Genomic DNA, 61,830 nt, shown 5'->3' on the forward strand with positions numbered 1-61,830 from the left:
GGATCACATAGTTTAAAATGAGTGGTTCGAACATAGAGATTCAAGATGAATCACATTTCACTCGGCCTCATTTGATGATTAGATGGTGTGAACTTGTTGATCGACATTTATTGAAAGTTAAGGGACTCGTGCTACCCAAACTTTAACTGAAGGATTAAATTGACATGCAGTATTGAAAATCAAGGACCAACTTTATCGATTTTTTAAACTCAAGGACCAAAATGAGGAGTTGAATCAATGTCAGGAACTGTTTGCTCCTTATTTTGTGTAATTCACGTGTCACCATTTCATTGGATTTGTAAGTCCCACATATAAACTAACATAATAGTTTACAAAATCTTAACCGAATGACCAAATTAATGATGAGGAGTTGAATTAATGTCAGAGACCATTTGCTCCTTAGTTTGTGTAATTCACGTGTTACCATTTCATTAGATTTGTAAGTCCCACATACAAACTAACAGAATAGTTGACGAAATCTTAACCAAATGACCAAATTGATGTACAGTAATGAATGTCAGGGACGACATTGATTGATTTTAAAAGTGAAAGACCAAAATGATGAGTTTGATCAATCTCAAGAACCATTTGTGATAAAAACTCGAAATGATATTACTTCTTACTGCTGTACAAATTGTGAAGCAGATCTCCCAATCACTTTGGATCTAATAAATTGCAAAATCTGATTGATTGGTTGCTCCAAAATTAACCAAAATAACTAACAAGGGACTTAATTCATCTCTGATTTGATCACATCCACGTTCTTCTTCTCGGGTGAATACTTGGGATAACTCGTTCCAAATGCTCTAACTCGTCGCAATGGTAACGAGTTCCTGTCGAAATGCCTACATCGTTGGCAGCCATACCGAATTGCCGGGGGTGTCGAATGTTTTCATACGGCAAATATGACAGCGGCAAATATGACAGCGGCGGTACTGGATGTGGTGCGGCAGCTGATATTTCTGCCCGATGACGTTTCCAGGGGTGTCCGCTGTTTTCATACGGCAAATATGACGGCGATACATATCCAGGGGTGGGATTTGGTATTGGATATGGTGGGGAAGCTGATATGGATGCCCGCTGACGTTTAGATTTAAGCTGTTGTGCTTGAAACTTGGCAGTGCGTTTATTCTTCTTTTTCCGCGGTTGTTTAACCTTGTGACATGGCGCCAGACGCTTGTGTATCAACTCATCCTTTTGTTTCTGCAGCTGAGCAATTTTTGTTTCGATGGCCCGGGGGGAGTATTCTGACTCTAGGTCGTAATCTTTAATGCATTCAATCACAGCTCTTAGATCAGCTATTTCTTCGTCTACAACCTTAATCTGCAAACAAAAGTAATTTAGCCTTGACAGATGGATGCATATTTGCATTGAGGAGGGCCGTGGCAAGAATTATTTATTTGCAAAGCAGATATTGTATGTCCAGAGAAGAGCTAATTTACCTCGTCACCAAGTAGTTTTGTTTTCGAGATAAGTGACTGGGAACACTTCCTCGCAATCTCGACATGTTCTTTCAAGAGGGGTCCCGGGGGAAACTCGTCAATTAAGTTGAAGGTGCAAATAACTCTAACAGCCTCAATCCGTTGCCCCCATTCAATAAGAGTCGGAATAGAATCTGCGGCACATAAAGTAAAAATTGAAGGATTTTCATCAAACTGCTCTAGATAAGCTTCAAAGGGAGATCACCAACCAAACTCAAATAAGGTAATGCTAGCAAATGCATAAACAAAAGACAGCATACAATAGAAGAAAATAGCTAGAACATAACAATTATGGAAGGAAAATACAGTTGATCAGCACGGCAAGAACGTGAATAAGAGCTTAAAACCTTTTCCTACGAAATCATCCCAAAACCAAAACTCCGAAAATAAGCAAGAGCCATGGTAAGAGAAATACTAACAACTATGCAAGCTAATTTTCAAGAAACTTACCAGGGATCTTATCTCCACAACCAGAACTCCAAATATATTCTAGGGCCTGTTTATTCTGCGAAATCAACCCAAGATAATTTACTAACTCATCTCCATTTAACACAGAAAACAACTTGTCAATCCGTAAAAATTCATTCTGTATTGAGTGATTCCCACTAGAATGCTCATTTGATAACCCCTGGAAATTCCTAGCATCTGTGGTGGCAGTTTCATGAAGATTTGGAGAAGAACAAGTTGGACCCCCCTGCAAATTCCTAGCATCTGTGGTGGCAGTTAGTTCAAGATTTGGAGAAGAACAAGTTGTGGCATTCTTTCCCAGCAGAGATTCTGGTTTATCAGTTTTGATAAAGGAACAAAGGTTGCTGCTCGCTATTCAATTGAAAAATACAAGGAAAATGAATTAGAGGTCAGTGAGTGAATAATTCTGAATTTCACGTATCAAAGTATAGCCGTATGGGGCACTTTTATAAAAAATAATAATAATAAAAAAAAAAGGGCCCAGCAACAAGAAGAAAGTATTCGCTTCTTAAAAACTATAAAGAAAAAACTGTATGCAATATTAATATACAACAACACCTATCATTGCTTCTAACTACCTTTTAAGGTATGTCTACTTAAAATTGAAGAGCATAAAAAGAGAAACATTCAACAAAACAAATATTTTTATCATTGCTTGCAACGACATCTTAAAGTACATGGCTACTTCAGAAAGCTACTCTAAAATGAAAATGTATAAAGCACATCCAATATGGAGTGCGACCAACGCTACTCCACAATGCAAGAACTATAAGTTTTCGTTTTTATCTATTCCGTAAAGCACTGCATCACCGGTTCAGAATGTTTCTTTATGACATCTATACGTAATCAATCTTATAATACAAAAACGTTTATAGAAGTATGACCCTATCCCGTCCCATGATCGCATCAATTGTTACTGACATAGATTTCGACTTATTACTTAACAAGGATAGGAATATACAAGAAAAACCCTTATGAATCTTCAAGCCTAGAGAATTCAATCAGAAAATATATTTTACATTTTTATTTTTGTAAGGCATCCAAAACACAGAGAGAGAGTGATACGAGAAAAGACATTCAGATAGAAATACAAATAAGTTAGAAAAAATAATAAAACAGGAAAAGTGATTACCAGGTGTGTTATCTGTGGTGTCAAGGATCCCGTACAATTCATCTGACAGTTTTTCGTGATCAGCAGCTATATTGATAAGAGACTGAAGCTCCTCCCTGTCAGAAATAGAGTTCAAGTCATATGCCATAACAAGCCACAAAAAACCCAAAACCTCCAACCAGTTCTCAGCCGCCACAGTCATCTTAGCTCTCCATTCACCCGCCAACTTCATTGCCTCTGCTCTCACCTTTTCACTAATTTGTGGTGAGACTCTCTTTACCTCCTTTAACAAATGAATACAGCTCCTTCTAATTACACTCAAATCAAAATCAAATTCCCTGTTTTCCACAGTTGAATTTGAAGGGTAAAACCCTTGCATAGCATCAAGAACTAATTTTGCCGGGTCTGATGACAATTGAAGACAGGCTGAAACTTGGATAGAAACTGAATCCGTTCTCCTAAAATAATCATTCATGAAAAACTGCAAGCTCCTACCATCCCTAATGATTCTTGAATTATTGGTTGCACAAAAAGGAGGGACGGCAATGTTATCAGGGATATCTCCTGATTGTTCAATCTTCACTTGAGTATGATGTATATCAGTCTTCTCCTTCGATTTAGTTGTGCGAATATGTTCTTCTTTGGACTTTTCAAATTCTTGTTGCTTCAATACAAGCTCTTTGGTCTTTTGTTCAAGCCGCCTCACAGATTCCTGTATCAACTTGTCGATTGAGTCCAAATGCTTTTCGTGGGAATCCAAATTCTTTTCTTTCAACTGAGACTCATTGAGGCAATCATTGACCCTCCTGTCAATCAAATTAAGTTCGTCGGCTTTTGACTCAAATTGTTTTTCGACCTTCACAACACGTCTTTTAAGTTCCAATTCAAGTTTACAGTCCCACACCCCCACTGACTTCTGAAGCTCACACAAATCCTTCATTTTCAATTGAACTACATTCGTTTTTTCTACTATTAATTTCTCAATCAAACCGAGTTTATGCTCTCTTGACTTCACCTCTTTGTCGTATTCCTCAATCAATATTTGCTTAGCTCTAATTTCGTCGTCTCTCAAATCAAACTCTTTCCATTGATCCGCAACCTTACCCCTAACCGCATTTAACTGCCGCTCCTTTGACTCAATCTCTTTCGACAATTCTTTCATCCGATGTTGTGTCTTATAATACTCCATCTCCTTACCCTTGACCAATTTCTGTAATTCTCCTAATCTACCTTCTTCAACCGAATACTTGTCGAAAGATAACTTAATAGACTGCAATAGGGACGTACCTTCTTCAACCTCCTGCACAAGTTCCTCAAATTCCCTGCCTTTGGCCGCCAGAGCCGAGTCCAATTCCGAGTCCTTGGCTTCCAAGACCGCGAACCGGATCTCCTTCTCCCGCTCCTTTAACTCAATCTCCTTCGACAATTGTTTCAACCGTTGTTGCATATTATAATACTCCATCTCCTTACCCTTAACCAATTTCTGTAATTCTCCTAGCTTACCTTCTTCAACCGAATACTTTTCGAAAGATAACTTAATAGACTGCAACTGGGACTTACCTTCTTCAACCTCCCGCACAATGTCCTGCAATTCCCTGCCTTTCACCACCATCGCCGACTCGAATTCCGACTCTTTTGCTTCTAAGACAGCGAATCGAGACCCGATCTCCTTCTCCCGCTCCAGGAGCCCTACGAATGCGGCGTGGAGCGAGACCCTGACGGAGTCGACGTGGTCGTCCAGGTCCTTCTTCAGCTTCGAAGCTATCTCTTCCATTGCTGTCATGCTTCTCCGCTGCTCCGTCGGGGCGGACGCCGTCGTACCGGGAGATATTTTTGGTTTTCTCAAAAACCCTAACAAATGACAAGCGCTTGGTTGCCTCTCCTGCCCAGTCTGTGACTCATTTTTTGTTCTTTGGTCAACAAATGCGGAAACAAGACGAAGTCCCAAACGGAACGAAGAGGCGCGGACAGTGATAGGGATGACGTGGGACCAGTTGAACTCGACACGTGTCAGCCTTCCCAGCTCGCCCTATTATTCAAAAACTTAGTATCTGGTCTCTAGTTATTAATGTTCGTTGACTAAAACTTTATTCGTTTTCAGATTTTGATTCAAGTCCCTAATATTAATGTAATGATAAATTTACATGTCAGTTACATAATTTTTTAAAATAAAAATTGATATAGAATTTTAATACTCACCCCTTTATTAAACTCCTAACTAATTTTCAATTCAAAACATTTCCAAAATAAATGAAAAATTAGAATAAGTTTGTACCCATTAGCTTTTTATAAAATGTTTTCAATTTTTTAATCTTTTATGCACCTATTCATGTAATTTTTTTTCAAATTTTTAATCTTAAAAAGTACATATTCTTAAATATACCAATTTGTTATATGTAAAATGTACCTTTATATATATATATATATAATGTATTCAATTTTTCTTTAATCCATTTTTTAACTTATATGGGTACATTCTTTTATTTTGATTTGAGAATGTATCCATGTTAAGTTTAATCGAAGATATTTACTAATGTTATTAAGCCTAATATCTATTACTTTTTTTTATGTGGTTTTGAAGAATGTACCCATGTTTTGGTACAATAATTTTTTTGTTAATTGTGATGAATGTATGTACCCATGATACACACACACACACACACAATAGTATAATTTATATTTTAGTATTTTTAATCCCACAAATTATGGGTTTTTATTTAAAATCTCATTAATATAAACAACCATAAGTTTCAATTTTTAATTTAAAAAATATAGTAGCATACATAGAAATAAATTATCATATTAATTTCAGTAACTTCGATCAAAATTTGAAAACCAATAAAGTTTCAGTCAAAGAATATTGATAGTTATAGACCGCATCCAAAGTCTTCCTTTAATTTAAGTTGTATGTTTGCCTGATATAAACGGTGAAACGAAGAAAGCTGAGAAGTTAGAAATAAGGCAATGATTGACGAGAATCGGAACAACTAATTTCAGTTTTGAGTTTTAATAATTTAGCACTGACCTGCCGCAAAATTTTGAAAAGTCGTTAGTCTAACGGTCAATTCGATTTGGATGTTTTGTTGGAGCTACAATATAATCTAATTAAAGTTGTATGTTTGTCTTTATATAAACGGCGAAATGAAGAAAGCACTGAAGTTAGAAATATGGGGATGATTGAGGAGAATTGGATAAATTAATTTCAATTTTGGGTTTTAACAAATTGGTAGTAATCTGCCGTAAAATTTTAAAAAGTCGTTAGTTTAACGGTTAAGAAATCTATCGAGTGCGTAACGTTATATTTGAGGGTTTTGTTTTATTTTCATTTCTAGAACATAGTATTTTTTTTTCTACAAGTTATCTAAACTACATATTAATAGGTTCATTTTTGTCATTCAAAAGAGGGTCAAAAGATTATCTAATATTCTATCCTAACAAAAAAGTTAAAGGCAGTAACGTAATTTTATAAAACAAAATTTTGCTATTTTTTATTTAAGCATCACCTAACATCTCTAATTAAATAATAATAATAATAATTAAACCTCTCTCCCCCTCTCCCCACTGTCGTGTTCTCTCTCACTCTTTTTCTCTCTCCTTCAACTTTAAAAACAAAAATAAAAGATTTTACATACACAACTACGAGTTGGTGGTCCAGTGGTAAATGACGAATTACGAGGCTTCCTTAAAATTAAAAACTAGAGATCTTAGGTTCAAAACCCGCTACTGTCTGTGGTGTGGAAGCTAGACTTGTGCTCAGGAAAAGGCTGAAATGCCTCTGTGAGTCTTCCCGGCCACCGGAAGAGGTGGATAACCGTGACTTGACGCCAATTGTCTCCCTTTAAAAAAATATATTCACATACACTTTATGTGTGGGCATATACTAGTAACAAAAGCAAACTTGAGAACTCAAGCTTGCCTATAACGAAAATACACACCTAAAGTGAGACTACATATACACAAATAACTCAAACCTAAAATTTGGGTGTATTACAAGGACAAAACAATACACATTATCCTCAGATCAAGAACACCACTTTATACAATGAGGCGGGCTCACATTAACGTAGTGTTTTTTGTTCAATAATGCGTAATTATGTGCAAATTTTTTTCATGTGTCAAAATATTATTGAATCGATACGTAACATGATGATGAACCTGTTTTATATAAGTTATTCTTCTGGACCTGGCCCAACTCAAAAGAAGGAAAAAGGTTTCAATCAAAGAATTGGATCAATTAATTTCAATTTTGGGTTTTAACAAATTGGTAGTAATCTGCCATAAAATTTTAAAAAGTCGTTAGTTTAACGGTTAAGAAATCTATCGAGTGCGTGACGTTACATTTGAGGGTTTTGTTTTATTTCCTTTTCTAGAACGTACTTATTTCTTTCTCTAGAAGTTATCTAAACTACGTATTAATAGGTTCCTCTTTGTCATTCAAAAGAAGGTAAAAAGATAATCTAATCTTCTATCATAACAAAAAAAACTAAGAGTAGTAACGTAATTTTATAAAACAAAATTTTGCTATTTTTTATTTAAGCATCACCTAACATCTCTAATTAAAATAATAATAATAAAAAAAAAAATTAAACCTCTCTCCTTCTCTCCCCACTACCACGTTCTATCTCACTCTCCTTCTCTCTCCAACTTTAAAAACAAAAATAAAAAATTTCACATACACAACCACGAGCTAGTGGTCTAATGGTAAAGCGTGAATTACGAGACTTCCTTAAAACTAAAAATTGGAGATCTCGGGTTCGAAACTTGTTGCTGGTGTGGAAGCTGGACTTATGGCCAGGAGGAGGCTGAAATGTCTTTGTGAGTCTTCTCAGCCCCCGGAATGGGTGGATAACCGTGACTTGTCACCAATTGTCATCCTTTTAAAAAAAAAATTCACATACACTTTGTGTGAGGGCATATACCAGTAACAAAAGCAAACTTGAGAACTCAAGCTCGCCTATAACGAAAATACATGCCTAAAGTGAGACTACATACACACAGATAACTCTAACCTAAATTTTTGGGTGTATTACAAGGACAAAACAATATACATTTTCCTAAGATCAAGAACACCACTTTAGGCTATCTCCAATCGAAAGCCATCTGGCCCTCCCAAAAATTAATATTTTAATAAATAGTGCATGACCATATTTCTTACTATCTCCAACTGAGAGGCCAGAGGGCCATAGGCCAAACATAGCCCTATGACAAAAAACCATCTCTAACCGAGGGCCAAAGGGCTATAGTATGAAATGTGAATAATTGAAATAAAATGAGGTAATATAGTATGAAATGTTGAAAAATATTTGAGAAATGGTATAGGAAAAAATTAGAAATTAAAAAAACAACGTCCAAAAAAAAAAGTTGGCTGGCTGGAGATGGCTTACCTGCTGGCATGATTGGTTGGTTTTGGCCCGGTGGGGCCCACAAGCCCTTTGGCCTAACCCTCGGTTGGAGACGGTTTTTGTGTCATTTCGGGCTATTTTCGACCATATGGCCCTGTCACATCCCGACCTGGGCCCTTACCACATCGCGGACTTGACTCCGCCGTAGCACGATATTGTCCGCTTTAGGCCCCGACCACGCCCTCACGATTTTGTTTCTAGGAACTCACATGAGAACTTCCGAGTGGGTCACCCATCATGGGATTGCTCTCGCTCGAACTCGCTTAACTTCGAAGTTTTGATGGAATCCAAAGCCAGTGAGCTCCCAAAAGGTCTCGTGTTAGGTAGAGATGAGAATATACATATAAGGCTTACAGGATTCTCACCCCTGGGCGATGTGGGATCTTACAGGCCCTCTGACCGGATCGGTTGGAGATGGCTTTATGCAATGAGGCAGGCTCACAATAACGTAGTATTTTTTGTTCAATAATGCATAATTATGTGCAAATTTTTTTCACGTAACAAAATATTATTATTATTTTTAAAAGGAGAACAAACTAGTGACAAAATATTATTAAATCGATATGCAACGTGACGATGAACTTGTTTTATATAAGTTATTCTTCTGGACCTTACCCAATTCAAAAGAAAGAAAAAGGGCAAAACCGTCAACTACCCCCGGTATGTTGTAAGTGTACCCACGATACCCAATCTAAACTAAACCCCTCAAAAACCTATTTCTGAACCAATGGCCATGTTATCACCTCCTCTGCTTCTTCCTCTTCCTCCTCCCTTCTCGTCCCCCGGCCACCGTTTCGCTTCCTTCAAGCTCCCCAGAAATTCCACCAATGGAGCTCTTCTCGGAGGACAGCTTGCAAAACGGCACGGTCTCGTGTTTGCCAAAGCTCCCTCCTATCTCTACGCCACCAGAGAAGAGCTCGACACTGTCAATATCGCCGAGGACGTCACGCAGGTTCTGCTCCAATTTTGTTCTTTCGTTTTAGCTTCTTTTTAACTCGCATTTGCTGAATTTTAAATCTTTTTTTATCTGACTAATCTCTCTACATGCTAAGAATTTAACTGGGTATTTCTGCAATTTCGGCTCTGTATTGGTATTTGGTTGGATTCTCAGAAAACTGGTACGAGAAATTTAGTAAATTAGAAAAACACCCTCAAAACTTTTTTTATTATTCAAGAACTCACTTGGAGGGAAAAAAAATAACAAAAAATCCTCAAAATTTTTAGTTTTAATCAAAAATGGCAAATAAAATAAAACACAAAAAAAAAAAAACCCTTAACTATCTACTTGTCATTTTTTCTATTTATTCTCAGTTGTGAAATTCCTTTGGTGCCCTTCTCTCGTTGCAAAGTAAGAATGGCCTTTTTATAAAGTATCGAGCTTGAAGTGTTTTTCTTTAAAGTGGTGGTTTCTGTTGATTAATTGCTACGTAAAGTACTCAGAAATCAAGTGATAACAATTTTTACACTCTGGACTGTAGCAAGTTAGATTAGGAATGAGGATATCCGAAGCAAAGTAGGAGTAGCCGAAATTGAAGAAAAGATGTGAGAAAATGGGTTACGGTGGTTTGGACATGTGCAAAGAAGGCCTACTGACGTTCTGGTTAGAAGATGTGACTACGGGACAGAGGTCGAGGGCCGAAGGGGTAGAGGAAGACCTAGGAAAATTTTGGAAGAGACTCTAAGAAAAGACTTACTTGGATCTAACGGAGGACATGACACAGAACCGAACGCAATGGCGTTCTAGGATTCATATAACTAACCCTACTTAGTGGGAAATGTTTTGTTGTTGTTGTTGTTGGACTGTAGCAAGTGGATCATGGAAATGTAACTGTGCATTGTTTAAGTGTTGGATTCAACATTCAAAATCCCCGTTGTACGATATGAATTTATTACTTCATTAGGTGATGTGGTCATGCGTTTTTGGCTATAGATTTCTCATTGTAGTTGCTGATCCCTTTTCAGTTTTCACAACAATATACGACATTGTCTTAGTCGGTGAATTCTGTATACATGGTGGTTTACATACATTTTAACATATTTTGTTGACATGAATTGTTCTGATAAATAAATGTAGTTGATCGGGAGCACACCCATGGTATACCTCAACAAAGTTTCCGAAGGTTGTGTGGCAAATATTGCAGCAAAGCTTGAATCTATGGAACCCTGCCGAAGTGTCAAGGATAGGTAACCGCTGACTTATTAGTTGTCATTTTGCGCTGAAATCTTGCTAGATACTTTTACTGTTATTTGTCATGTTGATTTTTTTATCTTGTTTGCCATCCTGATTGTAGAAGATTGTTAAGGTATATGGAGCCATCTGTTGATTAAATTTTCGGACATAACTGCCCCATTTGGTCGATTAGTAGTAATCAATTTTTAATGGAACTAATTATCTTAGCTGATCAATTAGAATTGCCATGTCACTACATTTTCCGAGTCAGATGAACTCATGTTTTCTATGCTGATAACATTTCAGAATTGGCTGTAGCATGATATTGAATGCTGAGAAAAGTGGGTTAATATCTCCTGGGAAGGTGATGATAAGTTATTATACCAAAAATTTACTGTATAGATCAATATTTTACTTTGTCATCTGAGATGACTTTGCTAGTTACATGGACTAAGATGTTTTAGCGTTTGTGAAAGCCATGTTTCTTTTTAGGCGGTTTTTTTTCGTGTTTCTTTCTGCTGTACATAAGAATTATATTTCCTCTGTGTAACTATGCAGACTGTATTAGTTGAACCAACTAGTGGAAATACAGGACTTGGTATTGCTTTTGTTGCTGCAACTAAAGGATATAAACTTATAGTCACCATGCCTGCATCCATAAATATTGAAAGGAGGATTCTTTTACGTGCATTTGGGGCAGAGGTTGTTTTGACAGATCCAGAAAAGGGTTTGAAAGGAGCGTTAGATAAAGCTGGGGAAATTGTTCTCAGCACGCCAAATTCATATATGCTTCAACAGTTTGATAATGCTGCGAATGCAGAGGTAATTTCTATTTTCTCTGGATGCACATCAATAATACTATTGGTTATATATATCACATGTATATCGTATTATATAATTTTTTTTTTTAGAAGAAATGAAAGAATTTTATATAAAAGAGAGAATTTACATAATTGGAAAAGAGTTCCACCTAAAACCGGGAGTAAGTAGCAAGGACCTTTAAGGTAAAGCTAATTAAACAATGGTAAAGCTAAACCGTATCATTTAACGGCTGCTAACAAATCCCTTATATCGTATTATGTAATCATGTACTTAAGATACACATTTTTGAAATACAGATCCATTTCAATGCTACCGGGCCAGAAATATGGGAGGATACCATGGGTATTGTTGACATATTTGTTGCTGCTATTGGAACTGGTGGCACTGTTACAGGCACTGGGCGTTACCTGAAAATGATGAACAAGGAGATAAAGGTCAGGATAGTTCATAATGTACATACATATTGCATAATTTGTGTCATAGCAACAATTGATTTAATAAGTTATGGAGCATAGTCATTTGAGTTATAGGAATAAAAAAAACAATGTTAAATGCGCATTATGGATACTGTTAGTGGTATTTCATCCTATCGTTGATACTGGATTTGAGAGGGAAAAGATAAACCCGAGTGTTAGCAAACGGTGAAGGTGGAACAACTTAGCACCTCTAGATTAAATATGAATGCTTGCTCTTACTTGGCTTTGATAAGTGGATATTAGGGTGACTTAAGCTTTATTGGTTAATGTGTTTGTAACTCTGGATTGCATGCGTTTGTAATTTTGATTATCCAGGTAGTAGGTGTGGAACCTGCAGAGAGGAGAGTAATATCTGGAGAAAATCCAGGTGAATTCACTGTTGCTTTTCGTTTTTATTACATCAATTTTCGGTTGTAGTTTCTTGTTCAATAATATGGTATGCTTGTACCATATAACTTATGTGAGCAATTCATGCAGGCTATGTACCAAGCATTTTGGACGTTAATTTGCTCGATGAGGTCATCAAGGTAAATGGATTTGTGTTGTCTCTTAGTTGTTATTATTATTGTTGTTGTCTTATCGTTTCTTGGCTTAGAATTATTGAATCAAAATTCTAGCTTCCCTCATTTGTTTCTCCTCCTCACCCTTTCCTTTCTTTCTCCACTCTTCCCCCCTGATCCTGTCTATGCTGCTCTTATTCTTTTCTTTTCTTCCCTCCCAACTGGTACTGAATGCATCATAAACCCATTCTACTGGGATGAGAATTTTGGATTACTTTGATAAGCTATGCGAATCAGCTTGTCGACAATCTTTTTTTTTTTTTTTAAATTTTTTTTCGGGGTGGTCTTGCTTCTCACTTGTCTGTTGGAAATATAATCTGATAAATTTCTTTAATCGTTTTTTATCTAAATGTAGGTTACCAACGATGAAGCTGTTGAAATGGCAAGGAGGCTAGCATTGGAGGAAGGCTTACTGGTAATTTGCGACTACTCTTCGATGTGGAGCATTTTATAAGCGACAAGCTCCAACTTCTTCTGAAACTTATCATATGTTTAACTTAGAAATCCACCCCATTTTTTCTGCAGTTCTATCCTAATTTAAGGTGATTTTGATAATTCAATATGCAATACTTGTAGGTTGGTATTTCATCGGGTGCTGCTGCAGCTGCTGCAATAAGTTTAGCAAGAAGACCTGAGAATACTGGAAAACTTATTGCGGTAAGGTTTTCTCTTTTGGTTACATTTGTCATCTTATTCTCCCCTTTCATGATTATATGTACAATTGGACTAGCTGTGCTGGGTACTATTAATGTCATTAGTTTGCGACATGAGCAACTTGTAGAGTAAGAAACTGATGCATTAGTTGAATGGTACAAAATTGTCCCGAAAGGCGTATGATGTATTTTGATCAAGCTAATTTCATTCTGAAATGCATTTGAGGCTTAACAAGATGAAGCATGCGATGCATCATTTTTTACACAATTGTGGGGCGGATTCAGATTAGATGTCTCGGACCAATCTTATGAGGAAGTGACCCGTGATTCCTCGTAGATTCTTCTTATTGCAGAATAAAATTAATGAAGCAAGAGTAAACTGTAAATCTGATCGAAACAATATTTCATTCATAACGTAACTGAAACAGAGCGAGAGAGAACTATCACTCTGACTGAGAACATACTTCATTCTAATTTATACTGAAACTGAGCGTGCTAAACGATACTCTTACCTGTTAGTGACAATTACAGTTGATTACATTTTGTACCATTCCAAACAGTATTGTGTCAATTTATTTTGGCTCGATATTTTGGCACTTATATTGGCATACAACATCTTATCTGGAACGCATATTTTCTAATATGTATCTATTTATGTATCTGTGTTTCATATTATAGGTTATGTTTCCAAGCTTTGGTGAGAGGTATATTCCCACTGTACTTTTCCAATCAATTTACGAAGAGGTTCAGAAGATGAAGGGAAAATAATCATATTATTCCAGACAATATATCATCGTAAAGATTGAATGCCATACAAATCGAGCAAATAGAAATCAACATGTTTCCGAGAAGGTAAATAGATTTGACCTGTTACACATGTGTCATATGAATGCTGTTGTGATTCGCTGTTGTGATTCACTGATGGCAGATTACTCCAGGTTAGGTTTTAAAGGAATGCAGAGAGTAGTTGATCAATGAAAAATCAGAAAAATTGAGGTTGGTTTTTAGATAGGATGTTTTGCCTCGTCTTGTCCATTTACTTCTTTCAGAAGCGGTCTTAATGTATGTTTTGATTCATATGTAGGATGCATATTTTGATTCAGATAGAAAATATATCTCGTTATACATTGATCAAAACCAAATTTAGAGAAAAACCTTGGGATGTTACACACAGTCGATCATCTATGAACATAAATAGGTACTGATACAACGTGACTACGATGAGATGAAATTCCTTGTTCCACAGACCAACTCACCATAGTCCTGAGTCCCACTTTATCAGTATGATTGTTGCATCCGTTTGAGTTCACAACTCCATGTCACTTTCGTGCTTGAATCCACAACAACCACTTCGTTGTCATTTTTGTTTCTCTGAAATTATAACTTGAAGCTTCTGAATTCGCATTCATCTTAGTAATTGAAAAGTAAACTGTATTTTCCTTGTTTGTACATCTATGGATGGAAATCTTATTGGAAAATCCGTTTCTCGCGGATACGCACCTGTTTAGGGAAGATTTGGGATTTTTGTCTTTAGAGTTATGGTCCTCCAAGATAGAGTTCTACATAATTGATCTTTCCAGGTTCAACTCAAATGTACGATGACATTTGCATTGAGTTTGATACTGAACTATAACTGACCCATCGTGTGTTTTAGCTGAAGTCCACCTCCCCTCTCCTCTCCATCATCCTTACTCTATTAGTGTAAAATATCGTTGTATAAAAAAATCCACCTCTAAAAAGCAGCTAAACAACCTCTTACCCCTAATCCCAAACTTAGTATGTGAAATTATTGAAAGACTAAAGGCCTTATGTAATCTAAGGTTTGTAAGACAACATTAATTTAGGGTAAGTTGGGAGATAAAGGCTTGTCACAATTTCCTTTATTGGAAGTGGTAATAAAGACTTGTCACAATTTCCTTTATTGGGAGTCCATAAATAATGAATCACCTCATATGTATTTTTAAGGAAATAAACAAAATTGATTAGCATAGCAAAGGGGAAACTTAAGCTTAGTTTATGTTTATGTTTGGGTGTGAACTTTTAAATATCAAGAGATTTGAGAGATTTTTTTTTAACTAGTGTATCCAAGTCTTTCACATTAATTTAGGTCTCTCGTATGACCCCGCTATATTTGGGAAGCAAGAAACTTTAGCATTTGCTAGGTGGGTACAGTAGGAGAGAGTCGATCCCCATACCACTTGGGAGCAAACCAAATACCTAATCGCTGGACCAAGTCCTCTTAGGTGATTTGAGAGTAATGTGATAAAAATAGATCACGAAATTAGATAAGAGGGGATTATGGATGTACTTCAAAAGGATTGCAAAAGCACGTGAAAGGAATTAGCAAATGACTACTTAAAAGGAGTCATTGATGATTTCCTCATACAAGCTTTTGTAATGCTTGTGAATGTGCATATATAATCCCCTCTAGTATTCGCGTACATTTTTTACTAACTTGGCCTATCCATCGCTCGAACATAACCTAAAAACACTAAAACCATATCTACACGGGGAGGGAGTTGCTTTCACATTCCAATACATAATCACGTACATATAAGGTTTGATCTTTGGACTACAATGGTAGCCTTATTCTCTAAACCAGCACAAGACGGTTAAAAAGAACCAAGAGTCCGAGAGTAGCCACCAACTACAAAATAGGCTACTTCTTTTCCACTCGATTAAAAAGGGCTCTTTGTCTGATTACTAATTTTTTTAATCACTATTGGTTTTATCAATTGGAAGAGGATCCTTTCCGGATCCACTTTGTGGGGATCCTAGGGATCTCCACATCCTAATAGTTCATCGTACATCTTACAGCCAGTTTTCGTGAGACACTATTTGTGTTTAATTTTAAATGAAAATAATCAAATGATTTCTGACCGCATGATATACGATGAATGACTAAAATGTGGAGATCTCTAAGATCTCCACAAACTGGATCCGGATGGGATGCACTTCCATAACAATTCTTGTGAAAGTGTCGAGGGATGGACCACAACAAGAAGATGGCGTTTTGTGATTGGTTGTTGGTGTCTGTAAAGGCATGCACATACATGACATGAGACTCAATACCTTTTCTTTCCTACGTCCTGTGAAAGCTTTTTAGTTTTTCTCGCATTTGCATTGCTTGGAACGTACGTAGGAGGTGGGGAAAGAAGATTTATACTGGCACGGGTGGATCCATGATTTGAACGTTGGGATTTCAGAGTTAAAAGGTCAAGTTTTTCAATAGAAACAAAGCGCGACGTGTGAAAAAATAAAAATAAAAACAGTTTATTCGCTAAGCCGTTTCTTTGAACATTTGGTGGGCTTGTTGTCGTCAGCCAAATTATATTGCGCACATGTCAATGGCTATCAACATATCTCGAAGTAATATGATAAGTGTTATTGAGAGAATTTATCAAGTGCTCACAACGCAACTTGTCGAGTGTTGCCAAAATATACCTAGCAAGAAAGGAGGCAATTGTCAAAGTGGCAGCATCTTGCCCGCAAATTCACTAGTTCCTAACTTTACCAACGAGCGTAAGAACGATGCACTCAGGTTTCGTCTCGAACATCTCCTTGACCTATCCTATTTGATTCGTAGGTAGGGTTTGAAGGCTGCAATGAGAGATGAGATATCACAGCTTTTGCTTGCTTCTCACACCGAAAGGTAAATAAGCTCACGTGTAATTTGCTCACATCATTTTCCCCAAAAAGGAGGGACTTTTGAGGCAACCAATTACCTCTTTAGCATGCACGAGACTTTCGTCACGCAAATCCCACTGTCCCCGATTTTTGGATAATTGTTTCCATTTTTGTTCAAGTATATGATTAATTCTGTTCCCAAAAAAAAAAGAGCATATGATTAATTAACATAACTAAATACACGTAAGAAAAAAGAAGAAAGTTTTAACGAAACATTCATGATACTGTTCATTTTTAACGAAAAACACATTTTTACCTTTTTCTGGTACTATTTACTACACCTTTATTTGTCATTTTCATTAAAACTAAAGTTTTTTTTTTTAGATTTTTCGTTAGTTTTTCTAAAAAAGAATAATTAAAAACTTCTCGTTTGAAAGTGCTTTTAAAATAGCTAAAAGCGAATTTGGTGAAAATATTTTTGAAACCAATCCTTAGTCAAAATGCAAGTGAATCCTATAAAAGAACTTGAAGTGCTATCGAAACCCAAAAACAATTTTCTCTAAAAGCCCTTTCAATTATTTTAAAAACACTTTCAAACAAGCAATTATCTCTCTACTTATTATTTGAAGTATAGGAGTAGTTAATTACCATGGAGCAATTACCTATAAACTTGAATAACAGTCAATGTACCTACCTACATTTCAATATATTTACTCAACATTAATTGCACATATACTTTACTTAGGCCAATTAGCTCTTGCGTCCTGCTAGCATCAAGGGCCACCCAATAAATGAAATGTTTTCAGTCAATTTATTTTCCATTTTAAATGTAGGGTTTGGAACTCAATTTTGTTATTGTTAGACTGCATTCAACCAGGTCACTGGCAATCGAACCAACTCAGCATTAAGACCCTTGTCATTTGAACAATAAAACTTTCACACACCAAAGATATTTGATCAACTTTCTTGAAATATTTCATCCATTCACAAAGAAAAGAAATAAAAGTTACAATTAACAAATTAAGACCCTTCATTTGTTGTAGTTTTTTCCTACTAGGGTTATGTTTCAGCAGCTAGCTTTACCTCTTCAGGCATAGCTAGCTAGCTAATGAAACTCAAACCAAGGACATTGGAGACAATTCCATCATCTGATCATCTTCTACATGTCCAGCACTTTCGTCCAACAGCCACTTCTCAAGAAACGTCAATGGAGGATTGTTACAGTTAGTACTACTGCTCTCACATCGAAGAATTTGCTTACTCTTCTGATCCTCGTCGCGCAGAAGATGGCGATCATGAATGATTTCCCCATTGTTTTGAACTTTAATACTAAGTTGTGACACCTTGTTGTTAGAATAAGTAGATGAATCACAAGTAGACCTGTCCCACGAAGCAACATTGTTCAAGTTCTCATACGACAGAATCGATTCAAACTCCTCGTTAGATGCTAGATTTCCTGTGCTAATACCGCTAGGTTTTCCTTGATCATTGTCACATGCAGCATGGTGTTTGAGGCTGGAGGTCTTTGGAGTTGGGGAGGATCTCATCCAACCTTCTAGGAGCCGCGAAATGTTCTCGGTGCTTGAGGCGTATGTGGAGGAGGATTGGTTGTTCCTCAGAATAATTGAGGAGGCATGGCTTGTCATATTATCTAAGCTCCCTTCACTCAAACTCCTCCTTGATACATTTACGTTAAACAGATCATCTGACGTCGTGTGAGGATCAAGAGCTGATTGAAAGTTCTTCAGCTTCTTCTTCAAGTGAGTGTTCCAGTAGTTCTTTATGTCGTTATCGGTTCTCTGTGGCAGGTAGGAAGCTATTGCTGCCCATCTGCTCGATCAAACCAGTATTAATTATTCATATAATTAAACTCACCAATTAATACACACCTATAAGAATAAAAACACACACACATAACCTTTTTCGATAGCAGAATGCATTTTCCGACAACATTTGATTCTCGCTAATAACAATTAGTGTTGTATTGTTGACAATCGTCGATAGAAAGAAAAAAAGTAATGAACGAAGAAGTTTGAAGATGAATTACTTGTTACCCAATAAAGCTTGCAAGTGAATGATCATCCCTTCTTCATGAGGTGTGAAGTTACCGCGCTTGATTCCTGGTCTGAGGTAGTTAGTCCATCTGAGTCTACAACTTTTGCTGCACCTCATCAACCCTTTTTGCACCCAAAAATTCAAGAAAATTTTGAATAAATGTACAAAACATCAATTCACAAAGAAATTAAATAAGATAAAATCATAACACATAATCTAATAGTAACTAATTCGCATGGTAATAGCTTAAACTTTTTTCTGACACAAGCTAAAATAGGGAAGAGAGAAATCGAACTCAAGACCTCGAGTGAAAAGACATATGCTGAATTTTATGATAAAATTACCAGTGTTGGTGGGAACTGATCTCCAATTTCCAGGACCATGCTCTTGGATGTAAGAAACAAGGATGATGTCCTCCTCTGGAGTCCATGGACCCTTCTTGATTCCAACCTTCTCACAGCAAGGAGGCCTTACCATCTTTCTCTCTCTCTCTCTCTCTAGATCTCAGCCCTCTTCCAAGGACCTAAAATACAAACCCAAACATTTCAAATAGTACTCTTATGTTATGAGCATATATATAATATATGTATATGCATGCATGCATGTATATATATTTATATGTATGAATGTATGCATGCATGCATGTATGTATATATGTGTTTGTATTGATCATCTACCTTGCTGAGTAATCTGCCCTTTGTTATTAAACAACTTTAATACAGACTATCAGTAGAAACCAAAGTCAGAAGGGGAAGTCGATCAAGGATTCGGGTCCTCTCCGGATCCATCCAGTCACCCGATCTGGCCGTCCATAATAGATCGTGTGGCTAAAAATGAACTCTCTTCAACCGATGGTGCGTTAGTTCAAAGGATTTATAAAATATAAGAAAACTAATAAAAATGACTTGAAAACTTTGAGTTTTAATGATAAGGACAAAATAAAGGATAAAGTGAATAGTACTAAGATTGACTTTTTAGTGTAAAAATGTGGTTTTTCGTTAAAGTGAACAGTACCATGAGCTTTTCGTTAAAGTTCCCCTTATATATACGTACCGTGACAAATTTCAAGACAAAGTGATTACAGTTTTTCTTTTGTTCAAAGCTCGATCAAATTTGTTTTTAGCTAAAATTGAATTTGAGACTTATTACTTATAAATGAATAAAAATTTCACTAAAATTGAATCTGAAACTTCTTACTTATAAATGAATAAAAATTTCACTAGACTATAATATTAAATAACTTATGGGTTTATGCTTTTCAATTTTTTACTAAATGACGTGTGGGTTCATGCTTTTCAATTTTACGAATTTTTCCCAAAAAAAAATAAAAAAAAAGATGCTGCATTCCGTGTTGCCTTGGACTTGTCCTCCAGCCCTTTACTTTTGGTGATCAGAGAATAAATTAAACAAAAACAACGAACATAATTAAACGAAACATGTGAAGGAGAAAATGGGACCCTAATATTGGACTTGTGAAAGAAATAAACGCACACATGAACGTGTAGAAGAAATACAGAAAGAAAAATATATACAAATTGTACCCGTCAATACACACACAGTGGAATTTGAAGAAGCATATCAAACAGGCTGAAAAATATTCATGGCAAACGTTTATTTCCTCAAATAAATACCTCGAGAACAATCTGTCCTATTGATTAAAACGACGGCGTACAAATTCAATATAGAAGTTACACTACCAACTGAATGATTCCACAGACTATTCTGGCCTCCCCGTATTCCTATGCAAAAGGATTTCCTCCGATGGACGCGACAGGTTCCTGTGTTGGGACATTCCTGCAAAAATAAGCAACTTCACATTAATCCATGACAGCAACAACGTCGAGCATCAATCTCTCTTCCAACGCCAGCCAAGCTGAGTTTCTAAACTCTATCTAGCATCATCGTACCGTAGTTCTGGATATTCAACTTATCAGGTAAAGTGGTAAGGCAATCTCTAACTCTAAGCAGTGACTAGAGACAGAATATTGTGTCCATCATATACATCGTACACAATCTGACTCAATTACATCAGGTGGTGCTGTAAGTAAAACTTACCCTGTTCGAACATGTTCCTTAAGCTGTCAGAATTGGTCATATGTAAATTCATGAATCAGAAATGATTTTCGTTTGGGCATTCCTTCTCGACTCAATTAGATACCTCTGTAAGAGGGGAAAAACTTTGGTAGGGACACCCCAACGATGTCATCCATAGCCCATAAGGCACCCCTCACAAAAGCACGGGACCCCTTGTAGTTTGGTCCCACTCGACTCCACAATGACCCCACACTAAGTTTCTCTCTTTTAAGACAAAGGTCTAAAATTGCAGACCCATTATATTTCTCATAGATTTGTGTGGTTCAAGATGATATTCCTTGGTGTATGCTTTTCGCAGACGATATAGTGTTGATAGATGAAACTCAGGAAGGGGTAAATGCGAAGCTTAACCTTTGGAGAGAAGTGTTGGAATCTAAAGGTTTTCGCCTAAGCCGATCAAAGACAGAATATATGGAGTGCAAGTTCAGTGCAAATGGAGGCCAAAACGAGTTAGGGGTGAGGATCGGAGATCAAGAAATACCAAAGAGCGACCGTTTTCGTTACCTAGGATCTATCTTGCAAAAGAACGGAGAATTAGATGGAGATCTCAACCACAGAATACAAGCTGGATGGATGAAGTGGAAGAGTGCATCCGGCGTGTTGTGTGACCGCCGTATGCCACTGAAGCTCAAGGGAAAATTTTATAGGACGGCAATAAGGCCGGCGATGCTGTATGGCACAGAATGTTGGGCGGTGAAACATCAACACGTACACAAAATGGGTGTAGCGGAGATGAGGATGCTTCGTTGGATGTGTGGGCACACGAGAAAGGATAAGATTAGGAATGAGGATATCCGGGGTAAAGTAGGAGTAGCCGAAATTGAAGGAAAGATGAGAGAAAATCGGTTACGGTGGTTTGGACATGTGCAAAGAAGGCCTACTGACGCTCCGATTAGAAGATGCGACTATGGGACAGAGGTTCAGGGCCGAAGGGGTAGAGGAAGACCTAGGAAAACTTTGGAAGAGACTCTAAGAAAAGACTTAGAGTACTTGGATCTAACGAAGGACATGACTCAGGATCGAGCACAATGGCGTTCTAAGATTCATATAGCCGATCCCACTCAGTGACTTGGATTTTCCAAGTCTCCAACCGAGAAGTTTTCCTCACTCGAGAAATTAAGGGAACACTACCCCAACCTACATGCTCCACTCAGAAAGCTTCAACATACAAGCTTCAACAAAAGAAAATTCAAAGAACTTAGCGAAGAAGGCTTTGGTGTATTTAACACAATACGTTGAAATGAAGGAAAGCTTATTTATTGATATCCCCGATAAGCTACAAATATGTACATATACATGAGTCAAAATAAACACACAAGAGGGAGCCTTCACAAAGGTTGCTTAGGAGAAGTCTCAGCAGTCGGTAGAGCCCCAGAAAGAGAAGGCACCGGAGGGGGATCATTTGGAGCCTCAGTACTGGACAGAACCCTAGAAGGAGGAGGCATCAGAGGTTGATCATTCGGAGCTTCATTACGCGGTACAGCCCCAGAAGACAAAGGCAATAAATGCCTTTGGAACAAACCCACAAATCTCTGATGATCAAGTAAAACCTGACCATCAGTTTCCTTCATCTGGTCAAGCTTCCTCTTCATGTTTGTAGCATAGTCATGTGCGAGCCGGTGCAACTGTTTATTCTCATGCTTGAGCCCTCTAATCTCCTGTTTGAGACTCATCACTTCAGCCGCCAATGATTCAACTTGGCGGGTTCGAGCAAATAGGCGTTGGGCCATATTAGACACAGAACCTGCACACTGAACACTAAGAGCCAGCGAATCCTTAACAGCTAACTCATCAGACCGTTTGGAAAATAGTCTGTTATCTTTGGGAGTGAGAAGGTTCCTGGCCACCACCGCAGCGGTCATATCATTCTTCATCACAGAATCCCCAACGGTAAGAGGACCAGTAGGGGAGACGAAGGATGGGCGCCATATGTTGTCTGGAGAAGGCGGGGCTGCCTCTTCAACAAGGTTCAAGTCAAAACGACGGTCGGAGGGGCCAGACATTTTCAAAGGTGTTGAAGAGAGAAGAGGTCGGACAAATCAAGATCTTAGAAGTGCAAGAATGAAGCTTCTACTGGTGGAGATTCAAGTGTGCTTTGGAACTTAATGCCAGCCCCTATAAAAATCTGCACTCGACGGAGCTTTAGAAATCGAAGAGGCGCCTGCTCAGAAATCGAAGAGGCGTTTGCTTTCTCAAAAGCTGGGCTGCTTAGAGATCACGAGGGTTGATCTCAGAAATCGAAGAGGCGTTTGTTTTCTCAAAAGTTGGGCTGCTCAAAGACCATGAAGGCCGATCTCAGAAATCGAAGAGGCGCTCGCTTTCTCAAAAGCTGGGCTCCCCAGAGACCACGAGGGCCGATCTCAGAAATCGAAGAGGCACCTACTTTTCCAGCCTTGTCAGCACCTGTCACACGCACACTCAGCTTTGCGGAAATTATGGGCATTCTGTCGAAGACTTCTGGGGAAGTAGAAAACACATGAATCTTACTATTCAATCACCCACTTCCCACACGCAACAATAGCTCATGGGTACCACAGATAACTTTGCCAAAGTTCTCTGCCAAAGTTGAGCACGTGAAGCTTGCAGCTCCCACTACATCGCTCTGACCAAGAAGGGTAAAAGAATAGCAAAGAAACATCACTAACAAAGTTTAGACCCATAAATTTTGAAGGTCTAGCTACCATATTATTACCCATAAGGGTAAAGGAACAGTACCATTGCTGGATAATTGGAAAGTCCCTATGTGTCAACCTCTGTGCTTCGTGGCAAGGTAGACTAGCAAACATGCCCAACCTTTACTCACATTCGAGAAAACACTCCCAATAAGATTGCTTGCTCCAAAATCGAAGAGGCACCGTCCTCCGAATCTCGAGAGCCAGACTCCCAACATGACTACTTTCTTAAAAATCGAAGAGAGGGTAAAGGAACAGTACCATTGCTGGATAATTGGAAAGTCCCTGTGTGTCAACCTCTGTGCTTCGTGGCAAGGTAGACTAGCAAACATGCCCAACCTTTACTCACATTCGAGAAAACACTCCCAACAAGATTGCTTGCTCCAAAATCGAAGAGGCACCGCCCTCCGAATTTCGAGAGCCAGACTCCCAACATGATTACTTTCTCAAAAATCAAAGAGACACTGCTCCTCGAATCTTCGAGAGCGAGACCCCCAGCATGATTGCTTTCTCAAAAATCGATGAGGCATCGTTCTCCGAATCAATCGAAGAGGCGCTCGCTTTCTCAAAAGCTGGGCTGCTCAGAGACCACGAGGGCCGATCTCAGAAATCGAAGAGGCACCTACTATTCTAGCCTTGTCAGCACCTGTCACACGCACACTCAGCTTTGCAGAAATTATGGGCATTCTGTCGAAGACTTCTGGTGAAGTAGAAAGCACATGAATCTTACTGTTCAATCACCCACTTCCCACACGCAACAATAGCTCATGGGTACCACAGATAACTTTGCCAAAGTTCTCTGCCAAAGTTGAGCACGTGAAGCTTGCAGCTCCCATTACATCGCTCTGACCAAGAAAGGTAAAAGAATAGCAAAGAAACAGCACTAACAAAGTTTGGACACATAAATTTTGAAGGTCTAGCTACCATATTATTACCCACAAGGGTAAAGGAACAGTACCATTGTTGGATAATTGGAAAGTTCATGTGTGTCAACCTCTGTGCTTCGTGGCAAGGTAGACTAGCAAACATGCCCAACCTTTACTCACATTCGAGAAAACTCCCAACAAGATTGCTTGCTCCAAAATCGAAGAGGCACCGTCCTCCGAATCTCGAGAGCCAGACTCCCAACATGACTACTTTCTCAAAAGCGAAGAGAGGGTAAAGGAACAGTACCATTGCTAGATAATTGGAAAGTCCCTGTGTGTCAACCTTTGTGCTTCGGGGCAAGGTAGACTAGCAAACATGCCCAACCTTTACTCACATTCGAGACAACACTCCCAACAGGATTGCTTGCTCCAAAATCGAAAAGGCACCGCCCTCCGAATCTCGAGAGCCAGACTCCCAACATGATTACTTCCTCAAAAATCGAAGAGACACTGCTCTCCGAATCTCGAGAGCCAGACCCCCAGCATGATTGCTTTCTCAAAAATCGAAGAGGCATCGTTCTCCGAATCTCGAGAGCCAGATACCACAGACCACTTTTTCAAAATGCTCTGACAGAGTTAAAACATGTGAAACTGGCAGCTCCCACTACCGTGCTATGACCAAGCAGGGTAAATGAATAGCATTACTACTTGTTGTTAGGGAGACTCCTATATATGTCGACCTCCATCCCCAACGGACAGGCAGACCTGCAAAAATGCTCAACCCTTCATCATATCTGAGAGGGCACTCCCAACGAAGCCTTTCGAAATATTCAGCTTTCTTTCCCCCCGATAATACCTCTGCAAACAAGCTATACTAGAGCAAGAATATCTCATATCATCAGGGTTAAAAGCAAGAGTATCCCATATCATGCTTTTTCCCTGTCTTTTCCTTTGGCCTTGTTTTTACCTGCAAGACAAGGAGAAAGAGAGCAATCAGTCAGCACTTGGAATCAAGCTTCCAGCCAGGAACTGACTGCCTGGAACCCCTTACCTGATTACTTACCTGGCATTGCTCTCGAGTACTCATCTTCAACATCTTATGTTTCCAGGGAAGATTCCGCATCTGCTTGAGGAACAGATAGGGCAAGTGCGAAGGATACAAGGAAGCATGTGGAGACAAGCGTAACAGCACACGTGCCGATACATCCATTACTCTGTCAAAAGCAAAAGTATCCCATATCAGCAGGGTGGAACGTACTCTAGATTTGATGGACTTGTTTTGACCCTCAAATTCTTCAGTTGGCCTTATACTCTGGAGGAAACCAGAAAACCCTCCAGCTCAGTTCAAGAATAAGCCTGTGGAAAGTTACTTCTTCAAAAGCAAAAGTATCTCATATCATCTCTTCTCATTTTTCTTCTCTTTATCCTTCATGCTACTGCAAGATGGGGAGAAGGTGAACAATCAGTCGGAGCTCTGATTGCTTACCTTGTCTGTCACCTCTTTCAGCAGACCTCCTAGCTCGGCGACTTGGGGGACTCCTACTACATGGTTTGTATCGCGCTTGACCAAGCCTGAAACTACAAGTAAGCTTCAAGTGAAATTGATACATTACCTTGTGCATCTCCACCAGTTAAAGATACCACCCCTGGATGGAGGAAGAGTACTTCCAGAGAAGATGCCACATCTACCTATGAGACAGATAAGGCAAGTCAAGACGACACCACACTCCGATACTTAGAAGTTTCGTGATTACGAGATCATTCTCCCACAATATTTTCTAATGTCATTTGTACTAAATCATTCACTTGTACTCACTAAAGGAGAGCTTGAACCTATGTACTTGTGTAAACCCTTCACAATTAATGAGAACTCTTCTATTCCGTGGACGTAGCCAATCTGGGTGAACCACGTACATCTTGTGTTTGCTTTCCTATCTCTATCCATTTATATACTTATCCACACTAATGACCGGAGCAATCTAGCGAAGATCACAAAAAGCGACCGTTTTCGCTACCTAGGATCTATCTTGCAAGAGAACGGAGAATTAGATGGAGATCTCAACCATAGAATACGAGCTGGATGGATAAAGTGGAAGAGTGCATCCGGCGTGTTGTGTGACCGTCGTAGGCCACTGAAGCTCAAGGGAAAATTTTATAGGACGGCAATAAGGCCAGCGATGTTGTATGGCACAGAATGTTGGGCGGTGAAGCATCAACACGTACACAAAATGGGTGTAGCGGAGATGAGGAGGCTTTGTGGGATGTGTGGGCACACGAGAAAGGATAAGATTGGGAATGAGGATATCCGAGGTAAAGTAGGAGTAGCCAAAATTGTAGGAAAGATGAGAGAAAATCGGCTCCGGTGATTTGGACATGTGCAAAGAAGGCCGACTGACGCTCCGGTTCGAAGATGTGACTACGGGACAGAGGTTCAGGGCCGAAGGGGTAGAGGAAGACCTAGGAAAACTTTGGAAGAGACTCTAAGAAAAGACTTAGAGTACTTGGATCTAACGGAGGACATGACACAAAACCGAGCGCAATGGCGTTCTAGGATTCATATAGCCGACCCCACTTAGTGGGAAAAGGCTTTGTTGTTGTTGTTGTTGTCGTCTTAAAAGATAATGAAGAGGCTAAAAAATAATAAGTAGAACATAAACTTACGGAATCTGAGAACTAAGTGCATGCCCTGGCATATATGTCAAACCACCTACATCAAATCAAAATTGAATTGAATGAACAATATAAGATTGTTATGACCAAATATTTCAATGGTCCTGCAATTTTCTCTGGCAACCAATTGATGCGTCCAACAGCCATTGGATTAAAAAATATGCAACCCTGGTTGGCAATAGTTGCAGGAACAAAACAAAAAAAAGAAATGAATGTAGCATTTTGCTGGCACTGAAAAGCTTACCTTCTGCTGCAGCTGGAATATACGGCATCCCAGACACTGGATTTTGCGGAAACCATGACTGAGGTGCATCGAAGAAAGAGGATTGCAAATGAGCATTTGGGAGAGAGGCTTGTAAGGAGTTCATGTCCAAAAACTGAAAGACAACACAAAGACAAAATTAGAACCGAGAAATCTAAGAATTGTATACGTGTATGGTAGTTGCTGGAAAACGCCATTCCAAATCCTTCTTTAATTTAATTGAAACATGATACAGTCTAAGAATGATATGGTAGACACTGATTAGTACCAACTCATTACAGTTTATCAATCACACCACTTCCATTGTCACTTTCCCATGAGATTTAAATTACATTACGGGGAGAATGAAAAATGCAACAAGTGTCTTATTCAGCTTAATTTTCAGCATGGATCTTAGAGGCATACGTAGATTGCAGTGTTTATTACACTAATAGAACTCATCTTTCACAGAAAGTACAGTTCTGATATCAACTATTTGACTTTAGTTATCAATTCACAACTTTTACAGGAAGTACAATTCATTTCCGCTATCAACCAAGCATCATGCTATGGTTATCCTTGACAGTTGACAGTTATGGTAAACAAATAATATCATAACTCCACCCATGCCCTTAATCAGCTTCCACATTCAAAATTCTCACGCAAACACACAAACACTCACATAAAGCTGATAGAAATAGTGAACAATGCACTATAATAGAAACACAATTTCACCAAAAGAACAAAGGAAAAAGAGGCAATCCCTGATACAACTAACAAAAACATACCATACTGTTCTGATCCAGATCTGTATCATAAGGAAGATCAAATGGGTTATTTGATTTCTGGTCGGTGGCATGGGACTTAATTTCTCCCTGTAATTTCGGGTGGAACATAAGAGATTAGTATACAACTAAGCACATTGAAAACCACAGGAAAGATGCTGAAGGAAATTGAAGAGTAAAAACCATTTGAGGAAGCACTTGTGGAGTATATGATTGCCCCATCACAGCATGTACGAGCAGACCAGGATCACGGGGTTCACCTTGGGAAACAGCTCCCCGAATCCCATCTTTACCAGATCCCTGCAAGTAAATTCCATACAATCAGAGGAAGAAAATAAATAATTTGAGAGAAATACAAGGTTGATGCAGAAACCTCAGAAATTTTGAATCCAAAATCATGGTCACCAGCTGACGAAAGCTTGTCTGTTACTCCTGGTTCACTGCCCTTCTTAGTGACCTCCAATGGATGATGGCCAATAGAATCTTCGAAAGCATTCCATGACTACTCAAAAACAACATATTTCATATTAAGGCATGCCACTATCTTAAGTAAACTTTATATTCATTATAATAAAGAAATTAAAAATAAAATAAAAAAAAACTCAAGGGGGTGCGAAGTACATAGAAAGCCATCATGATCTTTTAAAAACCATTATCCAGAAGATCCAAATAAGTAATTGGTGCAGGTGTAGTTTATCATAATGATGCTTACCTGAGTGCCTCTAGTATTGGGATCTGTGACATTGTGCAAACTATCGCTCCATGGACTAGAAACATCTGAAAAAGGTCCATGACTACTAGAGTACTGAAAGGATGGCCATTGCATGCCTGTGTTTGATGACGAGAATGCATCAAAATTTCCAACAGAACCTCCACCATTGGAAGCTACATTGGCAAGGGTAATATTTTTGGTGGATGGAATAGAAGTTGAGGGTTGAGGTGCATCAAATGTTGCCCATCCTTCACTTTTAGGGGCAGCCTCGGCTACTTGTTTATCCAAGGTTGGAGTTGACTGCTGCTGAGGAAAATCAGCAAATAACTCCAAGGAAGGTTGGAAAACTTGAGGCTGGTCTATATTTATACATGAATTGGAAGATGATATAGACGGTTGAAACAAATCTATGGATGGAGACAAAGAAGATGCTGCTGGTAACTGGAACAAATCAATGGAACTAGCTGCAGACGAGACTTCTGGTTTAACTGAGGCCTTGAAAAGGTCCAAATTGTCACTAGTTCCAAACTGAGATGATCCTGTAAAAGAAGTTGATTTATCCGGGAAGATTACAGTAGCTTGTTCAGGTTCAACAGCATTTGTTAAACCGCCTGAATTAAATGACTTGAGCGACATGGAATAGCTATCCAACAAGACAAAATTTCCTGAGGATGCAGTTCTCTGAACAAGCAACAAATGTCAGGTGATGGAAAAACTAAGGGCAGCATAATATGATTATCAAATAGAAGTGATGCTAACCAGATAGGATAGTGCACATATATATACAGAGAAAAGCAGAGAATTAAGGTACACACACCAATTAACATAGCACTAATAAAATGAGGAAATAACTCCATTCAGTACGAGCTCAACTTACCAACACCAACACTTAACTAATTGAGCGATAAAAAAATGCCTATCCGAAGAAAACATGACCCAAATCATTGACTACATGTATCTGATCTTAAATTTTCCCCTTTAAGCCCCAAAGACAGTTAAATTTATTTTAGCTGGATATAGATCAATGCTACAGAAATATATATATCCGCCCTACAAGAATATTAAAAGGTACACAGCTGTAATTTTAAAAGGAACCTTGGATACAACTAATCATTTTGAATGCTAAAAGCAAGTCTACAAGAAAAAGACCTGCGGACAGGATATCCCTGCTGCATCTCTCTTGACATTTGCCTCTGGAAATGTATCCTTTGATTGGTGTCTTACTTCATTTAGATTATCCCATGAAGGCACGAAAGTGGGGCTGCTGGATCCAGTGTCCTTCGGAAAATTAGGAGACTGTACTCCAGATCTAGACAAATCACCTCCACTTGACACAGAGAAATCTGAACCTCTTGAACGAGAGCCCTCATTCGCAAACCTGTCTTCATTCATTTGCTCACTTAAACGGCCAGCACTGTAGACAAAACTTGACATCTTTCCTTCATATCGACCTCGGTCAGAACCAGGCTTCCTAGTAAGTGCAGCAGCTTGTTTTCCATACCGTCGATCTTCATACTGATAGTCATAAGGTGGGCTTTGAGAATAGGAATGATAAGAACTAGCACGTCTTGTCTCATCTTCATGGATTCTATAGGTCTGCAAGGAATAGCACAGATTAGGCCCATAACCTTTGCAGAAAAAAATAAGTCATAGTGTAACATAAGGAGATTATTGGTGTATACAGTTACAGCCTATTCATTCCATTCTTTTGATGGTGTGCATGATGTCTCTGAATCTTAAAGAGAAAAACCAATTAGTTGTTTTGTAATTTCTTCAATAGAACCAAATACGAACTGGAGCAAGCCGCTGTATATGCCCCACGAAACAAATGAACTGGACAGTTATGAAAACTCTTTTCAATTACAATCAATTTTACCGCATTATTACAAATAAATATTTCCTTAAGTGAAATCTTATCATAACAATATAATATATATCAATTGTGAGAGAACCCACATTAATAATGTAAAGCCTTGCATAGTAGTATATAGTAAATACTATCATTGGCACTCCTTTTGCCTTTTCACTCTCTCACTTATGTACCTCAATTTAGCACGGATACACAATTTTATGTTAACAAAAATCTATTACTTTTTTCAGAAATATCAATGTTACCACTGATATTTTTGCAAATCCAAACTACCAATACATCTGCCCATATCAATATTTTAATCCATACTATTACCTGCATATCTCTTGGAGGCTTTTCAGAGGTCCTTCCTCCAGCATATTTCTTATCTACATATACACTTCTTATGAACTCACGGATTTTATCAGCCTTACTGCAAGAAGAAAAACATGACATAAGTGTACACCCCAAAAATGTGCATGCTGAACATTGTAGCAATTCTATTACCTGCTATCTGGCAATCGTTGCCTTTGAAGGTCCCAATCCTTCAAATAAATTTCCCTTGCACGCTGGTAAGAGTGAATGACCCTTTAGAATAAAAACAAGCAAACATTTTCTTCCAAAGAAAATGAGAATTCAGCATGTACCTGGTTACCACCATTTTGAAGTGCTTCAACTTCTTGTGAAGTAAACTTGGACATGGATACTGACTTCACACGATGAGTAAATTCCCGACTATATCACAAAATAATATGTATAATTCTATTAGGGGAAAGAAAGGAAAGGTGGATAGAGCATATGTACAACATACCAAACAGGAAAAGACCGCACGTTAAAATATGTGAAGAGACACGGTGTTTACTTGAAGGAAACTACATTTATGTTGTGTTTGGATGATGAGCTTAGGCTACATAAATAAGAGATGTGCTACAAAACATATAGATGGATTTCAAATGACTAGATGCAATGCACTGAGAGGGATTTATAAATGACTACTTTGAAGGAGTAATTTGAAAATCCTTTGTTTAGTGGCTTTTTAATGCTCATGTATTGCATTTTCAATCCCTTTATCTAAATGCTTTGTAGTGTATTTCCAACTAATTTAGCCTAAATCCTGCATCCGAACAGAATGTTAGATGTTAATGTGCTCAACGTTTGGAGATTCATTTTACCATGAATGGTACTGAAAGTTGGAAGGTAAAGATAAGTGCCAAACTCCAAGAATTAATTATCCGAGCATACAGAAATAGATTTCCATTTCAAAAGCTCGATCTAAAGTATTGATACATAAGAAAAGGAAAATTAACTAAGAGAACAAAAAGCATGTGCGATACCATCCTAATGTAAGAATCAACCCTCATCTACTGTCATCTTGTGCTTACCCCCTAATCATTTAAAAAAAAAAAGAGTACCACCTTAGGTAATTTATAGTTGATCTATCTTTCAAAGGACTTTCAATACATTCATCTTCAAAAGAAGCTTACAACCGAAAGAGTGAAATGAAGAGGAAATCTTCACTTCATCCAAAGCTGAAGCCTGAAATACACTGATAAATTGAAAAAGCCCTACTCAGTTATGATATCGGATGGTTTAGAACCTATAACACATTCTACGCAACTAACCAAAAGAATTCAACCTAAGAAACCTAGTTTACTCTTAAATACTAAAAAGGCTATTTGAAGTTTGCGACGTTTTGGCTAGGTAAGAGCTTAAAAAAAATTAACTAAATTTGATGTGGGTAGTGGTACGTTTCACACCAATCCATTCAAAGCCTGACTTGCACCTAAGTACAAAATCCTTGGCACTTGTTTAGTTGGTCCATCAACCTTATTAGAGAGCATTTAGACAGCACAACAGCACTTGGTGAATGGCCCAAGAGGGAACTCAACAATCCAGCACATTCCCAAGCCCAAAGTATTTATTATGGAGGCAGACGGACAGCTTCTGCACTTCCATGAGTATCATGCATCTCCTATAGTTAAGGTAACCCTAAAAAAAGAAATTGGCCCACTTCAGAAACAATCAATTGTATTTTTGTTGTGAGCATAAACCATCAGTCATTCTGTTAATTTCAATACATTCCTAAGAGAACAGTCTCGTGTATGATCAGCAATAAAAGAGGGGAGAGAGATAGTTGTTTAAATCACATCGATCGGGTTTATTTTGTGGACGTTATATAAGGAATGCAACTTGATGCCAAAAAGTTTCTAAAGTGATCTTGTTAATAACAGTATATATGGACAAGTATTAAGTTGGTATAAGGGATGTCTGTCTTATTTAACAGTTTAAATCATGTCCCCACAGTTGAATTTTTTTTTACTTGTAGAATAAGCTAAACTTCCAAGAGTCATAGTTAAGTAGCCTAAAACTTTCTTGTTTTTTCCTCAAAACCTCTCCCATATGCAACATTGTGAAACTTGCTCTATAATTGCAGAGGCTGATAACAAAGTTTATAAATCAGCGTCAAACAACAAGCATGGTAACCAAAACATGTTAAAAACATTGAACAGTTGACCAGATCATTCGTGATTTATAAACACCGAAAATCCTATCTTGCAATAATTTCCCTTACAATATCCGCGTATGGGTCTAAAAATTGAAACTTTTGTAGTCAACTAAACTTGTACACATTTAGAATCATATAAACATTCCATATTTTACCTCAATCTTCTATATCCATTTTAGTGGCATTGTTGCACGATGGCAGCAAGCAGAGTTCTTCGACATCCTCAAATTTCTAACTAATAATTATAGCATAGTAAAGATATTGCAAACTTTAGATACAATTGACCAAACAGAAAACCCTCAGTCAAAAATAGCAGATTAGGAAGGTTTTCGGTTTTCCATTTCCACAAAAAAAAAAACTAACTCCGGCGTGCAATCTCAATACGCAAAATTAGCAGAACGAATACATTCAGTACGAGGCAAAGATTATGCCCTAAAAACAAGAAATTGGATCAAACGATTTTGAAAAAACTCACTGTATGCCACTGCAAGTCATGCAAACGAAAGTCCAAAAATTTGTGCAGACGTATTGAGGACCCTGCATGTACAAACCAAATTACATTAAATAAAATCCTCCAGCTGCGAAAAACAAAATAACAACCCGAAAAAAAAATCGAGAAAACTAGAGAGAGGGGAGGAGTACCACGCCATTACAGTTGATGCATCGCCGATTAGGAGGGAGCTTCATGAGTCCCCGAATGATCTTCTCGTTTCGCTCTTCCTCTTTTCTGCTTCCCATTTCTGAAACAAAATCAAACCCTAGAACCAGAAGAAGCAGAAGAAAACAAAGAACGGAATCGGAGGGTGGATTCGGAAATGCACTCCTCCCTCTTCTCTCTCTCCTCCCTCTCTCCTCGCTCTCTTTCTCTCTCTAGAAGGAACAAGGAAGGAAGGAAGGAAGGAAGGAAGGAAGGAAGGAAAAGGCTTTAGGGTTGGTTCGGTTGGGGTTTTTTGAATTTGGGAGAGAGGGGAACGGAACTCTGGAATCTGAATCCGCTCCTTTCGAGGACTGGACAGCAAGCGCTCGCCGCCTTTTCTTTATAAATTTTAATTTATTTTTATTTTTATTGGCATTTGTAAAAGATTAATAATTAATTAATTAATTAATATCTAAGTAAATAAACGATCAAGGTTCAAACAAAACGCACGCAGCTCATAAAGGTGTATTCAATTAAAAATACTTCAAGCAATGTCGTTTTTATTTTCGCACACTTGTTTTTTCTTTCTACTCGTTGTATGCACATTAGTAATAATAATTTTAAGAAAAATAATTGATCCGCCTAGTAATAGTGAGAAGTTTTCCATCACGGTTGTATTTTCATATAGCAACGCTAGAGTAGTTTTAGTAGCCAACCAAATATAAACATGTTGCATGTTAATATGATTTCATCATTGAAGATCGAAGAGTGAATTAGATGATTTTTCAGAGACGGAGTTAAAAACTTTCTTTAATATGAACGGCCTTAACCTCCGGTTATACTTGAGAAATAAAACTCATCATAGTAAATATCTTCTACAACTTGCATTGCTTTTTTTTTTTTTTTTGTCACATGTGACCTATTTTGTTTCAAATTTGATGGTTGCCTAGCTAACTTTTGAAAAGTTACCCTAACGGTCGAATGTCAATTCATGATTTAATTTTACTTCTACCTTTTTTTTTTTTTTTGTTAGGCCAAATTCTTACTTTTGTTGTTCAATACATTTCTATATAAGTAAGTTATATAGCCAAATAAGTAAAAACATTTATCTCCGCATCCATGGTAAGTATTCACATCACCATTTGGTAAATACAAGAATATGCAACGTGTATTGTGCTTGAAAAATGCGTAGGTGTATTATTCAGCAACTTTATTAAAAAGATATTTTTTAAAACTCGGCCTTTTTTTTTTCTAATTATCAAAAAAATATTATATATGTGTATTGAGACGACCAGTTTCGAATAAAAATATATTTTCTTCCCGAATGTATGTAAAATGACGATTACGCCCTCGTTGGCTTAGTGACGTGGATGTACGTATATAGTTTAAATTATTTTTCCCGCTGACATGATTAAATTGTACTAACGTCACGAGACCGTCGACTCAAGTTAAGATCGAATCAGGTTCGTAGTGGAAATGTTATGAAGGAATAAGGGAATTTGAGTTGGTTTTCTTAGTTGGACTAAATTGTTTGAGCCCTAAACAATGCAACCCAATTAGGGCTTGAGGCCATTTTAAATTGGCCAACATGTGACCAATTACACACACATACACGTGTCAAACCTCTCTCACACTTTCCTTCTTTCTCGAACACTCTCTCCGTCTGTACAACCCGTAGCTCACCACACCCAACCACCCTCAAACTTCACAGATCGAACACGAACTTCACATCATCGTGTTCATCATGGTCTCATAATCCTAGTGATACCTTTGGAACGAAGAACAGTTCACGGGAACTCAAGAACTTAGGTTTTCTGGCGGGGTGCCCTGTTTCCCTGACTTGATCGTCAAAGTTTCACTTGGTTTTGAGACTTAAACAGGTATTCACGTGACTCCCCTAGTGGTTAAGACTAGTTTTGGTTAAGGTTGGACGTCAGAATAAGCTCAACTGTGGGTTTCCAAGTTTAGTTGGTTTTTCCAAGGATTTTTCCGGCTAGTTTCTATTAGATTTTGGACTTCAAATAGGTAAGCTTGTGTTCTACTCTCTGAGACCTTCAAATCCATATAGAATTCGTGACTTTTGGTTGAAAAATGAGTGAGATACTGAAGTTTGAAGTTTTTCTAGAAATCGGCGATATAGACGGCGGGCGGCGACGAATCTCGGCAAAGCACCGGAGAATAAATGAGCATATTCCATCAACTTTGATAGAATATACTGACGGCGTCAAGTAAAGTTAACGATATATGCTACTATTTAACAGAATATTCCCTAACGCTGTTAGGGATTCCGTCAGTGTGTTAGGCACGTGCCTACGTGTGGCCGGCGCATGAGGGTGTGTGGGACGTTAGAAAATTATTCTAAAAATATGGGGATGCTTGTGGTGTTGAGTAGGCCACAATGGTATATTCAAACATCTCAATTGAGCAACGTATGAGAAGTTATTACACGGTTTTGGTTATGTGCTTAAAATTAATGTTAAAATAGTTGTTTCACATATAGGTGAGACGTTTCCAGAGGATGAGCGCAGCTAGGCGATACTCTTGGGTTACGACTCTGCTACATACCAGTGGGCTTTCTATATATATGCTTTACATTCTTCCCAAAAATTGTTTTAAATAGATTTACTTTTTTAAATGTCATGTCAATTGCATTACACTTTAGTATATGCATTAGTATAGATATGCATATTATTGCATGATGCTGCGGACACACATGTAAGCTTCAGGTGAGTACATATTGATAATAATGATTGTAGTGTGTATGGTTATGTTGAGATACATTTAGTGCTCATTATCCTGCACCCCGGTGTTAGTGCTCCACCCGAGGCTAGGGCCTAGCCTTCACGTGATCGTTCACCTCCCGCACTGCATGCTTACCTTGGATCCAAGGCAGGTGTGAGCTTGTCGTACATACCACATTAGGTGGTTCCGACTCGTAGGTGACTTGCGATACTTCGCAAAACCTTCACGTGATCGTAGCATTTGAGCGTACCTATGTACACCCACCCAACATGTCGTACATACCACAATAGGTGGTTCTGACTCATGTGCAGGATTTGGTAGATGAGCTATAGGTTCAGCCGTACAGGTCACGTTAGGTGACTCCGGCTGACATATCATTTTACATTGATTTATTCCACCTGACTTACTTATTTCATTGCTGAGATACTTGACATGGCATATACTTGGTTTTCATTACTCTTGAGCTTGATTTCTATAAATACATATGTATTACTATTTTCTGAAAAATTATACAGGTTTTACGGTGAAGGGTTATTACTTTTGGAAAGAGAAATGGTTTTGAAAAGCTTTGTTTTTGTTCACTCATATTTTTTGTTTTGCACCCTTCCAAGTTCTAGGTAGAAGTTTGTGTTGGTGGCTTGCGAGAATTCTACGGCGGTTCTGACAGACTTCATATAATGTAGGAACTTTATTTCTTTCATATTCTATATAATTAATATTTAGACTGTTGGACTGCATTTAGGTTACTTGTGCTCTGAGTATGTGAATTTATACTTTAAACACCTGCACTTGTACTTATATACTTACCTAGTGTAAATTAGTTAGTTTGGTTTTTTTTTTTATTTACCCACATTTTCATGTCGCTATCACTTCCGCACTGCACCCATGGCTATGTCATCCTCACGTAACGGCCATCATGCCTCGATTTAGGTCGGGGTATGTCATGTATTATTCAGCAACTTTGTCAAAAAGATATTTTTACAACTTTCTTTTATTTTTTTATTAATTGTAAGCATAAAAGGCATAACTTTATGTGTATTATAGAAAAAGAATTAGTCTAAAAAACGTGTTTGTTGAACAACAAAAATAGGGTGAATTATTTATTTACATATTGTGTACAATTTTTACTCAATAGTGTTAAACATGAAAAATATGTATCTACATGTATAAGTTTAAAAAAAATTAAGTATTTTTAAAATATGTACTTACCTATATTAAGATGTGAATTTACAATGAATTGTTATTGACATTTTAAAAATCTCATTTTATATTCCTGTATGTTTTTTTATCTAAATATATAAAGTTTGGAGTGTAAAATAAGAAATTTAGAATGCCAATAATAATTCTCTTTATGAATTATCAATTAAAATTTATAAATACAAAACTATGCAAAATAATAAAATAAAAGGAGAGAAAATAGAGAAATGTTTCTCAAAGAAAAAAAAAAAGAAAAAAAGAAACTTCATCTACCCAAAAAACAAAGCGTAGGATCAGCCATCCAAAAACCACATCGGACGGTTAGAAATCGATCTCGAACTTTTTCATTACCCTCTACCCACACTCAATATCGCCACCCCTTATCCCTCGCCCCTCTCGCAACCTCTCCAATGGCCAACGTCTTCCGAACTTCACCATTCTCGGCGCCAATTGCACCGCCGCCCTCCGCCGCCTCGCCCAACTCTAGAAAACGTTCGCCCGTTTCATTTCGGCTAAATCAAACAAGCGGCAACAGCACGCCTTATCTCACTGTAAGCTCCCTCCGGTTCTCTCACTTGCCGTCTCTCCGGTTCGTCAAGTTCGCGCCTTTGGCTTCACAAGGTGAGACCGAGACAGCTGAGACGGTGGAGAAGGAGGTTCAGGAGGGCGAAGAAGTCGAGGTATTGTTTACTTATTATTGATTTCAATTCCTTACGACATACATTCGTTAAATTTTTTATTTATTAATCCGTTAAAACCTGACGTGATTGTATCATTTGCCTGCCAAATTTATGCTATGTGAAAAAATAATAATTTTTTATTACCTATTTAAAAAAATAAAAAAACCACCCATATTCTTCCCGTCCCGAGCCCCTTCCCTGTGCACCGTTTTACTTCATTGCATATGATGTTAGTTTCTGACCTTTGGATCGAATAAATCAAAAGAGAGTGAAGCGAAGAAGAAAGACCATGTGTGAAAATCATTTCTCATGTTTTGTGAACAAGTTAAGAAAGTAGAAGGCTTAGCTTATTTCTTAATGTACTTGAACAAATTACACTAGGATTTCTGATATTTGTAACGGAAGGGAATCGAACCCTTGACCTTACTAATCCTAACCCATTTCCCTTACCTCTCCACTTGATTTACTCCAAAAGCGGAGGCTGGGATCCCTTTTGTGTCCACATTGGTGTATTTGTGTAAAATTTCGGGGAGAGTGTTATCATGTCTTCTTGTCATCCTTTTAGCTGGAAAGTATGGTGCTTTTTGGTATTGGTTGCTGCGGCACCTAAGAGTACTTGGAGCTAACAGAAGACTTGACGCAAAATCGAGCTCAGTGGCTTTCTAAGATTCATATAGGCGTCCCCACTTAGTGGGATAAGGTTTTGTTGTTATTGTTGTAAAAAAAGGATTGTGTGACAACAAAGACATAGCTCAAGGCATTCCATGTGTAACAAGGCTATTTTGGACCCGGATTTTGTCTGACAAGAAACATATAGAAATATATAGAACCAAAGTTCTAAAAAATGCTAGGCACTAGTTTGATGGCGAACTAGGGCCTAGTGCCTAGGCGGCTAGGCAAGGCCTAGGTAGACTAGGCTGATTTAAGTAAACATATTATATATCATATGAATATGTATGTTCATTTGACAAAAAAAAAGTGTGTTTATACTTGAAAATACATAATTGTATTGATATATGTAAATTGAAAAATAAAATGACATATAGACTAGAAAGTATTAGGACATATTGAAAACATGGGGTATCAGAATATACCGAGTGTTCATCCAAGTATTCAACAAATCTCTTACCATTTATTGAAAAAAATTAAATACAAAATAAAAGTTATCTATTTTTTGTCCAAGTGAGAGTCACGACCTAAATAGGTTCTTATGTGGGTCTAGGTGCCTAGACGGGTGCCTAAGCATGTCTAGGCGCCCTTTCTTAATTTTCAAATGTTTAGAGATTAATCGGAGCAGTGACCAGCCTCCTGGTGCCTAAGCAGCCCTAGGTGGGGATTTTTATAACAGTGTATAGATGGAAAAGTATCACTTTTTTTGTCTAATGGAAAAAGTATCACTTTTTTTGTCTAATGGAAAAAGTATTAGTTATCATTCAAGCACAAAGTCAATCCTAGAACCGTTAATACTCAAATTTTTAGGGCCTGTCACTCTAAGTTCAGTTTCCATCTCCTAGATTCTACTTTCTTTAAAACTCATTGAGTTCAGTTTGATGATTCACTGTGTATCCTTCAGCTGTTTGTGCTTGTTTATTAGAAAAAGATTGAGCATTGACTGATGCTTTCTTACTTCAATCCGCAGTTCACATGGATTCTCTTTTAAGTGATGGTTTTCATGTTTTAAATCAGTTTGTAAGATTGCACAGTCATCTTGGACTCTTAGGGCTTGTTTGGTTGAAAGGATTGGATTGGAAGGGATAATTTCTCTAAATTCAAGGCATATTGAAGGTAGATTAGAATGATTTTGATTGTGAGGAAATTAGAGAGGATTAGATATGAAGAAAACTTCTCCCATCTCATCCTCCCTTTTTGGGGAGGATTGGAATGGATAACTTTTCTTCATCAGTAATCCTTCTCCTACCTCTAAGTTGGTCACAATATTTTCATTTTTTCTTTCAACATACCTTCAAAATAGTGCCTTATCTATTCCAATCCAATCATGTGTACAAACATGGCCTTATACTCGTGAGCTTTTTTTTTTTTTTATTCCTCACTATTAATTTTTTCATGTATTCTTGGGCGTATAGCATGACATCCACATGATACTAGGATGATGATGAGGGCTGTGATTCTCAATGCACAGTGAGTCGTGTTACCAAGAATATTCTATATATGTATATGTATATGTATTTGTATATTTGTATATCTCTTAAAAACGAAGCTTTCATCCTGAGGTTTCTGGCAGATTACTTACTTTTGGCAGAGTGTAAAAGACGAAAGATTATATGTGCATCACGTACCAGTACTACGATTCTTGTATAATTATGAAGTCTCTATTTTGCACGCTTCTCAAGGCATTTGGTTTTCTATATTTGCTTACAGTTCCCTACTGTTCTTTCTTTTTCTAATAGTTTTATGGAACAGGACTCTTTAGATGGTGCAATTCCTGTGGAAGATAGTACAAGTGACGGTGAAGAAAGTGGTACGACTGATGATGGTGAAGGTGATTCTGAGGAAAAATCTGTTTCAGCCATCACAGCGTCACTCCAACTATACAAAGAAGCTTTAGCCAGTAATGATGAATCAAAAGTTGCTGAAATAGAATCTTTCTTAAAATCTTTTGAAGATGAAAAAATAGGACTTGAAATGAAAGTGGCTTCTTTGTCTGAAGAACTGTCAGCAGAAAAGGTTCGGATTCTGAGAATAAGTGCAGATTTTGACAATTTCCGGAAAAGGACAGAAAGGGAACGCATTTCTCTTGTAACAAATGCTCAAGGGGAAGTTGTGGAGAGTTTGTTGCCTGTAGTGGATAATTTTGAGAGGGCAAAAAGCCAGATTAAGGTGGAGGCAGAGGGAGAGGAGAAGATCAACAATAGCTACCAGAGCATTTATAAACAGTTTGGAGAGATTTTAAACTCTCTTGGTGTTGTCCCTGTTGAGACAGTTGGAAAACCCTTTGATCCATTGGTAAGTCGTTCAAACTTCATGGTTATACATAGGTGAAAGACTTATTAGCATAGGAAAACATTCAGCGTTGGACATTTTCCTTTATTTTCTCATGCTATAATAAAGAATCCACTTTAGTTATAAGTAGTTGTTGAAGAGAAAGACAATAGAATTGCATTCTCATAACCATAAATTCACGTTTAATCCTTTTACTGGACGCACCAATTACAGTAAGGCATATGATTTCCTGACGAACACTATGTCTTGGTAATCAATAAGTTCATGTGTGGAATTGTGCTGTTTTGTTAGTTGACAAAATGACTTGTGTGTGTCTTATGGTTGGCTTTATGCAGGCAAGAAACCAAGTTGGCTCGAAATTCAATCAGTTATTTGATGATTATTATCAAGTAGTTAGTTGATTTTGTTCAGGTTTGATGAAGACCTGGATACGGTTTTAAGTCAGACCAAATCATGATTGAATCGAGCCAATTTGGTGAGTCCATGCGAGTGAAAACTACATGTGACCTATTTTGCATTAATAGGATGAACACGTAACATCAAAGTTACTGAATTGTTACATCTTGTGATTGTTTGACGTCACACTCAGTATGCAGTCTTTAAATGTATTAAGACAAAAAGAATTTATGCAATTTCTAACCTTGAAACTTGCAATTTTCTTGAACAGTTGCATGAAGCAATCATGCGTGAGGACTCTTCAGAATACGAAGAAGGTATTATAATTGATGAATTTCGCAAGGGGTTTAAGCTCGGTGACAGGCTTTTGCGGCCGTCAATGGTAAAGGTATCGGCTGGTCCAGGGCCTGCCAAGGTAGAGCAGGAAGTACCTCCATCTGAGGAACAGGATGCAAGTGAAACCACCGAGAAGGGAACCGAGTCAGCTTGAAGACCACATATTGAGTCTAGTTCAGTTTTGCAACAGAAATAGTAACTTCAATTATACTTCAATCAGTAGGGTAGTAATTTTTGGTGGGTGTGGCTGTTTCTGGTGGCATATTACTGCCAATTTTCTTTTCTACTGAGAGAACGATACTGCTTTTGAGCGAACCATCAGATAAAGCAAGCGCACGATAACTTTTGTGCAGTGATTTGGATGTCCTTGAATGTTTAGTGCCTACCACATTATCAAATCATCAGTTGGAGTATCTGTTTCTTTTTGGTGATCAGTTACATTTTGTACTACTTCAAGTTCATGCAGTCTTGAAATGTATTAACCTCATAGACTTCAACATGTTTTAACAGCTTATCGATGTCAAAGTCAGCTAAAATTCGGACGAACTCTGCCATGGCAAAGTTTCTCGGCAATGGAGTTCATCTTGGGTTACAAGCTTTCCGGTAAGAATTTATGTTTGTTTTGGGTTTTCCTAGTGGTCTACGGTAGGGTTTAGGGTTTAGTTATATTTCTTTTGTTATGGTTGTTTTGCAATAAATGTTGGGTAATATTCTGCTTGGAATTGCTCCTAGAATAGCTAAAAACGCTAACCGAGTTCTGAGGAAACATTTGCTAGGTGCTTTTCCATAAAGCACATCCAAGTACTTTTTCATGAAACACTGACTTTTAATTAAACATTTCTAACATGTTTCTTGTAGCAAAAACATTTTCTATCATGTTTCTAGGAACACTTGGTAGCAAAAACATTTTCTATCGACGCTCTTCCTCCAATCCTAACTTTTTCTTTTGTATCCCATGTTTTATTTTGTCATTCTAATTTATTTAATTCAAAGTTCATAAGTCAACATAAGTGTGAAAATCGCATCTCATCATGATTTGTTAAGTGCATTAAGAGCATTTCCTTTGTTTGGTAAAAAATGAATCTTATTTAACGGAGATATTTCATGGAAAGATCAAAATGATTGATAGTAGACAAATTAGGGGCCAGTTCTATCGATTTTAATTCTCAAGGATCAAAGTGAGGAGATATGCTAATCTCAATAATCATTAAGCTAAAAAAAACATAAATTAAATGTGAAATTCTCAAGTACCTATGATTGAGCTAAATGACTAAAACCTGACCCTTCATTGTGGCCAGGTAGGACCTAGGCGACTGGTGGGTCATGGTTTTTTACTAGATTTTGAAGATAGAATTTCTTCTATGACAATGACTTCATCACTAATTTAAGAACATAATATGTTGAAGAATGTAAAGTTTCACATCATTTTTAATTAAATACAATTTACGTTAATTGGTTTTGCTGCTAAGTGTATTGAACCTTTTGTAAACTGAACGCATACTAAATTGCACTATTGATTAAGTTGGAAAGAAACATCGAAGTTTTTTTTTTTTTTTGTTGAAAACAAAACTTCATTAATGAAAGAAGAAGTACAATTTGCTAAATAGGCCTAAGCCTAAACAAAACACAGAACCCTACACAAACATAGCAATACATAAAATAGAAGACATGCCCAAAAAGTAGAGCTACAATCCAAGACACAAAGGGATGTCTACACAAATTTAGGCTCACAAGCAACAAAAGAAAAACAATAAGAAAGCCCTAATCTCTAGCAGCAAAACACCAGTCACCACCGCCGCTACCTCCGCGAAGAAACATATCACCCCAAATTGGAATAAAAAACACCCAAACCAAAAGTTAGATTGAGAGTATTGCGCAAAAGCAATCCACTAACAATTATAGCCTCCACAATCACACATGCGAGAAAAGTCACAAAGCGTAACAGAAGGAGGGGAGGATGAAGGACAAACATCGATGTTGATGTTGATTATAATCAAGGAAGAAAATATCGGTAATATCGGAAATATTGGTAGTTCGAAAACACGGAAATATCGATGGAAATATCGATAAAAATTACATGGAAACCACGGAAATTGTAAGAAAAACTTGGAAATTTTTATTGAAACTTTGTAGGATGTTTATTTAGTCAATTATCTATTAGTTTATCACAAAAAATTGGAAAGAAATGCATTGCATGATGGATTTAACATTATCAAGTTGATTATATAGCGAGCTGACAAACATTGTGAGTGTAGAAAATATGTAGTAATTAATGAAAGAAGTCTAAACACACCATAATCATTTATATATAATGAATTAGTACAATATTTTACACTTTATATATTGCATGGTAAGATACATAAGTGACTTAGTACCACATAGAGTTCCTATGAGGTTCAAAATTTTCACTATCTTCATCATCTCTATGTGTATAGTGAGTGTATTGTGAAGAGTAGTTATCCAATTTAATGAATAATAATCCAATTTCATAATAATCCAATTTAATGAATAATAATCCAATTTCATAAAAAAATAATCCTAATATAAAACATGGTGATGAATAATAATCCAATTTGATAATAATCCAATTTGATAATAAAAAAAGGCGATAACAAGCCAATTGGCAAAAATGATTAAAAAAATCTAAATTGTCTAACTGACCGACACTCTTATAGACTCATTATATCACTTTTATAGACTCATCTTACCCTTATAAATTCATTATTTTTCTTGAAATTGATTAGAATCATTAGAAAAACAATTTTTTGCATTTCCATATGCCTAACCAATAAATACAACTTCTACTATTTCCCTGAAATTATATATTTTCACTTTTTCCCTGAAATTGAGTCCTTTATCCTAATCTAATCTAGACCCCCAGATTAATTTATATTTTCACTCTTTTTCTGAAATTATATAAATTGTGCAATTGAGTCCTTTATCCTAATCTAATCTGGACCCTTCATCTTGATTCTCACTCTCTGTCACGCTGCCACGTGGCAGCCCACTAACCCTCACCCTATCTCTCTCTCTTTTCCCGAGTCCCTCTCGGACCCCTCACTCTCTCAGAGTTCTCAACTCTATCTCTCTCTCGAACTCTCCCTCCCTTGAACTCTCCCTCCCTCTCCTCCTGAACTCTCACCCTCCTGAACTCTCCCTCCCTCTCCTCCGTCTCTGGGAAGCACGGCGACGCGCAGAGGAAGCTCGGCTTCCCCGATCGCACCCACACCCAGGCACACCCAAATCCGTCCACCTCGATGCCAGCGCAGCATCTCCACCACCCTCCCTTCCTCTCCCTCCCTCTCCCTCCCTCTCCTCCGTCTCTGGGAAGCACGGCGACGCGCAGAGGAAGCTCGGCTTCCCCGTTCGCACCCACACCCAGGCACACCCAAGTTTTCAGGTGAGATCCGACTAAACCCTATGTTGATTACCTCTTGCATGCGTGAAATCTGAAGTTTATATGTGAAATTGATGTTAAAAATCGTGTTTTTGCAAGGTTTTTGGGACGAAATCGGCTCGGGAATAGGCACACCATCTCCGGCGTTCTTCTCGGAGTCCGATTGCACAGTTCCAAAAAATGTCGCGATATTTTGACGAAAATCACACGGATACCTATTTAAATATCCATTCCCTGAAAAATCGATATTATCGGCGATATTTCGCCGATAATATCGATATTTAAATCTATGATTATAATCTTTATATATAAAGCCAACAACTCCTTTTGGGGTCACACGCTTCACAAAAAATAAGTGGATATAAATGCCCCTTAAACAAAAAATTTAAAAAACAGTCCAAAATAATGCATCAAATGTGGCAGGAGTATTTTCGTCATTTTAATAGTGTTTTGTACAATTTTTAATTTTTTTTGTACAATTTTTAATTTTTTTATATTTTATAATTAGTACCTCACAATAGGCTAGCAATAATGTGATTCAATCAGTTGCTCATTAAATATTATTTTCTCTATTTTTAAACATGTTTAAAACATCTTAAGAGGCGTATAATGTCAATTCTAAAAAATGTCTTCCGCACGTCCATAATAATGTGATTAAATTAGTTGTAAAATGATTAATTTTTCTTTTTGAACAAACGATATTATCTACACTAAGGGAAGAAGTGGTGGGCTTAGCCTCACAATGGACTAGCAATAATGTGATTCAATCAGTTGTTTATTAAATATTATTTTTTCTATTCTTAATGTAAATTCAATATAAACCAATTTTATTACGTGAATTCAACTGTTTTGATTGGTTTATGAGAGGTTTCTTCTAGCATGATCTAAGATGATTCATTTACTTCAAATATTGACTTTTTTTTTATCAATTGACACATATAATTATATTTAAAACATATAAGTCGTATGTAACTAGCCGTGATTTGAAAAACATCTTCTACACGGTACAATAATAGAGTTGTACAAACTGCCGTACAATAATAGAGTTGTAGTTATATGAGGGCACTGTCCAAAGAGCATGATGGTCCACAATTTAATTTCTTTTGATTTTGTGGTTCACATGTTCAAAAAGAATGAGATCCCAATTTTTGAAACTACATAATCTTAATTTTTTTTAGTGCTAAGTAATTAATTGGTTTAAAAAAAAAAAATAAAGATGACAAGTAAACCATGGTTATCCATCTTTTTTGAGCTCGGATAGGCTCTGGGGAAGAATCGGGTCGTTGCTATGTAATTAATTGGTTAAAAAAAGGAAAAAAAAAAGAAGATGATAACTGGTGGTAAACTACGGTTATCCATCATTTGCGAGCCCGAAGAGGCTATAAGGAAGAATCGGGTCGGGTAGATCTGCATGGATTCATTTAGCTCCATGAAGAAGAAGAACCTTCAGCTGACAAGGAGGGGCAGAGAGAAATTACTCAAACCCTTTTGAAGTTATTAAGATTTACGCAATTGAATTTTTTGAGTTTAAATATTTGATGAGGAGACTAGGATTTTGCATATTGAAGAATTCGACACAACAACTCTTTCTTATATCAATTAATATTTTGTTTATATGTAAAAAAAATTATTTAAGTTTGCTTATCTAGATTTAATACAATGATTTATATAAAAAAGAATAAACTGTTCTTCCTGAACTGTATATGTGTGTATAAATCAATTTCACGTCGGCAGAGCTGGCTATGAGGACCTCTGTACACAACAATAATTTATTCATTCAGTCATCAGCTCAGGAACCTCTCTGTAAACTTCTCCTCCACACACTCCAACGTTGGCCCACTTGTTTTCAATTGGAACTCAGCGGTCAGTTTTGGCAACGACCAATGGTAGCCAATAATTTATTCATTCAGTCATCAGCTCGGATCCGTCCACTCTAACGATGTCGATATTATCCCAAATTTAATCATCTGTATAATTCTCAGACGTGAGATTTTATCAAAAAAAACCTCAGGGTGGGTAATGCTATTTAAACTTTTTCACCCCACCGATGCGGGACAGTTTAACATCTTGATCATCTTCTCCACTCCTCACTCTGTTAGTGCTATACAATTCATCAATCGCCTGGGGACTGACCTTGGGCTTTTCAGCTGCCAAGCAACTCCAGCATCTGTTCTGAATAAAATCAAAGTTGTAATTAAGGAGTTCGGTGAAAATAAAAAAGATGATCAAGGTTGAAGTAATTCGCAAAGAAATTATTAAACCATCCTCCCCAACCCCTCACCACCTTAGACATTTGTGTCTCTCCCTTTTTGACCAGTTTATACTTGAACTGTACATGCCGCAAGTTCTCTTCTATCCTGGCAGCAGTGATGAACATTCTTTGGTTGCTGAAAAATCCGAGCTTCTAAAGAAATCATTATCTGAGGCCCTCACTGCCTTCTACCCTTTTGCAGGGGAATTCAAATATAACGTTTCCATCAACTGCGATGACCGCGGAGCTCTATTTCTTGAAGCCCGAGTCAACTGTCCCATGTCCAATATCTTGGACAAACCCGATTCTGAGATACTGAGACAGCTGATTGCAGCTCCTATGCGTTCCAAACAAGCACAAGTAGGGCATCTTGTACTAATCCAGGCCAACGTATTCGAATGTGGTGGATTGGCAATTGGCGTCAGCATTTCTCATAAGGTCGCCGATGCCGTAGTGTACAGCAAATTCATCGAAAGCTGGGCTGAAATTGCCCGCTGCACTGCCAGCACTACTGACCATCACGTAGTACTTCCTACAGAATTTGGTGTCGCAGCTACTTTGTTCCCACCACAAGAATTTTTTAACTCACCGAAGACCCCACTCACGCTACCTTTTATTGACAATGTTATCGGAAGGAGGCTTGTGTTTGATGCCTCAAAGATTGCTGCTCTCAAGGCCAAAGCTGCCAGTGCCACAGTGCCAAATCCGACTCGAGTTGAAGCAGTTTCCGCGCTCATTTGGAAATCCGCAACGGAAGCATCAAGATCCAACTTGGGTTTTGCAAGGCCATCCACATGGCGGTCCGCTGTGAACCTGAGGAAAATATTGGCTCAGCCCTTCGCAGAAAACTTACAGGGAAATTTTGTGTATTTTACCATGCCGAAGATTGAAGAACATGAAGTATATGATCTTCAAACCTTGGTTGCAAAAATGAGGAAAAGCGTTGAGGAACTTAAGGTAAAATATGCCAAAGAAATTAGAGGGGAGGAAGTAGTTCAATTCCTGAAGGAGTATAGTGAGCTCGTTCAAAAGGATGATATGGACAACTATTTTTGCACCAGTTTGTGTGGGTTTCCTTTCGGCTCGGCCAATTTTGGATGGGGAAAGGCATCATGCATACGTATCCCTTGGAATGAAGATTTCAAAAACAGAATGTTATTGTTGGATGCAAGTGATGGCATTGGCATCGATGCATACATAACACTGAAAAAAGAAGATATGGTCATGATTGAAACCAACCAGGACCTGCTTGCATATGCTTCTCTGCATTAGACCATTACTGAAAGGTAAATCTCGTCTAATCATTCTCTATAATTACTTAATAAATAAAAGGTTTTGCTTCCCCAAGTCATTGGAGATTCAAACTATAAATATCTTTCAAATGTCGGGAAATAAAATACAACTAGACTAAGAGCTAGTTGCCAGTGTTCTTGAGCATTTAGAGTTTGTTTGGATACTATGTTGTAACCTTTCGTGATTTCTTTTGTTGCTTTTGATTCCACAATTTCCTTGTTTTGCGTGAACAGTGAGTAATGTATTGCTTTTACTATCGACTTTATTTTTTTTTCAATAAAATGGATTTGTTTTATTGCATATACCTAAGAAAATATAGATCCCTAACAAAAGAAAATGAAAAGAGTGCTGAGAATGCTTTTCTATCAAAAAAAAAAAAAAGACAAATTGACTAAGAATGCTTTCAAGTACTTTTTAAAACAACGTTACAACACGTGTGATAATATAATGGACGATTGGGTTGATAAATTCTATTTTAAGTAGGACTCTTATAAAACTGGTTCACCGCCACCCGAAAACCCCAATTATATAACAATGGCCCAAAACCTGCTGGATAAAAGAGGCACGATGAATAAAGGGTAATGGGAGAAGATGAGTTGATGTCGTCTATTCTACCCCGCCGTGAGGGAGGCATGCAGGCAATGGAGGATCTAAGATTCGAAACTTGGGTGTCCCAACATTAAACGTTCACGTTTTTTAAAGAAACAAAGCGCGGAGCGTGTTAAAAAAATTCATTTGATCCAACTGAGGCATTTTGTCGAACACTTAGTGGGTTTATTGACGAAACTAGACCAAGTTGTTGCCTATATGTCAACAAGTTACGATATATGCTGAAGCAATCTAAATAATGCTATTGATAATATATGTCGAGTGATGTCAATGTAGTCTGTCGAGATATGCGTACGTACCAAACAATCAAAGGATCTTCAGAGGATCTTCATATGCGTGTTTTCCACCCTCTGAGTGGTCCTAAGACCACTTTGGTTCCAATTTACATCCACCCTTGCGGTGGGTGGAGTTCAAGAATTCTTGTTGTTGTGTAGCTTTTTTTGCTTATCCATTTGTGTATCTTATATTTTGTTTTCTTAAGTAAATGACTAGGGGTGTGCTATCCACACACTATTTTTTACTTCTCACATATCCTCTTAATTTTCGGTCGTTGGATCAAATGAATTGAAGAATATCAAATGACAAAAATTAATAAGAGACGTAAAGGGGTGTGTGGATATCACACCCCAAATGACTAATGTTGATGGGGAAAAATATGATTGGCTAATAACATTTTGATGTCATATAGTCATCACAATCTAATAATCTAGTCTCATCTAAGACTAATATATAGAAGTAAAGATAAGTATGTGAAAAACATCTCATCGTTATAAGTTAAAGGGAGCTAAAGTGGTATTTGAGATTGGGATAACTCTCTCACTTTAGTCCTGATAATAAAAATCGATAAAAATGATCCGGTCGTGAAAATTATTTTATTTTTTCTGGAAAAAAATCTGTCAATCTTCTAATAACTTTTTTACGTAGTATTCACCGAAAAGAAGAAGAAGAGGAAAGAAAGAGTTATGAAACCTTTTTATGTAGTATTCACCGGAAAGAAGAAGAAGAAGAAGAAGAAAGAAAGAAAGAATGTCATAACTCATAATCCCATCATAGCCGATTGCACCGCTGCCCTCCGTCGCCTCGCCCAACTCTAAAATACCTTTTCGGCTAAGTCAAACCAGCAGCAGCACGCTGTAAACACGGAAAATTCCTGAAACGAATGAGACAAGAACACGTGTACAAAATAATATTTGTATTAATGATTTAGGGGTTACAATCTCTTCTACGAATTTGGCCTCTGATTCTATCTTTGAAACGCGTAGAGGTAGTGTTGCTGATCCAGGGGCCGTCGAGGCTTGATCTTGGACGAACAGTTGATGAGTGATGAACACCTTCTTCAAGGGCCGTCGGGGCTTGATCTTGAATGAGTGGAAGTTCTCCAAGGGGCGTTGGGGCTTGATCTTGAAGGAGGATTTCACGAAGAACGAAGAGGGCTTTCTTGATCCTTCGGGATTTGCTTGAGAGCTTCTAAGTTTCGAGGCTTCAAGGCTTTGGTGTGGTGTGACTTCTCTTCCAATTTGGGAGTAGAGAAAGTGTATGTAAAAATCCTCCCCTGATTCTTTGATGGAGGAGCCTATTTATAGACTTTGGGAATGAACCACCACCATCCATTTATTTTGGTGGATGTTGTAGGTGAATTTGGGTGGAGGTTGTAGGTGAATTTGGATGGATTGTTGTAGGTGAATTTGGGTGGAGGTTGTAGGTGAATTTGGATGGATTGTTGTAGGTGAATTTGGGTGTATGTTGTAGGTGAATTTGGGTGGAGGTTGTAGGTGAATTTGGATGGATTGTTGTAGGTGAATTTGGGTGTATGTTGTAGGTGAATTTGGGTGGAGGTTGTAGGTGGATTTGGATGGATTGTTGTAGGTGAATTTGGATGGATTGTTGTAGGTGAATTTGGGTGTATGAATTTGGGTGTATGTTGTAGGTGAATTTGGGTGGAGGTTGTAGGTGAATTTGGATGGATTGTTGTAGGTGAATTTGGATGGATTGTTGTAGTTTTAATGCAATGGTCAACATTTATTTCACTAAAATTTCAATGTTTACAAATGTAATTTTAATGCGATGGCTAACATTTATTTTAACGAAATTTCAATGTCTACAAATGCCCCCACTTCAAGGCGCATAGTATACATGTGCTTGTCACGCGTAGAAGATGCGTTTTGAAGTCCCTTAATGTAGATGTCGATCCAAGGGCCGTTGAGGCTTGATCTTGAACTGGTCTGGGAGTTTCTTCAAGTGCCGTTAAGGCTTGTTCTTGAATTTTGTTTGAAATTTCTTCAAGGGCCGTTGAGGCTTGATCTTGGATGAAATTGGACCACAAGGAGCTTCACGTAGTAGACGATCCTTGGCTTTGATAATGGATGAATCAGCACGTATTTTGTTGTGCTTGTTGACTTTCCACAGCTTTGATCTTGAACTAGGCTGGAGGAGTTTTCTGGTTTCCTCCAAAGGACTTTCCTCAGACTTAATCTTGAACTGGATTTGACTCAAGGGTGGTGGACACTTGATCTTGAGTCAGGGTCGTTGAGGCTTGATTTCGAACTTAAACATGACCATGAGCAGTTTCAGGACATGCATGCTTTGAAAGATCAAGGAAGTTCGCAGCATTTTCATATGAACCCTGAGCAGTTTGGTCAACAGTATGATCTTCAAGATCGATGGGCTCTTCTTCCAGTTGGTGACTTGATCTTTAAGGATTACCGAGACTTTGCTCTTTGGTGACAGTGCCAGCGAAAGGTCGTTAAAGCTTCTCGAGCCTTTTGGGTTGGAGCAACGGTGTCTAGCTTGGATCTTTACTTGAACTCCTCCGTCTGGATTATGTGGTCATGCAGGGAAGGGCTTCGTGCTTCATGATTTGTTCCAGCTTGTTGTGTTGCATTCTTCTCTGCTTATTTCTTTTGCATGGCTGAAGCGATGTGCAACCTTTTGCCTTTAAATGGTTCCTCGGAGCACCACCTCTCAGCGACTCACTCATGCTTGGCAGCTTCAGTGCAAAGAGCCGATGTCAACAGATCCACACTCTTGAAGCATTTGCTGAGGGAATTCGAGACATACTAGCAGTTGAAGATGAGCACTCGAGAGCAACGCTAGGTAAGTAACCAGGCAAAGGTTCCGGGCAATCAGTTCCTGGTCGGACATTTAATTTCAGGTTCCGACTGATTGCTTCCTTTCCCCTTGTTCCGCAGGCAAGAGCAAGGGCAGATGAGAAGACGGGGGAAGAGCATGATATGAGATACCTTTGCTTTCGACCCCAGTGATATGAGATACTTTTGCTTTTGAAGAAGTAGCGGACGATCAGCATATGCATTCGTCGCGCCTGTCTCCATATGCTTCGATGCATCATCTTCATCTGCATCATCTTCACCTGCATCATCTGTTTTCCAGGCAGACGTGGTAGACGAAGAGGAAGCAGAAGATGTTGACGATGCGTATTCGAGAGCACGGCTAGGTGAGCAATCAGGAAAGGTTCCAAGCAGTCGGTTCCTTACCAGGAGCTTGAGTGGAGGTTCCGACATATTGCTTTCTTTATCCTTGTCTTCGTAGTGAAGAGGGAGGACAAAGAAAAGGATAGGGAGAAAGCATGCTATGAGATACTCTTGCTCTCAACCCCAGTGATATGAGATACCTTTACTCTGGTGTGGCTTGGTTGAAGAGGCGCTTCCAGGGAGGAAGAAAACTGAATTTTGGTTGCAGATGCCCTTGGCGAGGAAGAAAGGTCAGGCTGGATGCGTTTTCAGGGAGGAAGAAAACTGAGTTTTGGGTTGCAAATGTCTTCGGCAAGGAAGAAAGGTCAGGTTGGATGTGTTTTCAGGGAGGAAGAAAACTGAGTTTTGGGTTGCAAATGTCTTCGGCAAGGAAGAAAGGTCAGGTTGGATGTGTTTTCAGGGAGGAAGAAAACTGAGTTTTGGTTGCAGATGCCTTCGGCAAGGAAGACGAGTCAAGCTAGATGTGTGTCTTGCTATAGGATGGAGGTCGAATTATATGGTGAGCTCTCAACATCAAGTGGTAGGGTGAGCGTGGCCTTGTCACCCACGCTTGTCGGCAGAAGTGCGGTAGTTGGCGTAATGGACCTCACACGTTTTCAACTTTATCAGTGATATCTGACAAAGTTGCACGTGATAGCCGAAAGCTGAGATTGTGTCTGAGAAGTGTCGACAGACTTTACGCAGAAAAATCCGGGTTTTGAAATTCGGGGAGTGGTGTTTCTTCGATTTACGAACGAATGGTTGTGCTGCCTCTCATTTTAAAGAGGTGTCAATTGTATTCAACACGCACAATTTGAAGATTGCCTGTCCGTGAAAAATTACCTCTGCTACTCTTTACTGCATCCAACCTTTTTCTTTTAGTATTTTTTTTGAAAATGACTTCCCCTTTTAACATTTGCTTAGATTTGAGTCTTAGCAGCGACACAGGTGCACCGCGTCAGGGTGATGTATGGCGCCCTTCTTTTTTTTCTTCTAATGGCCCTCTTACAGTTGAAGACTCTGTGATGAGGGATGCAACAACGGCTACGGTTGTAGCTAGAAACCTCCTCACTCCTAAAGATAATAGGATACTTTCACGACGGTCCGATGAGTTAGCTGTTCAAGAGTCCCAGGCTCTCAGTGTCCAGTGTGCGAACTCTGTTTCCAACATGGGCCAACGCTTACTTGCTCGAACTCGCCAGGTTGAATCATTGACAACTGAGGTGGCAGCTCTTAGTCAAGAGATTAGGCAGCTCAAGCGTGAGAATAGAGAGTTGCATGTGCTTGCAAATAATTATTCGACGAGCATGAAGAGGAAGCTTGATCAGCTGACGGACTCCGAAGGTCGAATTCAAAGTGACCATCGGAAGTTTGTGGATGTATTCCAGAGGCACTTTTTGCCTTCGTCATCTGGAGTTCGACCAAGTATTGAGGTTCTGAATAAGCTATCTTCAGTGCCTCCCTCCTTTAGGGTTCCACCGAGTATCAAGGCTCCAAGTACTGAGGCTTCACACAAGTGACATTCGTGAAGGCTCTTTTTTTTTTTTTTTTTTTTGTAATTTCTCGGAGATATTAATGGACATGCCTTATTTTATTCAGTATGTTGTGTTGAAACGCAAATAAAACGCATATCTGGCTAAGATGTATTACTTCCCTATGCACCCACTTCCTTTTAGATGGTGAGTAGCGCACCCATTTCCTTTTAGATGGTGACTGGAAGCATCATTTTGTCATCACCACCCATTTCCTTTTCCATTATTGACTTGCTAATAGTAATACACACTCGTGAGTGGCTTGACGATAGCACGGTTGGTTTTTTTTTTTTTTTTTTTTTTTTTTTTTTTTTTTTGGTGGCCTTCCTCACTGCACTGCGTTTCTTCTCGCATGCGGACCATCTTTTCACTTGCACAGTCATCTTATTACATTCTTCACTGCATGCGGATTGCTTTTTACACAGTCACTGCATCGCATGCGGATCACTGCTCGCACAGTCACTGTACTGCATTCTTCTCTGCACTCTTTTCTTCACGCGGATCACTGTTTTGCACAGCTACTGTACTGCATTCTTCACTGCATGCGGATTGCTGTTTACACAGTCACTGCCTCGCATGCGGATCCGTTTCTTTTACAACTGTTGAGATCGTTGTATATATATACATAGGCATACGCACGCACATACACACATAGGGCACTGCACATTCACCACACAGCTGCTATCTGGCTGCAATCACGACTGCGTGCACTGCTTCCTGCGTTCCCCGCGTCTGCTAGCTGGTAAGTCTCTGTATTCGCTACCTCTTTCAGCTCTGTATCTTCGTCGACTGGGCTTTCTTATGTAGCATCCTCTGTTGCTCATGCTACTAACAGTGCGCCTATTGCATCCGGAGGATCCTCGTTTGCTGCTACTGAGCTCGGTACTGAAAAAAAAAAAAAAGGAGTGGCTGCAAGTGTATGTTTGAAGGCTGTGGTGAAGGAAGGGACGAAGGCGTCACTGCACTGCATTTTTTTGTGTCCGTTGAACTCAGACATGTTGCTGCAGCTGTTCTTTTGAAGGAATAAAGCAGATCAAGGTCTTTCTCATCCATGACCCCAACATCCCCCATCGGCTCCCGAGTACTTGTCGACCACGCTCTGGGACTGCACGAAGAAGGAGAAGAGAAGAGGGTAGTCGCCTGCAAATCCCCTGGTGAAGCCTTTCTGTGGTGAGCCTTCTTTAAGCCGAGGATGGCTTTGATTCTCTGGGCTGCATGCCTTCATATATATATACATATTTCTTGACTTTGATGTTTCTGGGTCGCATGCCTTCATATATATACATATATATATATATATATATATATATATATATTCCTTGACTTTGATGTTTCTGGGTCGTGCACGCATTCGTGTATATATGTATATATATATGGAACCTGGTTATCCATCATGGTCTGGGTACATATATATAACAGGTGGTCGTCCCATCACGGTCCATCACGGTTTGCATATATATATATATATATGTATATATACACATTGCAGGTGGTTGTCTCTTCGTTCTGCATGCATATGTACGGTTTGATATATATATATATATATATATATATTGCAGGTTGTCTCTTCGTTCTGCATGCATATGTACGGTTTGATATATATATATATATATATATATATATATATATTGCAGGTTGTCTCTTCGTTCTGCATGCACATGTACGGTTTGATATATATATATATATATATATATATTGCAGGTTGTCTCTTCGTTCTGCATGCACATGTACGGTTTGCATATATATATATATATATATATTGCAGGTTGTTGTCCCTTCGTTCTGCATGCATGTGGAAGTTGATTTGTCCCGTCATTATCGTTGCGTAAGCATATATGTTTTATATATGGGATTTCGTTGCTGTGCCTTATACACACACACAGAAACTTTGACTTTCATTTCACATACATACATACACACAGACTTTGTTTGCATGACTTTGACATGTGTATATATACACACACACGTTCACACACTGACCTTGCTTTTGTTCCATCACCGCACGCGCACATACATAAAGATTGCTGATTTGTCTCATCACACCAGCCGTGCACACGTACACACACACGTATATATCTAATGTGTCCATATATATATAATATGGGTGTACTTGTTGTTTTGACAAAGGTTCTTTTGCCCGTGGTTGCAGTTAGTGACAGGGTGAGCAGGACGTGGGTGTACTTGTACAAGAGACTGCAACGAAGTTTCGCCGTGTAGTGTCTTTTGATTACAGTTTTTCCCTCGGTGGTGCGCTGCCGTGTGGAGCTGTGCAAGAGACTGCAACGTAGTCGCCGCAGTTTCGCGTAGTGCGATTACGTGGCATTTTGGTTTCCTTTGCCACTGTAGCGTGTGTTGAAGGACCGTCCTGTAGCTGCCTTCTTTGCCGCACTGCTCAAGTTTTGTGGCCGACTTTTTTTGTTGCAGTCATGGTGTTTCTCAAGTGCTTTAAAAGCAACACTATCACCATTCTTGCAAAGGAAGGCGATTCACAGGACAGTGGAACAACGTTAAAGCTTTATGCGCCACTTACCGGCCCCAAGGCGCTTGCCCTTCCCGCAAAAGACAATTCCATGCATATTAAGTCGTGGTCTTCTGAAGTACCTTGGGATGTGGTAGACTCTGTTCGACTAAATGCAAAGAAAAAGGCGTGCACATCGATGAGTCTTATCTTGAACCATTCGCACCATGTTCGTGACAATCATTCAGTTTCGTTTGAGCTTCTTGGCGATCGTATCCGCAGCGGAGCTATGGCTTGGAGTAGCACCTTGTCGACTACTGGAGGAGCCGCCTTCGTTGAGTTTTATTGGGAATGGCTTGAAGATGTCTTGAGCCGTTCCAAAGATATGCTTACCAGCACGGGCATTTATCATGCTGTATATGCATCTCTGTTCAGTTATGACCGACATCCTTCCGTCATGCGTGCATTCTTTGAGCATTGGTGTTCAGCGACCAACACACTTCACACGGCTCGAGGGGAGATGTCGTTCTCGCTTTGGGATCTCCATAAAATAGGAGGCTTGCCAATCCAGGGAAAATTCTATGATGAGGTTGTTCCTAGCGTGGAAGAGTTTTCTTATCGCAACAGTCGAGGATTACCTGCGAGCTGCCGCTATTTGTTTGGGGCATACCATAAGCTTTTCCAAGAGGCCCCAGGTAAGTCAGGCGTGAAGATTTCTTCATGGATCCGATTTTGGTATTGGGATGCCATGAAGTACAAGAGGCCTTCGAAGAAAAGTGGTCGTAACAAGACAACCAGGCCCAAGGGGGACTCAGACCCGTCGGGTGTCATTGGCCCAGCTGTTCGTCGTACTTCCGCTGAGTTGGAGACATTTGAGGATTGTGGCGTGGTGTCAGAGCACTTAGAAGAATCTTACTTAGCTGCTTTCTTAGCTTGTTGGCTCTGTAAGTTTGTTTTCCCCAAGGATGATGTCAACCTCATTCGTCCCGGAGTCTTCAAAGTTGCTAGCAAGATGGCCGCAGGTGAATCTTTTAGCCTTGCTATTCCAGTTTTAGCCAACATTTACGACGGCTTGAATGTTATTTCGAACTTGGCAAGCACTGAAGATCGCGCTGCGGTGCTCCCTTACCACTATGTGTATGGTTGGTTGGGTGAGTATTTTGGCACTCATTTTTCTTCGTCAACTTTAGACAAGTCAGGTCATTCTTCTCCGACTTCAGTCAAGATGGGGCCTTTAATGACGAAGTATTCTGGCGTGCTTTCTGCGAGGAGTCTTGACGATTCGCAGGCTCAAACACTGTTTAGAAGTTGTGAAGGCTTAAAAATGGACCGCCTGGCGAGAGTTGGCTCAGTACGGCGAGGCATCATGGATGATTCGCATTTTCGCTCTTCAGATTTGTCTTATCTTATAAGTCTTCGCTCGGCGTATGTTTCTTTGCGGCAAGAAAACCGATGCGTCGTTCAGCCGTACAATCCTCACCGTTTTAGCAGGCAATTTGGTTTCGTCCAAAATGTGCCGGGCAGGCTGAAGGAAAAGGCCCAATCAGAATCCTTGCAGGCCGTGTATATGCATTGGGAGTCTTGTACCCGTGCCTGTACGAACACTTATATTACCTTGCCAGCCAAGGACGAGTTCAGGGGTAATCCAGTGACTCGTGTTTACGCGCATTGGTGGTCAAAGGTACATCATGAGGATTTGGGGATGGCAAGTGGTACTAATTCTTCCCATTCACGCCATGATGCGTCGAAAGAAGGCAGTTTTGCGACTCCTATGCAGCTGGTACCTTTTGATCGTGCGAGTGCAACTCCCTTGCAAGACAGACCTGTGGCTTTAGTCCGTCAACGCTTGTGCTCGTCTTCTCACCATTTGGATGCTTCTGAAGAGGCGGGTGACGAAGTTGATTCGTATGAAGATAGACTTGTTTTGCGGCGGCGCCAACAAGTTTTAAACAAACGACCTCTTGAAGTTGCTTAGGTTGACAGCGATGTCAATTTTCGTCATAAAAAGAAAGAAGTGTTTAGGCCTTTCCAATCCGATGGTCGTGTGTCTTCAGAGAAAGATGTATGCATTTCTTTCTCTCTCATGACTTCTTATTCTTATTTCAGCTTTTGCTTCTAACACCTCTCTTCGTCTTCTTTAGGTTGGGCCTTCTTGTTCTTTTGATTTGGCGACCGCGGGTGTTCACTCCTATATGGATATGCTACTTGGAGGTAATCTACCTACAGACGGGGAGATTGGGGATCCGCCCGGTGAAGAGCTCGTTCAACATTCGCCTAATCTTCCAAGCCTGCCGTGTGTAGGTGAAGGCGTACAAGAGTCCATCATACGTCCAGCACCTTTGCCAGCTAGTTCTACGATCTCTTTGAGAGGGCCGAACCTTAATGGTACCGAGCAATTTATCCATCGCCTCAAACTTCGTGCTGCCTTGGATGTCAAAAGCCATATTGAGAGTAGGATTTCGAAGTGCTCGTTGGAAGACCTTTCATTGCTCGAAGAAGATTTGTCGAAGCTTGTTTCTACGATTGACAATCTTAATGTTGATTCTTCGTCTTTGAGGATCAAGATCGCCGAACTTATGGCTGCCTCCACTGAGTATTCTTCCTTGCGCGCTATTTCCTTGAAGAAGTTGAGCCCAGATGATCGAGCGCAACAGCTTGCAGTAATAGACTTGTCCTTAGCCCGAGTCCGGTCTTCTCAGCAAGTTGCTTCGGGAGATTACCAAGTCACAGAGGCTTCTTTAGCTTCCGTCCAGGTGCGTCTGGATGCGTTGGTACGTGAGCGAGAGCAGTTGGGAACCCAAGCATCACAACTTGAAAAGGTTCTTGCAGAACAGAGGGCTACACTTTCCCAGCACCATGAGGAGATTTCACGTCTAGAACAAGAGAAAGGCATGGCTATGGATTTGCCCACCTTGTCTCCGACCGAGGTGGAGACTTTGAAGACTTTGGAAGGCTTGTTTCAAGATCGCCTTCGTAGTTTTAGGGACATATCTTTCCAGTAATATTTTCTGTTTTTTTTTTTTTAATTATTTTTTATTTTTTTATTTTAAAGGAATGAAGTATTCGTCTTCTTGCATTTGCTCTTTATTCTTCAAAGTATTTGTGTTTTTGTTGATGATGTGACTGTACTTGAAGTTTTGAAGTTTCAAGTTGCCTACGTACCCCCGGTTGATGAGGGATCAAGTCATAACGTAGTTCAAATGGTGATGATTTTTTTTTTTTTTTTATTTTTTTATTTTTTATAGTGATTTTGATGATGATTTTGCCGTACACAGTTTATGCTCTTGCGGGCCAGGAGCCTTGTGCCGTAGCCTTTTAGGGGTAGTAACGCTTCAAGAATCTGCCATTGATGGGACCGATCTTCAAGCCGTCTTCTGCCATGATCAAGTAGGCGCCGTTTGTGTAGACCTCTTGTATTACGTACGGTCCATCCCACTTTGATGTGAACTTGCTTTTTGTCTTGTGAGTCGTGATGATAGGCCTTCGTAATGCAAGGACGAGATCTCCGGTTTGGAAAGACCTTGGGCGGACCTTCTTGTTGAATGCCTTGGATAGCCGTGCTTGGTAGCATTCCAAGTGTTGTTGAGCTTCGAGCCTTCTTTCGTCGAGTGATTCCAACTCTTGAAGGCGCAACTTTGCATTCTCTTCATCAGTCAAGCCTTCTTGTATAGCCATCCTAAGTGAGGGGATTTGACTTTCTAGCGGTAAAACAGCTTCTACACCATATACGAGAGAATAAGGGGTAGCTTGGGTAGGAGTCCTATGCGTTGTCCTATATGCCCAAAGTGCTTCGCTTATTCTTTCGTGCCAGTCTCTCTTTGTTCGGCCGATCACCTTCTTTAAGAGGTTGCACAATGTTTTGTTGAATGCTTCTGCGAGACCGTTGGCCGGAGCATGATACATGGAAGACTTGTGCTGCTTGAACTTGTATTTCTCACAGAGTTCGTCTACAAGTCGGTTGGAGAACTGTTTTCCATTGTCAGTGATAATGTACCGAGGCACACCATGCCTGTGGATGATATGCTCTTTGATGAAGCGGACAACAGTTTCCTTTTTTACTTCCCTGAGGGGTATGGCTTCAGCCCACTTGGAGAAATAATCTGTTGCAGCTAGGATGTAAGCTTCTCCTGCAGACGACTTTGGAGTAATTGGTCCCACGACGTCCAATCCCCATGCATCGAATGCCCATGAAGCGGCTGTAGGGTGTAATGGTTCAGGTGGTTGATGTATGAAGTTGGCGTGGAATTGGCAGGCTTGGCGCCTTTTGGCATGTTCCAGGCAATCCTTCACCATACTTGGCCAGTAGTAACCCATTCTCTTGAGCTGGAAATGTAGCTTTGGTCCAGATTGATGCGCCCCGCATACGCCTGAGTGTGCTTCTTCCATGGCTTGATTGGCTTCTTCCTCACCTAGGCATCTCAGAAGTACTCCTTCGAAAGAGCGCCGGTAGAGTGTTTCTTTGTAGTAGAGGAAGCGAGGTGCTCGTCGACGTATTTCAGAGCGGTGTCTCAGATCATTTGGAAGTTTTCCATACTCCAAGTAGTCAATCAATGGTTGTCTCCATTCTTCAACATCGACTGGAAGTACCGAGATGACATTTGTATCATCTAGTATCATTTCGGTGGCGAGGGGGATAACCCATCTTTGGCAAATT

At 38.9% G+C, this 61,830-nt stretch overlaps 7 protein-coding genes across 15 annotated transcripts; 3 read left to right on the forward strand and 4 right to left on the reverse strand.

Annotated features, from left to right (window-relative positions):
- Window positions 1–587: 587 nt before the first annotated feature.
- LOC103453978 (spindle pole body component 110-like) lies at window positions 588–5,005 on the reverse strand. The gene is made up of 4 exons (XM_008393570.4): window positions 3,082–5,005; window positions 1,932–2,300; window positions 1,443–1,615; window positions 588–1,323 (listed from the first exon to the last, which is right to left on the reverse strand). Exons 1-4 carry the CDS (start codon window positions 4,841–4,843, stop codon window positions 751–753), a joined length of 2,877 nt encoding a protein of 958 aa, XP_008391792.3. The 5' UTR covers window positions 4,844–5,005; the 3' UTR covers window positions 588–750.
- Window positions 5,006–9,145: 4,140 nt separating this feature from the next.
- LOC103453917 (S-sulfo-L-cysteine synthase (O-acetyl-L-serine-dependent), chloroplastic-like) lies at window positions 9,146–14,280 on the forward strand. Of its 7 annotated transcripts, none has more exons than XR_003768461.2 (12): window positions 9,146–9,414; window positions 10,537–10,646; window positions 10,939–10,996; window positions 11,191–11,454; window positions 11,751–11,888; window positions 12,246–12,297; window positions 12,408–12,457; window positions 12,846–12,905; window positions 13,067–13,147; window positions 13,822–13,995; window positions 14,072–14,139; window positions 14,228–14,280. XR_003768461.2 is itself a non-coding variant. In XM_008393507.4 (10 exons), exons 1-10 carry the CDS (start codon window positions 9,190–9,192, stop codon window positions 13,909–13,911), a joined length of 1,128 nt encoding a protein of 375 aa, XP_008391729.3. In that variant the 5' UTR covers window positions 9,146–9,189; the 3' UTR covers window positions 13,912–14,280. The 7 variants fall into 7 exon arrangements, 2 of the variants coding, with proteins under 2 accessions (XP_008391729.3, XP_070668212.1); XR_001792115.3 differs by having other exon boundaries at window positions 14,082–14,139; XR_531931.4 differs by having other exon boundaries at window positions 14,072–14,280.
- Window positions 14,281–17,722: 3,442 nt separating this feature from the next.
- LOC103453915 (transcription factor MYB60-like) lies at window positions 17,723–19,734 on the reverse strand. Its single transcript, XM_070812112.1, has 4 exons — window positions 19,503–19,734; window positions 19,170–19,348; window positions 18,818–18,947; window positions 17,723–18,600 (listed from the first exon to the last, which is right to left on the reverse strand). Exons 2-4 carry the CDS (start codon window positions 19,300–19,302, stop codon window positions 17,886–17,888), a joined length of 978 nt encoding a protein of 325 aa, XP_070668213.1. The 5' UTR covers window positions 19,303–19,348; window positions 19,503–19,734; the 3' UTR covers window positions 17,723–17,885.
- A 602-nt stretch (window positions 19,735–20,336) lies between these two features.
- LOC103453918 (probable ADP-ribosylation factor GTPase-activating protein AGD14) lies at window positions 20,337–34,257 on the reverse strand. Of its 3 annotated transcripts, XM_029092340.2 has the most exons (14): window positions 33,863–34,229; window positions 33,696–33,757; window positions 32,541–32,703; window positions 31,362–31,449; window positions 31,222–31,283; window positions 31,051–31,147; window positions 30,015–30,461; window positions 28,866–29,546; window positions 28,527–28,655; window positions 28,337–28,453; window positions 28,157–28,243; window positions 27,372–27,504; window positions 27,119–27,164; window positions 20,337–20,619 (listed from the first exon to the last, which is right to left on the reverse strand). In XM_029092340.2, the coding sequence occupies exons 4-14, from the start codon at window positions 31,413–31,415 to the stop codon at window positions 20,565–20,567; spliced, it is 1,908 nt and encodes a 635-aa protein (XP_028948173.2). In that variant the 5' UTR covers window positions 31,416–31,449; window positions 32,541–32,703; window positions 33,696–33,757; window positions 33,863–34,229; the 3' UTR covers window positions 20,337–20,564. The 3 variants fall into 3 exon arrangements, with proteins under 3 accessions (XP_028948173.2, XP_008391730.3, XP_028948172.2); XM_008393508.4 differs by lacking the exon at window positions 32,541–32,703 and having other exon boundaries at window positions 33,863–34,257; XM_029092339.2 differs by lacking the exons at window positions 27,119–27,164; window positions 32,541–32,703 and having other exon boundaries at window positions 33,863–34,234.
- LOC139191352 (uncharacterized) lies at window positions 21,414–25,893 on the reverse strand. Its single transcript, XM_070812113.1, has 2 exons — window positions 25,521–25,893; window positions 21,414–25,424 (listed from the first exon to the last, which is right to left on the reverse strand). The coding sequence occupies exon 2, from the start codon at window positions 22,920–22,922 to the stop codon at window positions 22,248–22,250; it is 675 nt and encodes a 224-aa protein (XP_070668214.1). The 5' UTR covers window positions 22,923–25,424; window positions 25,521–25,893; the 3' UTR covers window positions 21,414–22,247.
- A 3,840-nt stretch (window positions 34,258–38,097) lies between the features above and the next one.
- Window positions 38,098–42,582, forward strand: LOC114819166 (uncharacterized). Its single transcript, XM_029092892.2, has 3 exons — window positions 38,098–38,476; window positions 40,898–41,440; window positions 42,105–42,582. Exons 1-3 carry the CDS (start codon window positions 38,207–38,209, stop codon window positions 42,321–42,323), a joined length of 1,032 nt encoding a protein of 343 aa, XP_028948725.2. The 5' UTR covers window positions 38,098–38,206; the 3' UTR covers window positions 42,324–42,582.
- A 5,319-nt stretch (window positions 42,583–47,901) lies between these two features.
- On the forward strand, window positions 47,902–49,089 carry LOC103424244 (acyltransferase Pun1-like). Its single transcript, XM_008362333.3, has one exon. It carries the CDS (start codon window positions 47,902–47,904, stop codon window positions 49,087–49,089), a length of 1,188 nt encoding a protein of 395 aa, XP_008360555.3.
- Window positions 49,090–61,830: the final 12,741 nt, after the last annotated feature.

This window comes from Malus domestica, chromosome 14, assembly GCF_042453785.1.
Source record: "Malus domestica chromosome 14, GDT2T_hap1".
In the NCBI taxonomy this organism is placed as follows: Eukaryota; Viridiplantae; Streptophyta; class Magnoliopsida; order Rosales; family Rosaceae; genus Malus; species Malus domestica.

Coding starts and splice junctions, on each gene's coding strand:
- LOC103453978 (XM_008393570.4), bottom strand. CDS start 4,843: ATGACAGCAATGGAAGAGATAGCTTCGAAGCTGAAGAAGGACCTGGAC. Junction 2,301..3,081: donor CACCACAGATAACACACCTG/GTAATCACTTTT, acceptor TCAATTGAATAG/CGAGCAGCAACCTTTGTTCC. Junction 1,616..1,931: donor TTGTGGAGATAAGATCCCTG/GTAAGTTTCTTG, acceptor TATGTGCCGCAG/ATTCTATTCCGACTCTTATT.
- LOC103453917 (XM_008393507.4), top strand. CDS start 9,190: ATGGCCATGTTATCACCTCCTCTGCTTCTTCCTCTTCCTCCTCCCTTC. Junction 9,415..10,536: donor TCGCCGAGGACGTCACGCAG/GTTCTGCTCCAA, acceptor AAATAAATGTAG/TTGATCGGGAGCACACCCAT. Junction 12,458..12,845: donor TGCTCGATGAGGTCATCAAG/GTAAATGGATTT, acceptor ATCTAAATGTAG/GTTACCAACGATGAAGCTGT.
- LOC103453915 (XM_070812112.1), bottom strand. CDS start 19,302: ATGGTAAGGCCTCCTTGCTGTGAGAAGGTTGGAATCAAGAAGGGTCCA. Junction 18,948..19,169: donor ATCAGTTCCCACCAACACTG/GTAATTTTATCA, acceptor GGGTGCAAAAAG/GGTTGATGAGGTGCAGCAAA. Junction 18,601..18,817: donor CAAGCTTTATTGGGTAACAA/GTAATTCATCTT, acceptor TTGATCGAGCAG/ATGGGCAGCAATAGCTTCCT.
- LOC139191352 (XM_070812113.1), bottom strand. CDS start 22,922: ATGTCTGGCCCCTCCGACCGTCGTTTTGACTTGAACCTTGTTGAAGAG.
- LOC103453918 (XM_008393508.4), bottom strand. CDS start 33,958: ATGGGAAGCAGAAAAGAGGAAGAGCGAAACGAGAAGATCATTCGGGGA. Junction 27,165..27,371: donor TATTCCAGCTGCAGCAGAAG/GTAAGCTTTTCA, acceptor GATTTGATGTAG/GTGGTTTGACATATATGCCA. Junction 20,620..27,118: donor GCACTTAGTTCTCAGATTCC/GTAAGTTTATGT, acceptor TTATTTTTGCAG/GAATGTCCCAACACAGGAAC.
- LOC114819166 (XM_029092892.2), top strand. CDS start 38,207: ATGGCCAACGTCTTCCGAACTTCACCATTCTCGGCGCCAATTGCACCG. Junction 38,477..40,897: donor AGGAGGGCGAAGAAGTCGAG/GTATTGTTTACT, acceptor TTTATGGAACAG/GACTCTTTAGATGGTGCAAT. Junction 41,441..42,104: donor GAAAACCCTTTGATCCATTG/GTAAGTCGTTCA, acceptor TTTCTTGAACAG/TTGCATGAAGCAATCATGCG.
- LOC103424244 (XM_008362333.3), top strand. CDS start 47,902: ATGCCGCAAGTTCTCTTCTATCCTGGCAGCAGTGATGAACATTCTTTG.